Here is a 69,092-nt window from a genome sequence, read left to right on the forward strand (position 1 = left end):
TTCTTACAGAGCTCTCAACTACGTTTCCACAGAGTTCTACTTGGCGATTGACTGCCCTCTCGCTGGGTATCCGCCGAGCGCTCATGACGTGCTAGGAGTTTTTACCGCGCATCCACAACGTGCTCTGCGCGCTGGCTGCGTGCACATGCGCTGTTGGAGACTTTACGGCGCTGTCATGGCGACCTTACTCCACTTCTACGGCGTGTTTATCGGAACGCAGAGCCACGGCGCGTACTTTGTGCATGTTCAAAGTGCGCGCCGTCGCATGGCGTTCTTTTTAAAATGTTCTAGTCTAGGATATCCCACCGCGGCGAACGGAGATGCCGTTGAGTTGTTACGGCGCTGTAGAAGACTCTAGTTCGTTTTTTTTTAATCCATTAAATTAAGCCGAATAGCCCTGCATCATCTGAAGGCTCATCCATTTTGAATATCGCTGCTGTTATTGTTTTGTATATTCACACACGCCACTTAATTTACATTATTCACATTTTTTATCAATAACACTTCACATTTTATGATTTGAAAATGTTCTGTTAAATGATAAGAAAAATGATGTTTTTTTATTGATAGACGTATCAAAGTAAAACAGAATGACCGGAAGACTTTTTCATCTAATATAAAAGGTTTAAAATTTCAATAACTTCTGATCAGAATAAATGTTACAGATAATGTTACTATTAATCAATAATATACCTCTCTTCAGGATATACAATCTTTTTTGCCATATTGCCTGCGCAGATACATGTTTATGGCAAATAAGAAATGTTATTAAAAAACATCGCTCCAAGCTTAGTCCGTTTTCTTTTATACAATTGTTATATACACTTGGAAAAGGGGTAATATTTTTTATAACATTAAAATAAATAGATATATTAGACAAGAACATCACTCGTGATAATTGAACCGGTTTCCAAATAACGGCTATACTTATCACCGCATCATTGATTCATCTATATTTAATGTACGTATTTAATGCATCATGATTTTATCGAATGACTGATTTATAAAAGGATGGTAAATTTGTATCATACTCAAGAAGACATGTCTGTAGCACATGGGCTGAATTTTTATATATATAATGTAAAAGCTTTATATATCAAAGTGTTATAATTTTAATGCATGTTTGATTTTTAAACTGTCGAAAAGTTATATTGCTTTCAAGAAGACATGTTCGTAACGATTAACTGGGTTTTATGATGATGGGGTGCGGATGAAAACCGTATATAAAGAATAAGGTAGCAGTCCTGCCGTACATACCGGTAAGATGGCGCTCGTGCTCAAACTGTCTGTTGTCTATGGCGCTGTGTTGGTGAACTTGATTCCTGTTCAGGGTAAGATATGTGTTGTAGAATATAAACGTTTAATCATGTATGGCGTAGTAACATTTTAACAAAAACATATTGCAGTTCCCATATTTTCCATTAACTTTGTAAACCCAAAGCCAAAAAAGGAACTGCAGTTGAACAAAAAATGATTTCATTTTACTCCAAAATGACAGCATATTAATGATATTTAAGGGGAAATGCCGTTAAACGTTTAAAAGCATGACACGTGTATATTGTTTGTAAGTATTGATAATAGTTGAATCGGCTCTTACTTTGATAAAGATAAGCTAATTTCAGTTATTTGTTGTTGCAGAAGCAAATCCAGTAGCAATCATTTTTAAAATTGGTGTGATCAATTGGTCATTTCGCAGAAGTATACTAATAAAGCAATACATTGTTCTAAATGTAAACATGGCGCCTGACGACATTTAAAGACAATTTTGCCTTAATTAGATGCATGTTTGAAGTAATCCTTCTGTATATAACTACTTATCTAACTAACATTCCAGGAAGAATAAGTCCAGACCTAGCGGAGAGAAACTTAAACGGACTTCAAAAGGTAAAAAGACACAACAGCAATGTGTTTTATAACACGAAGATAATTTGTATCAAAATCTACTAAAAAAATAAGCATTCTTAGATTATTGCATAAGCAATATACAACCCCTACCGGTTTGTACTATTCTATGAAACCTTCGAAGCATTAATCTATTTCAAAACTATTATAAACGAGATGGTATGCTTTATTTAAACAATGAAATGCTTTCTTTGGTGATTCATGAATCATCAAAGAAAGAATTTTATTGTTTATATTAACATCTTTCTTTTAACTTATTAATAAATTGATTATGAAAAGTAAGTAAAAATCACGAAATTACTATTAATGTACGTAAGTACATTAGCTAAATGAAACAGTCCAATCGTCTCCTCTGAGACTTTCAGTCTGACATCGTCATGATTGTTTCGTGCAGTCAATGATTTTTCTTAGGTCGCTGTAAGTTTAGCTAAATTGATAAGAAGGGCGTGTCAATTTCAGTCCTGTCATTTTCTTGTCAGTTTCAGCCGCTGTAGATTTTGAGCAATCGATCAACGGGGCGTGTAGATTTCAGTCTGGCTGTTTCTAGAGAGTTATGAATTAACTATAAGTTATCGTAAGAAATACAGAGAATAATACTTCGTAGATGTAAATATTCAGAGATGAAAAAAACAGAGGAAATTAAAAGTATTTAGTTGACATAGAAATCAAAAACAAAATTGGTAAAAAAAAAAAAAAAATCTTAATTTTATCACTTGTAATTTCGATTTAAGTCCATTAAGTATTCGCAGGTAGATTTTTGTTATTTTTTTCTATTGTTTTTTTTTTTTTGTTTTATCAAAATTTCAAATGATTAATATAATATTTTGGCTTTTTTTTCATGTTTGTACTGTTTGATTTTCCCTCTTTTTTTCATATTTGTACTAAACAAATACAATCATTTTGTGAAACAGGGGAAACGATCATTTGCTGGAAATCCACCTTTTACTGGTAGAACCTTGGATAAATTAGACGAGGTAGAAACTATCACTTTTTTTATTATATTATATATATTTACGTTAAACATTTGGTTTAGTTTAAGAAATATGATGTGAATTGTCAGTGATCTATATAATCATTTGGCTTTATTTTCTTAATTGTTCGTTGTGTTAGTGTCCCTCTGAAATTCAAATTGGACTTAAATATGTATAAAAATATTGAAACAGGAAAAACGAGGAGTAATTGGAAACCCACCACTTCTGTCTGAAAGAAACTTGAATGGATTAGACGAGGTATCAACTATCACTTATGGGTTATGTTGCTTTTAATGAATTTATTGACATTGATACGATAGTGTGGTATATTATTCCTACTTGATATGTACTGATTTGACCAAATCTGAAATATATTGTAAGGAGCGTAATATCTTCAAAAAGTTATTGTGTTCAAAGAGACCATGTGTGATCATCTATATTGTAACAAAAATATAAATAGATAAGATACAACAATGAAAAAAATATAATAAGAAAACATAAATGGACTTTAATCGTATGGACTGATGCGATTAAAAATGTCTTATTTGAGTCTTTGAGTGGATACTGAAATATAAATGTTTATCTTTATGTGAAACAGATAAAAAGAGGAGTTGCTGGACCGTCACCCCAGAATACAAATTATCTAAATGAACTCAATGAGGTAAATATATCACAGTTTTTCCTTATTAGTTTACCTTTTATCTGGATTTATTCTTATTGTTGCTTTTCAATCAATTATTATTTAGCAAAAATATAAAAAGATAAGATCAAAAAAAAAATATAAGAAAACATAGATACGAAAAAAAAATACTGAAAACACAAATATATATTAAAAATAAAAAAAATAAATACAAATGTAGTAGACATGCTAAAAGAATCACGTTTAAGAGTTAAAGAGGATGTTTTACGTTTAACAAATTAAAGAAATATATAACAAAATTTCAAATATTCCTTTGACTTTTGTTGTTGTTGATTTTTCCTTTGTTTTTAATATCCCTCTTTTTTCACATTTGTACTCAAAAATACAAACATTTTGTAAAACAGGGAAAACGAAGTTTTTTTGGAAATGCACCTCTTGCTGAAAGAAACTTGTATGGATTAGACGAGGTACAAATTTTGCTAATTCTTTATTTCATGTGGTAGTGGTGTAGATGTTTTGGTTGCATTTAAATGGCATTGATACAATGCCTTTGCTATTATTTTTATACATGACCGATGTTGATAATGCGTATTATAAAAAAAATTCTATGGAACGTAACATTTTTAAAAGTTATCGTATCAATATAAATAAGATGGCGCTTGATCTTCTCTACTAAAATAATGCAGATAAAAGTTGATTAGAATAAAAAAAGATAGATAATTTTTAAAATCCATAAAAATACTGTAAAGATAAATTAATTTAAAAAAGAAAGACATACCAAAAACATAAACATATTATATAACAAAATAAACATAACCATTATTGAACGGAATAATAATATTATGAGTGTCATATCATCGTTCTGCTTTCTAACTCGTTTCTAACAACTTGAATTGAAATGAAATTGTAGGTATCAATTTGAGAATTGTTATATTCAATTTAATTATTAAAACTAATCATTGGATACACTGCAGGTTCATATAAAAGGGTATAACAAAAGGGAAAATTACATCCATTTTACATTTTAACACATATATGCTGTGTCACTATATGATATCATAGTGACGTGAGTTATTTTGTTTTACTCTATTCAAAGATGATTCACATACATGATATTTACAAATGTACGTTTTAAATGATTATAGTTGTTGATTTGATGTTGATATATTTTCCTCCTGAACTAAATATTTTCCATGGAATTGACATCTTAACAAAACAAATGTATAACAGATGAAAAGAAGTGTTATTGGAAACCCGTCCCTTCCATTCAGGAGAAACTTGGATGGACCAAACGAGGTAAAATCTTCATTTGTTGCAAATGTTAGTGTTACGATTTATTACAGTTTTGTTAAATTCAAAAAAATTACAGTATAACCATCAAGAAGTTCCCAATTGTAACATAAAATAACTACAAATTGTTGTTGACAGGGTAAAACCGGAGAGTTACCCGTTGTTGAAAAGGCAGATAACTATTGACGGTTTTAGTTGGCCATGGGGAAGATGAATTCATCCACTGACAGAGATATTACTGTACAACAAATTAACAATAAAGTTGAAATTGAAATATTTACATTTGCTAATATGTTTTCTTATATTAACATAGGGAATAGCAAAAACGTTGAATTCTGTATGAACTTTTTCGCGACGTCACAATGATCATAGCCAGCGCTTATCGCTTGGATTATTATAAACATAACATTTCGGTCATTTTAACAGTTCTGATCGATTTGTCTGTTTAACAAGGTTTTTCAAGGAAAAATTATTAAAATGGTAAAAATAACGGGCGGGCGAATGGCTGCTGGAAGGGTACCCTTATTGTACTTATAACTCCTCCTACAGTTTTTAATATATGAAATTGTTCTTTTACAGATCAATTGGGCATATATTAGAGGTGTTCTTAAATCAAGGTCGTTTTTTCTTCCATCCACAGTACCGATCAGACCTAACTTAAAAGCAGAGTTGATCCCAATAAACCCCTTCTTTTGTCTTCTTTTGGGGTTTACTTGGACTCTATTTTAGTTATTATGTACATATTCAAATATAAAAGCAACAAACTTTAGACCAAAATAAAAATGACGTAATGACTAAAAGTTGAATATCGTGTATATTTGATCGGAAAGCAGTGTGATCAGTGCTTAACTTGAAAAGTGCTAATAAGATATCGTGCTTTGTGTTAATTTGATGCAACACACAATTTTACGTGCAAACTGTATAAAGGTTGGAGAGGTATTTTGATAACTTTTTAATCAAAGAGAACATAGGACTCTAGCTGCGATTTTGATAAAATTGAGATATTTTGCCTTCACTTGATATCATTATCATTTATCATTTTGTGGAAAAAAACAGGGTAAAGTTTAACTTTATATTATGGGTATTGAATATTTGGAAGTTACTCTACAGCTGTTTAAATGAATATATTATCAATTACGAAATATGCTTTTATTGTTGTTTTTGTTATAAACACATTTAATAACAATCTCACAATCAGATTGTTGGTATTAAATGAATTTGAGGTACCTTACTACATTAACATGTATACTTTTCAGACATTACGTCACAAGATGGATATCGATTCTTCTGTTAAATTGTTCGTAGCAATCGATTGGTTTGTATATCACCAAAGGTCAGAGTTAGATTATCCGACCGACGATAATGCTGTATACTTGGGATTATATTCATATTTACTAAATTGTTACTGTTAAAAAAAATATCCTAAATTGCTAGCGTTTATATTTTACTGGAAATGAACATTGATGGTAACCTAACAACAAAATGTTATGATAAACGTGATGACCTAAATTTTTATAGTTAACTTTCCTTACTTACGTAGCAATATGCTTTCATCACCTGCATATTGTGTTTCTGTTTCTCAGTTAATTCGATACACAGAGACTTGTTCTTCGTATGAACAGTTTGTTAGGGAAGGCAAGCTACTGACAAACAAGTCGATAAAACTGAAATATCAACAGTGTCGTTTGAAGTAATCTTTTCATAAGTTCTAGGGTCGATAAAACGACCTTGTTAACAAATACAATCCTTTACATAACTAATCACCTAATTGTCAACGGACGTGTCCGTTTTTTTCCCGATTGCGGTGTGGACACACGGCGGGTGTGACCGGTAAGCAGAGGATGCTCACTCCTCCTCGGCACCTGATCCTACCTCTATCTTTTTGGAGGTCCGTGTTGCTCTGCTTTGAATTCGTATTTCGTTTTATGGATTTTTTTAGATGGTTGACGATTTGTTATTGTCATTTTTTTCATACATCTTATACATCCTGCTATCGAACACAATCAAGTAGTTTTCTGCTAGTTTGAAAAACTAGTTCCAGGACTAGTTTGCCACCTTAAATTAAAGCTTTACAATTCGCAGTCCATAAAATCAACTCTGACCTTATTCTGGAATTGCACTATCAACTTATAAATACCCTACTTCTAATATATAAATTATTGTAATAAGAAAATCACCAAAAATAAAGTTAATGGCTTTATAAATTGTATTAGCTAATGAAAGAGAGGCATGACTACATATTTGTTTTTCGTATTCCTGGACTGTATTGTGTTTATAATGGCTGCAAATAAAATGCAGATGATGAATGAAACATCATAACTGTAGACAATTCTAAACGGTGATCCTTTTTTACACGCTCGTAACACGTTTGGTGGTTTGTGTGTTTTTATGCTAAATCGATTTATTTTACATTAACAATTCAAATCGTTGAAAGGTGATCAGTTATGATAGTGTAAATAGCTGAACGTGCAATACTTTTTAAGATACGTAGTCTTTTTTATGGAAAGTATTTTATATTGACGGTTGTATGGGATAACTGTCGGTATAAATGTGTATTAAAGGACATAATAATTAAAAGATTTTCATTTTTTTAGATTTTACAATTTTTAATTAAATAATTGACAATATTTTGAAAGGTATTTTTATTTTTGATTCCCAACGAGATTTGAACAAATGACGTACAGATTAGTAGTGAAACCTCTACACCACTTCGCTACGCTGTTAAGTGACAGTTTTTGGAAAGAAGCATTATATAAATTTACACTTGATTTTACTGTTTATTTCGAAAAATAAAACGTTACAATATGGAGTTGTCCCATATAACTTAAAAATATTTTCCAATTAGGATAATGCAGCTTCAATGCGTCGCCATTAAAAAATTCAAACTAATCGAATGATTAGTGTCGTAAATAGCACGAATCACTGACGAATTGTTTTGCTATTCTTTGAATGGTCTAAAGGTTGATGTTTGTTCGATATACCTTTGATATTGATAATAATTTGATTTATTAAGAGTGTTATTGAAAACTATCATTTTCATAAGGATTTCTTCTTAAGGTCAAGATCTAGTAATTGTAAGGTGCCTACAGGTTTATGAAAATCACGATATAAATTCCTTTTTTGATGCTTCAAAACAATATCTTTGTTTTATATGGTGTATCGGGGCTCATTGTTTTTAAAACGATGTCAAATTGAACATAGATACCGGGATTACTTTTCCCTTGATTAAGTTCAGAATGTCAAAATATTGTTTTATTTTCTGCATAATTCCTTTAAAGCCGTAAAATTCGGGAAAAGATTCATCAAATCAATTATGACGTCAAAATGGATTACGCACCAAAAAGACACTCTGGAATCATTTACTATATCTTGACCTTAACAGATGACAGATTTTCAGCGATTACATTCTTGTCATTGCAAATATTGTCAAACTTTATTTACGACAATATAAAAAAGTTAACAGAGATATGAAGTTGGTTGGTTACATGATCAAACTCTTTAAAACCCAAAGGGCTTATCAGTAGATTTGATCACGCACCAACCAACTTCATATCCCCGTAAACTGTTTTACATTGCTGTTTATTGCTATATTTACGTTTGAACAAGAGAAAAGTTGTCAATGTGACAGCAAACCGGGCTTTCTCTTGTGTTTACAGTATCTTTAATCCATTTGTCAACTCTGAATTGATGACCACTACCTGTCACGAGAAATGGGCTACTCTATATGCAATACTTCAACAGCTGGGTTTTTTTAAAATAAATCATCAGAAATCGAAATCTTAGCAATATGCACACCTCTGATAAACGTTCAAAGAGCGAAGAACAATTTTCTATCTTAAAAACAAACTGTAGGAGGAGTTATCTGTACAATAGTGGTACCCTAAATACAATAGTTTGCCAAAAATGACTAAGTTCAACGGATGTTCAACTTTCCAACGAACGTATTTAAATTGTAATGCACTTTAATCAACATACATTAATGTTGCCAGATGTATCAAACCACCTTAAATAAAAATAATATCCCTTAAAAAAACTACGTATCTTAAAAAACGGAACTATTTACACTATCATAATCAATCAGCTTTTCAATGCAAAGGGCCATTGTAAATTAATATCAGTTTGGTGTGAAAGCACAAAAACCAAGAAAAACGATGCGGTACGAACGTGTGAAAATGGGACAATTGATTGAATTAATTTGATGAGGTGTTTGTTAATTATCAAAATATTACATATCATGAAAACTTCAAGTATAAACGGGACAAGTGCAGAACTCACTAAAATCTGTTTGTATTTTTTTCCCTTTTGTTTTTTCTTATCCCGTACGTGCTTCATCCTTATTGACATTTAAAATATGCCCCAAAAAATCCAATACTTGTTGATGAATTTTAGCTACAATACACATACATGTACCTGTCAACAAATACAGTCAAGTCGATCTCATACTGAATGACGTTTGTCATAATAATTGTTACTAATGACCTGGATGAGTGTTCTGTTTTTCCAGATAAGACAAAATGAACACGGCAGGTGTGACCGGTTGGCGTAGGGTGCTCTCTCTTTTATGGCACCTGATCCTGCCTCTGTTTTTCTTTTCTTTTGGAAAAGGTTCGTGTTCGCTTTGCTTTTGTTTGCCGTTTTTCTTGGTTCGAACAATGTTTGTTATACCATATGTAATATAAGAGGGAAGGGGGTGATTTATATATTAATACTTCATCTATTTTTACCCGCAACAATTAACATGAACAGTAAATTCTTACGAAGATTTATAATGGGAATTATTATTACATCTTATCTCTACTCGGGATTACCTAACAAAAATTAGCACACGTGTTCAACGTCATCATCTTGTTCTCATGTCAGCTGCAATGCGAAACCCCCGTAGACTTTTCGTCTTTGGCTGTGTATCGAAGCATGAAGCGGTAGGAGTGGATGGGGGTGGTTCAAAACGAATTGTTTGGACTTTTTCAGTCTGGTAGATAAACGAAGTCTTTGGCACTAAGGTATATATGGTTGTCAAAATCTTAAACAACAAGTGGGGACAGCAGAAACTTAAGACAGGGTTTAGTTTATTCAAATATGTTGAGTTCAAATTTTACATTTAACCAAAAGTCAAGCGTTTGAAAACTATTGTAGCCAAACTGATTTAAGGTCAAAATAGTTATTTGGTACTACTTCATTTGAATTGCTTTATCTATCATTTCACGATATTTTATACATGAAATTTAATAACCTAAAATGCAATGCCATTGTTGTTGAAAATATGATGAAAAATCGAGACGGATGACGGATTATGTGCTATTTATTTTGGATCTAAATATCACCTAAACATATAAAAACATGTATTTTTATATTCCTTTTGTCAGTTATGTTGTTATATCTGCTTACATAAATATAACATTTGCTAATAAAACGAAATACGCATGCCTGATTAACCCTGATAAAATACTAGCTGATATTTATTTAAATCTGGGATATCTGTATAAATAAGTCTTATTTCGGCATTGTTTACACTGCATTTAAAATACGTTTACCCTTGTATTGATTTCATCTATTAAAGTTACTTGTGACGTCATCAATAAATATAGAAAAATTTTATATACATGCATTTAGAAGAGCTTTTATTTGACATAATAGGCCAGCGGTTTTTATAATTTGGACAAGAGCAATGACAAATTTCTTCAGTAAAATACGACGTCATGCTGCTTGTTGTGACGTAAAATTGCTCAAAGAAATTTTTACTTAATTGATCGCCGAGAGTTGCCGTATCTTACTCGCTTTGGACATTTTACTGAATTTCACTCCTTTTGAACATACGTCTTAATTATACATTTGTACAACAGTTCACCTCACACGATATTGATTAACTGCAGCTTCAGCTTTTCGTAAATAGGCCATGTTTCTCTTTAATCGCCGCTTTCCTTACAAATTCTATCCTATACTCCGTCGACCTATTAACAGTTCAAAGTTATCGCTGTAGAGATTTCACATGTACCTACATCTACATCGACATGTTACTCGGTGGCGATAAAATGTCTAAGCATTACGCACAATTTTACAAGGCAGAAACATACTACATTTTGTAACATAAAATAAACATGTTAACACATTATTTACAAACAAAAAACGTACACAAAACAAAATGTAAGAATACGAAAACAAAATAGTCGTCCTCAAAGAGTTGCAAATGTGCAAAAGTTTGTAACAAAATTAAATAGTTTACATTTAGAATGGTATTTTCTCAAAGTTTCAATTCATATCATAGGGAAAAAAACTGCAAACGCAGAATTTACTTCACAGGATTTTAAAATCTATGAGATGTGTATGAACCTACAACACACCAAAGTTTTAAGAGATGCGAATCGTATCAAATGGTAAACAATCTATTTTTATTCTTCGTGACAGAAAATGAAATTTACAATTTCACTTGAAATATATCTTCTCAAATTAAAAGATCCCCAATGCATATGCTTTGTTGATGTATTGATACAACGTGTATCCATATGAAATGATGCAATTAATAGGGCCTCCTTTGAGTGGATACGTAAATGTAAATTTTAATGAGAAACAGGTTAAGAGAAGAGCTCCTGGACCTTCACCACAGAACACCATCTATCTTGATAAATTAAATGAGGTTAATATATCACCTTTTCTCCTAATTGATATCCTTTTTATGTCAGGTTCTTAATGTTGTTTTTCATTCAATTATTATTCAGCCAAAATAGTACTTTGTCTAAGATTGAATATGAGATGTTGAGGTATAATTAATGTATAATTGTACATTTGGTTCTTTGACAGATAAAGATATGATTCATCAGACGTTTTAAAAACGGAAGCGATATACTGTGGATTCATCAATATTCGTTGAATACCAATTTTTGTTGATTTTGTTTTTAAGTTTTGATCCACGAAATTAAATGCTCATTGAAGTGCAAATTCTTTTAACATTTTGAATTGATAGGATCATTGGCCACGTATTTACGTATCCTTGAAACTGTGATGTTCACTTTATCCTTGAAAACTGATGCCCTTTAATATTAATCAAACCACAGTATATGAAATGTCTACAAACATGAGAGTTATAAAGTGTAGTTGAAGTATGAAGCATATCGGTTTTATAACACAGGTAGAGAGGGGCCAGGCGGGGGAATCACCATTGGGAACTAGAAGCCTGAATAATGTCCTCTTCAAATTCGCAGTCGACATTGTCAATTATAGTTCCCTTTCATCACCGCTATCATTACAATCAAAATATCAGCTACATACCTATCGCTTTAGTTTCTACTACATTTTATTTAAACTTTTATTGAAATGTAAATATAAGTGTATCCAAAATTATATTATTATATTATGTATTATTCAACAGGTAGAGAGAGGATACGCCGGAGAATCATCCTTACTAGGAAACTGAATAAATTTGACGAGGTTCATGTATTATCTTGGTTAATGTTTTCGATTGGCCAGTCGGTAATTAATCTAATCAATGACAAAAATAAATGTTCACCAAATGTACAATAAAGTTAGAAAGTGAAATAAATTTTAACTTATTGTTTGATAGGAATAGCAGGTACATGTAATAACATATGTTTGGGAGAGAAACCTTACGGTAAATGGGCATCTTGCATTGTAAATTATACTTAATCAAACATATATCTTAAAAAAGTCAAGATTTCAAGTATCAAAATTATTTTAACACATATGGTCCTTCAAATATTTTTGAGACGTTTTAATTTTTTGTTTTTATTTACTTGATTACAATTGCATATTGTGCAATGATAATTAGTACAGCTTTATTCTTGTTCATTAAATCATCTTATTTGATATTCAAAAACGTTGTCTTTTTATGTATTCAATTAACACAATTTCAGTTAAAATGCTACAAATTTTGAAAATTATAAAAGTGTTTGTAGTTTTCCACTACGGGAATGCATTTTAATAAATTCTCTTAGGGCTACTTAAAAAAATGTCTTTGTTTGCTTAGTAAACCCATTGCCATCGACCAAGTAGTGTTTGTCGTCCTGTTTGGTCCACATATTATGTTGTATTATGTTGTGATAGTCCGTCTGTTGTATTTGATGTATACTATTTAACGGGAAATAACGCCCCGCTTTGTTTTTCCTCTATTCGCCCTAGTTGTCAGCGGGCGAACTAAAGACTGGGCAAATTTGAATGTCGCAAATTTTATCTATTTAAAAATAACTTGTCTGAGCGAATTAAAGACCGGGCGAAAAATTTTGCAAGTGTAGACGTGCGAAAATTTGACAGAGTGAAAATAACCCGGTAAACAGTATTTCTCCGATGCTGAGATAAATACACAGAAATGAACTGTCTACATTCAATGATACATTGTCAAAACCACAATATTGTTGTTATCCAATCTGAGTTTTCCTATGAATAAAGTGATTCCTGCAAATAGCAGAATATTTCTGTTGCTTGGTGAACTGACATTTGGCAAGACCTTCCATCAAAACATGATCTTTTTTTCTGAGCTACCTGTATGTGTTTTACAAACTATGGGCCAGTCCAAAAATTTTAGTAAGTGCTGACAGCGAGGAAGATATATATATATATATATATATATATATATATATATATATATATATATATATATATATATATATATATATATATATATATATATATATATATATATCACCCCTGCTTTCAGCTCATGTGAGCTAAACATTTAAAGGACCCGATTAAGCGAAAATAGATTAAGTTAAAATTGTGTTTAAATTATGTGAAAAGCGGGCTGATTGTTTCGTTCGAGAATCGTTTCTTGTACACCATTCAGTTTTTCGTGCAAACCATTTAGAATTCGTATGAACCGTTTAACGTTTCGTGTGAACCGTTAAGCAAGCTAGTGTGTTGTGTACTAGTACGTTTCAGGGTCTGTATTTACAAACATGATTGATTTTGAAAGAAATCATGGGGAATAAAACTAATTTATTTGGTGTGTTTTGTCCTTACAAAGCATTTTGAATCTTATTTTTTTTGTATTGTGTTGTTGCATTTTATACATATCCGTTTCACATTTTGAAAAAAATAGCAGTTCTTTTAAGAATTGATAAGATTTTGATTTAATTACTTGGAGGTTAACATTAACACCTACCTCGAATACGAAAGATAACGGAATTTTGGGCGTAAAGAATAATAAAACTGATATGTGTTGAATTCCATGCAGATTGAACTTACGAACCTGATAAATATTCTATATTCTTCGTATCTTTCATTAACATTCCACCGGTGTATATTGTTTGACAAATCTTAAAATCAATTGATGTTGCTTTTTATGTCTTGTCTGAGTTTAAAACGGTTGTAAAACAAAAGAACATTCACGTCTCGGCATATCACTGTAACTTAATCAAAGTGCATTATTTTGTAAGCGGAAAATGTAGGGCGTACGTTAATTAAGAAATAAGGTATCATTTTTGGATGTTTATCGGGATATAGATACGGGTTGGTCACGTGATCAAATCCCATAAAGGCCGAAGGGCTTTATGGAAGATTTGATCACGTACCAACCCGTATCTATATCCCGATAAACATCCAAAAATGATACCTTATTTCTTATATTTACATTTGTTGCAAATTATGACACTAACAATGCTCCATACGTTCTCTTTTGAGATGACCTAGAAAGCCGCTTCGATTAAAATGACGTAACAAAAAATAGTGCAACAATGTTGCAAGCATTTGATTATTGGGATAAATGAATATGACACTACTTTTGAGGAGACAACACTTTTTTATCATTTAAAAGGGAAACAGAAAAGAAAATTCACTTGTACAATTGAAAAAACTGATTGAAGCTTGGCGGAATAGTACCACCTGTGTTGAAGTCGCAGAGCGGTTAGAAATTTAAAAACAAGCGATTGAAACACACCTCACAGCCTTATTAGCATAATCGGAACCTTTCTGGTTTTTATATTCACGAAAGAATGAAAAAACCCGAGAAAGTCAAAACTTCGTATATCTCGGGATTTTAACGTGACCAGTCTCATACTCGTGAAAATCGAGAGAGGAGTTTAAATGGAAAAAGTAAGTAAAAGTTTTTGTTTCTTATATTGGCAAGCTTTTAAATTATTTAAAGTTGCAGAACAATTGTTTATTAATGTGAAGTCGAAGTTTGGGGTGATTAGCCTTATCTCGTTAAATTTTGTTCAGCATGAAACAGTCTGAACAGCAATCCTCGATTTTGTCAACAATCTAAAATGTGCTAAGGAGTAGTCATTCGTCGGTAAGAACTTACTTACTTACATTGTTAAACTACTCAAAAACTCTTTTAAAAGCCTACAATGCATTAAGTATAGTACACATGTTACAAAAATGTCGATAATTAATGGTCGTTGTGAAATGTGACTTGAAAGACATGTTTTAGTATGAAATGTGTATGCAGGTGTATTATAGTCAGTTTTTACACATATTGTTACGTAGCATACGTTAAAAAAATATTTTATGTTTTTTTTTTACAATATTGAGTTTGTGTCAATCATGCTTTCAGTCATTTTCATACAGAATTTCATCGACAGGTACAATGTACACTGTACATGAGGTTTTGATATCTGTATCTCATTCAAACTGTTTACTTTATGTCTTATTTATCTATTAACGATGAGAGTGTTTATGAATCAAGGGTCTGAATTTGGTATGTAATTGAGAGTATGAGAGAGAGATAGACTCAGAGAGAGAGAGAGAGAGAGAGAGAGAGGAGAGCGAGTAATTACAGTGTACATGTAATTGTTATTGATTGCCTTGCTTCCATGAACCATATATATATATATATATTTCAGTAATGCCACTTTGCACTAGAAATATTGCTGACAAAGATGGAGAGAGAGAGAGAGAGAGAGAGAGAGAGAGAGAGAGAGAGAGAGAGAGAGAGAGAGAAAGTATGAAAACCATAACAAATTTTATAGTTATATGTCATTTCCCACTTAATGAGTTGTTATAGCTGTTATCATGGTAATGTTTTGACCATGTCTCAGATACTGCATGTGCCCATAAAAAAGTGTAATCTAGGACACACCCTTTTGTTTTGATAATGACAGCATTTAGCTTTGTAATGATAGCTAGTGTATCCTTTTTCTTCTAATCTACAGATTTACCTGCGGCTTCCAGATGATCTGAAGATCAGGAATATAGAAAATATTGTCAATTTGATATTGCTAATGACCCAGTCTAGTCTGCTGAAGCCCAGAAGGTACTTCTTTGTCATGTAATAAACTTACAGCTTGTTTTCCATATGTAGATATATTTGGTTTAAGCTGATTGAAAGCCAAGCAAGGTCATCTAAATAGCTACAATGTCTTGTGTAAAAGGGAAAGGTTTATATGGGCATCTTGTTGCAAATCTGCTTGATTATCTGTATTTTAAGGGGTGGGAACCTCTGAAAGGAATACCAGGAGTTTGAAAATATTATAAACTTTAAGAGATGTGTTTTACACTCTCTGAGAAAATGGGATTTGCAGAAATCCCATGAATTTCTTATGCTGGAAATATGTTTTTCAGATTAGTTTTTGTTATTGATGCAATCATATTTTGGTGTACATAGAATGTTGATAGTTAAAACTCATACAGACAATCATATGTTACATGCGTGTTACATTATATAAATAGTGCCTGTTTGGGAGGGTAACAGTTGAAATTGACACCCCGAGTAAACCATTGTCAGCCGACGCGAAGCGGAGGTTGACAATGGTTTTCGGGGGTGTCAATTTCAACTGTTATCCTCCCAAACAGGCACTATTTATTTTGTTATACTGAATGTCTTAATTTTTAAGAAAATTTTACTGCGCTTTTATATAGGAATAACGTTAATTCTACAGCAAACCGTACGCGCACAATTTTCGCGCATGTAACAATTTGTAATGTTACCCGTTGCTAAGTGCGTTGCTAACGCTGAGGGTAATAGAACTAATTATGAACTGCGTCTTAACAAATCAGATTTCAGTATTTAACATGAAAGTATAACAATAGAAAAGATTACATTGTTAGTAATTGCACATTCCATAAATAACGTCATTGAATATATGCATGTAAGTATATGATGAGTGCACAATGTTTGCAAAAATTACATGTAATTCTCTGAACACTTTATGTTTATTCTATTTTAGTTTCCAGACCATGACATTAATGAATATTTCTTGAATGGAATGCATGAGGATTAGAATGGAACCTTATTCTGCCTTTTTATGGAGCCAACCACAGAAGAATTTGTTCTATACACATCATTCATAACATTCTAATTTATGTTGCATAACTTTAAATGTTACTGGATGAATTGTGTTCACATGATGAATATACCAGCAAACTTTTTATCGATTGTACTTAATTTATATTTTTCCTACCCATCCATCTAACATATGTTTTTACATAACATATTCATATACATGTAACATTTTTGGAAACAGCTATTTTTTTTAAATTGGAATTTAGCCTTACTATTTTATACAAGTTTTTTTTTAAAGGGACTTGGACACGATTTTAGATCAAAATTTTGTTTTCAGTTTCTTTATGCATAAAATGATTTACTTGCACATTTTGAATAATTGACCATAATTTGAATGTTAGAAGTCAAGTTATAAGAGAGATACAGGGGTAAGAATTTATTGTTATGTAAACAAAGCTCATGTCTTATGTTTGTTTACAAATAATATAAAATATGAAATTACCATACTGATTCGATGTGATCATAAATGATATTTAATGATATTATTAATAGAAAAATGCAACATTTGAATGAAACTTACACCAATAAAACACATATGTAAATAATAACAAGACTCGCGCTTTGTTTTTAAAACAAAGAATATTTAATTCTTTATCTTTCCTTTAACTCAGTATTTGACTTTCAAAATTAGTATTATGATTTTTTTTAGAATGATATATGCAATTTCATTAATTTATTTTTCATTTTAAGAAAATTCATTTTAAAAAAGATCTCTTACAACCTGTGTATTTTTTTTTTCAGTTTACATAACACAGTGTATTAATTGAATGTAGTTGTGTAGATTTACATTTATATAGTTGTGTCGAACCATAAACATTCTGTTTACATGCCTAACGTGTTATCTAACATGAATCATTTATCCCCACAATTAATGTTATATTTTTTATGAGAATTAATGAATAAAACTTCGTATAACAAAATACAAATACGTTTATTTTTTATGCCTAAATTATGTTTTCATTACGATATCTTGTACTGTAGGTGTGTTTCAGCACAAGTCGATTAGTTTGTGTACATAGAAAAAGTAGTGACCTATATTATTCATGCGCTACTTTGACCTCTTGACCCATAATGATGTTATGCAGAAATAACAGCGGATTGCTCGAACAGTGTTATATAAGGGAAAACATTTGCAAGTGTAAATATCAAAATATAACGTTAAATCGCGTTCTCTTTTTATTTAATTATTGTTAAGGCTAATGCAATATTTATCTACGCTTATTTAAAGAATTTAATATTTTTTTTTATTTCTTTAATTTCAAAGGTAACAAAACAGTTCTTAAATCCAATACTGTTTTTGTTAAGCTGAAAGGAAAATCAAAGTTATAGTTTTAGATATAATAAAACAAAACCAATGATAAACAATCGCTCAATCATTTAAATATTTTATTTAATTTTAAAGTCATATCGATATTAAAAAGAACAAACCGAAATTAGAACCAATATTTATTTTGTTGATGCTGAAGAATACATCCTACATTAAATTTCAAATATCCAATTTCAGAAATAAGCAACGTAGTTAAAGAATGCTAAAAAGTACATCCAACTTGTTCTGCTTAATGATCTCTCACGATTAAGTGAATCCACGTAACCAAACATGTTTAAGTATATTTACCAAAACGAGTTTTAAACGATTGACGACAAGAGACATTAAGTCAATAAGTATTGTTTATATATATTAAAAAACAAATCAATGCACTCAAGACAAATCATTCTAATTATAAAATGCAAATTTAAATCAAATACCAAAGAACAAAATGAACTAAAAATAAAAAAAACAATAAAACAGAAATGAATACTACCATACAAATAAAATTATAACCATAGGTATATTAATGCTGTAAACAGGGAAATGTTTGCTCCATTGCTATTGTGACCCCCTTTCGTCTTGTTGACAAATTTCAGACTGAGTGAATTCAAAACAATTAACAGTCCACTGTCCATATGGCAAAGCCGGATGCAGATAAAGTTGTAACAAAAAAAAAAAATGGGCTAACCCGTTGTACAGTTTACAACCTTAAATTTAAAAACAAGTTTAGCTATTTAAAAAAAGCTTACCGTCGTTAGAGCAAACCTCAAACAGCAATTAGTTATCAAAGACAGTTTAATTGTTGTATATAAATGCCACCTTCCTCTACATATCTTGGCTAGTGAAACATTTTATGTCAATATGTATCTTTTAGGCCTACGTGTCTAAAACTGAGAAATGCGTACCCGAGCTTGTAAGCTTAGATAGACTCTAGTAGGGTAAAAGATATTTTAGGAATAGTCGTAGAGTCGTATTATTATGATAAAATCAAAGTTATGCCACTGCATTTAGCATCTTTTTTAACTTATATTAGTTTTTACCTATCCAAGGTGCAAATAACTTATATATAACAGATATAAGCCGCACCGCATCATTTTGTTTTTTACATTTTTGTATCAATATGTAAATAAACAATACCATAAGAAAAACAAAAGATGTCAATACATATTATAGAATATCATTTTTAACTAGTTTGACCTGAAAACCAAAGGCTGAATTTCGTTCATAGCAATTTGTACTGTTTTTCTGTTTACTCACTTTTTAAGATTTGAAATCTAAGAAACATGTTAAGTCGTGAGTGAAACAATCATCAGAAAATTATCTCCTTTGCGCCGAACAGTATTTCAACGAATGAAATAAATGTAAATGTTCACCTCATGCATTGTCTACCAATTACAAAGGAGAGGAAGTGCACAAACCGGAGACTGTAAATTTTGTTAACTCTTTATATCGTCATCTTCATCCCGTTTTGCTTCAATTAATTTTTAAACTTTATCCAAATGTCCATATCGGCATGATCCTATTTTTGGTATACGATTCTTGTCATTTACGTAAATATATGCCCCTGCTTCAATTAGTTTTAACTTTATCTAAATACCCTTTATTACATGCTGCAGGTAATAGTTTAAATTCATATTTAACAAGGTTGACATATCCTTCTGCTTAAAAACATTTTTAAACACAATCAAAATATTTACAAATGCATGCCGCTGTAAACGGCGAATGTTTTTTTTCACACAGATTAACATCAGCACCTGCTAACATCAATTTCTGAACAATATCTTTATGTCCATTTTGACATGCTATTGTCAGTGGTGTGAAAACCACATCTTTAAGATTCACATCAGCACCTTCATCGATCAATTTTTGAACTACATCTATATGTCCATTATGACATGCAAATGTTAGTGGTGTACCCTTCCCGTAATTGAGATTTACACCAGCACCTGATTCAATTAATTGTTGAACTACATCTAAATGTCCATTACAACATGCAACTGTAAGTGGTGTACCCTTCCCGTTATTTAGATTTACATCAGCACCTGCTTTAATCAATTGTTGAACTACATCTAAATGTCCATTTTAACATGCACATGTTAGTGGTGTACCCTTCCCGTAATTGAGATTCACATCAGCACCTGATTCATTTAATTGTTGAACTACATCTAAATGTCCATTTTGACATGCTATTGTAAGTGGTGTATACTCCCCGTCATTGAGATTTACATCAGCACCTGCTTTAATCAATTGTTGAACTACATCTAAATGTCCATTATAACATGCTATTGTAAGTGGTGTCCAATCCCCGCCATTAAGGTTAACATCAGCACCTGCTTCAATTAAATGCTGAACTACATCTAAATGGCCATTATTACATGCAAGTATTAGTTGTGTACTCTTCCCGTCATAGAGATTCACATCAACACCTGCTTTCATTAATTTTTGAACTACATCTAAATGTCCTTTATGACATGCAAATGTTAGTGGTGTACCCTTCCCGTAATTGATATTCACATCAGCACCTGTTTCAATTAAATGCTGAACTACATCTGAATGGCCATTATCACATGCAAACATTAGTGGTGTACTCTTCCCGTCATTTAGATTTACATCAGCACCTGATTCAATTAATTGTTGAACTACATCTAAATGTCCTTTATGACATGCAAATGTTAGTGGTGTACCCTTCCCGTAATTGAGATTCACATCAGCACCTGTTTCAATTAAATGCTGAACTACATCTGAATGGCCATTATCACATGCAAACATTAGTGGTGTACTCTTCCCGTCATTTAGATTTACATCAGCACCTGATTCAATTAATTGTTGAACTACATCTAAATGTCCTTTATGACATGCAAATGTTAGTGGTGTACCCTTCCCGTAATTGAGATTCACATCAGCACCTGTTTCAATTAAATGCTGAACTACATCTAAATGGCCATTTTGACATGCTATTGTAAGTGGTGTATACTCCCCGTCATTGAGATTTACATCAGCACCAGCCATAATCAATATTTGAACTACATCTAAATGTCCATTATAACATGCTATTGTAAGTGGTGTCCAATCCCCGCCATAAAAGTTAACATCAGCACCTGCTTCAATTAAATGCTGAACTACATCTAAATGGCCATTATCACATGCAAATATTAGTGGTGTACTCTTCCCGTCATAGAGATTCACATCAACACCTGCTTTCATTAATTTTTGAACTACATCATAATGTCCTTTATGACATGCACATATTAGTGGTGTGCTCTTCCCGTCATAGAGATTTACATCAGCACCTGCTTTGATTAATTGTTGAACTACATCTAAATGTCCATTATCACATGCTATTGTGAGTGGTATATTCTCCCCGTCATAGAGATTAACATCAGCACCAGCCATAATCAATATTTGAACTACATCTACATGTCCATTATAACATGCAACTGATAGTGGTGTACGCTTCCCATCTTTGAAGTTAATATCAGCACCTTCCTCGATCAATTTCTTAACTACATCAAAATGTCCATTATAACATGAGCATATAAGTGGTGTACGCTTCCCGCCAATAAGGTTAACATCAACACCTGCTTCAATTAATTGTTGAACTACATCTAAATGTCCTTTATGGCATGCTCTCGTAAGTGGTGTCCACTCCCCGTCATTAAGGTTAACATCAGCACCTACTTTAATTAATTGTTGAACTACATCTAAATGTCCGTTATAACATGCACTTGTTAGCGGTGTCCACTCACTTGCATTGAAATTCACATCAGCACCTGCCTCAATCAATTTCTGAACTACATCTAAATGTCCATTACAATATGCAACTGTATGTGGTGTATCCTTACTCTCATTGAGATTCACATCAGCACCTGCCTCAGTTAATTTCTGAACTACATCTAAATGTCCATTATAACATGCTCTTGTAAGTTGTGTAGGCTCACTCTCATTGAGATTCATATCAGCACCTGCCTCAATCAATTTCTGAACTACATCTAAATGTCCATTATTACATGCAATTGTAAGTGGTGTCCAATCCCCTCCATTAAGGTTAACATCAGCACCTGCTTCAATTAAATGTTGAACTACATCTAAAAGTCCGTTATTACATGCACTTGTAAGCGGTGTCCACTCCCCGTCATTGAGATTTACATCAGCACCTGCTTCAATTAATAACTGAACTACATCAAGATGTCTATAAAGACATGCTTTTGTTAATGGTGTACAGTTACCGGTATTAAGATTTAATGCAGCACCGGAATCAATCAGTGTTTTAACAATATGCAAATGCCTATAAGAACAAGCTGCGGTAAGTGGTGTATCCATACCGTCAGGAAGGTTTACACTAGCATTTCCTTTAATCAGTGTTGAAACTATATCTGAATATCCTTGTCGACATGCGACTGTCAGTGGTGTTTTATTTGTACACATAGCATTGACATCAGCTCCTGTATCTATCAACACTTCAACTACACTAATGTGCCCATTTTCACAAGCACCAATGAGTGGTGTGAAAATATCAGTTTTATGATTGATATTAGCCTCAATATTTATCAATGTTTTTGTGATTTCTAAATATCCCAGAGAACATGCAATAGATAGTGGATTCATTACCCAATAAGATCGTCTGTGACAGCTTTCTGTTATGTCAATTGCATGTTTATCAACGTGTTTTAGTAGTGTTGTTACGGTGGTGATATCACCACTATAACAACCAAGGCAGAGCAGCCGATTTTGTTCTACAATGACAGGTTCAATGTATGAGTCAATTTCCGATTCCATGTTTGTGTCAACAACTCCCATGTCATCATCAATACTGTTTGGGTGTTTTTCTGATTCGTCTGTTTTTCTATAATCTTCATCGTTCTCCATTGCACATGGTGTGAAAGGGTTCTTACTGGTGTTGTTAAAATGTGAATCCGATGTTACACAATAGCCAAAGCAGAGCAAACAACAATTTAACATACCCAAAGTATCATTATCTTGTTTGCCTGACATGCAATCGTCTCCAGAACCTTTTGACACATTGGCAGTGTCATTTTCTTGTTCGTCTGACAGGGCATTATCTGGAATAAATTCTGACTCGTAGTTGGTACCACGTTTGATAACGTCTGAATAATTTTCTTTGCATTCATTGTATGAATTTCGAAAAAGATCATAGCTGTTGCTGTGCTCGCTTATAGTTCTAGCTATTATATACTGTAAAAGTTGATTATGTCCCTGATAAATGACCCAGCTAATGGCCCTTATACTGGTCTCATAATATCTGCTAAATCTCTCGTTGATCAACATTCCATTGATCATCCTTTCAGTGCCACCACTTACATGAAAGCAATCTACTTGGTTTACATAGTGACGTAAGTTTGTTGTGTGTTTCAGCGCCGAAAAAAATAAGGATTTGAGTTTTGGATAAGGTTTTTCCGCCATCACTTCAATAAAAGCTTGAACCACTGACGAGAGTTTCAGAGCTTTATTACCAAAAACGTTATACCACTCCCCATTCTCTATGTCTATATACAAACGTTCAGCAAGGGCTTTATGATGTGATCCTTGTAACTTTATACACAGATCAATTACACTATTTTCTACAGTATTTTTTTTAATCTGCTTATTGTCTTTACATGTCTTTTCTTCACTTTCTATGTTCTCACTATCAAATGTCTCCAATTTGATGTAATGGGCAATATAATCACTGCTCATGTATTGTAGTATTAACCTTTGAAACCGACGACCAAAATGAAACGCAACAATTTCAAACATCGAGTCGTGAACAAAGGTAAACTCACTACCGAACCTCCTTGTGTACGTTTTTTCCATTTCTGACAAAGCATCGATAATCTTGAAGCTTTCCATATCTTTTCTCACTTTACAGGCTTTTAAAATGTTATTTTTCTTCTCATTAACGTTGTTTTCACCATTGGCATTTGTAATGTTGTCTAAAATATCTTTAGATAACTTGTTTTGATTGACCACTAATAAAACTAAGGAAGCATAAAACTTTTTGGACTCTGTACTCATGTAGTCTAATTCGTCCAAAATGCATGGAACTGGTAATATGAAAAATGTTGAACCATATTCTTTAAAGTTTGGTTTTGATGAAAACAACTTGCATAAAAGTGGAAACATATTTGATGATGATTTGATTTCAGCTGAGGACAACACATCTGATCCTAATTGATATCGTGCTAATATTTTAAGTTTGTCATTATCATTAAGCACATTATCCTTACCATTCAACATTACTACATTCCGTTCTTGACTCAAAAAATGTGTTGATAATTTTTCATTTCTATACACAAGCTCGCGACATGTCATAAGAACCTTGGTTTGTGACATTTTTGGTGTTGTCAAAATATCTTCATACTTTTTTAATATATTATACATAGTCACGTCTAAGCCAAACTTTCCCAATACATCATCAATAACAAACACTTGCGGATTCTGTGGATCACAGTACGTTTCAATGTCATTTATATTTTTAATTGACAATATCTCGTACCCTTCTCCCTGCAATACGAGGGCGATGTGACGTGCTGTTGCCGTTTTCCCTGAACCTGGAACACCAACAAAAATCACGTATGGTTGGCTTCTTACTTTTTCAAGCATCGATGAAAAGCTGTGAGTTTCAAAAAACACTTTGTCGTCTTCTTTCCATTTCGAAATATCTGAAAACGTTTCATAGAATTTTTTTTATCACGAAGACAATGTTGATGCTTTTAATTGAATACGATTAATACCTTATGTATATAACGTTAACAAGTCTAGTAAAAATCAACCTATATATCAAGCTCTGGACAATATGTTGAAATAACGTTTTACTGTGTATATGGCGTTAAAAGCTTCAACTTAATTCAGAATATCATTGCAATGAGCTTGCCTCGCCTTAGAAACTGTTTCTACGAAAAGCATGTCATTGCGTATCGAATTAACTGAGAGACAAAAAAAAAAACATCTACAAGTGACGAAGGTATATTGCTACATAAGTAAGGAAAGTCTACTACAGAAAAAATGACGTCATCAAGTGTATCATAAAGTTTTGTTCTTAGGTTACCATCAATGTCCATATATCGAGTCGACGTAAGTATGGAAATAACAATTCTTGTGAAACATTTCTATGGTAAGAGGAATCTACATTGTTAAAATCATGGCTCTACCACTCCCAGGGAGTCATAGGCATGGCCAAATATGTTTTTTACAAGCCAGATTGTCAAAAATTGTCTTCTTTAATCTCACACATGTAAGGGAAAAAACCGAATACATGGTTATGATGTCCATAAAGCTCTCTACCATAATTGTGAAATTCATGCTGCCTAGGTCGGTAATTCAGGCTCTATGGTTTGGGCATAATGGCAATATAGAATCAAGGTACTGAAACTCTGACGGGAGTTGATTTTTTTGATTATCATTTATTTTAAAATCAGTTTATCTTGCATAGCAATTAGTTTCCAATTTGTATTTGAGTTACGCATTTTTTTATAATATGAATTTTTAGACTTTTGCGACAAGAATTTCAGGAAAACCCTACATAAATCATGTTGTGTAATATTTAAAGAGGAATTTAAAACTATATATTAGTAATCAAGACAATTTTAAACATTGTATGGATCCAAGCACTATTGATATCGAGCTCTAGTCTTGTTCAACCAGACGCTCGGCTGTCTCCGTTAATCTCCGACAAGCAAGAGAGCCTCTCTGCTTGTCGGAGATTTACGGAGACAGCAAAGTGTCTGGTTGAAAGAGACTATATTACACTCTGGCGTAGGAATACATGAGACTACAGGAATATCTTAATTGTTCGTATTATATAAAATCTGATTATTTTCAAACTGTTCATAGATAAGTTTTCCTCATAAACAATGCTCCAGCCTACATTACATCGAATTTCTCTATTACTTTCAAGAACTAAGTCTTATCAGCGGTGATTATTCGTGCTTAGGTCTAAACACTGTCTCACTTTCGGTTTGCCAGATTTACTGCATAGGAGAGTTGATTGAATTAACTCTCAAAAATGTGTGAAATCTTTCAAAATTATCTTCTCTAATCCATTATATATAAATTTAAATCAACATGCATGAATATAATATCAATGAAGTCTTTAACCTCAACTTTCAAAATACAAAACCCCTACTGATGAATACATTGTTAAAAAGTCTTCTTCTCTACTTTCATACATTTCGAATCTAGGGCAGGACCAGAACATTCATATAGTGTATTGGGTATGGTGCAGGGTGTGGCCTAATTGATCATATAGTGTTAATGTATATAATATTTATAAAATGTTGACATAAAATACAAACTTACTGCATAAGTAAAAAAATTAATGAATATGCTGTCATCATTAATTATATTTGTCTTACTATTTTATTCTGCTCTGAAATTTCAATAAGCGGAACAAGTTAATCCATATATTTAGAAAAGAATAAGGATGTAAATGAAAGTTAAGATATTGTGAAAGCGTAGAAATGAAAGGGAGAGGTTGTAATAGTTAATGGAGTTATCTTCCGTTGCTTGTTCATAATGGAGTAATCTACCTATACTTGTCAATGTGTAGTAATCAATCATTAAAAATATTGTAATTCAGAAATTATTTGATTTAAAAAGTCATACAAGTGTGTAAATTATTCAAAACAAAACATTTTTTGAACTTAAAGAAATGGACTTGTTAAAAGCATAGTAATAATTGTCAGCCAAATGACTGATACGCAGCACATGTAAACTGATTATGGTAAAAAAGTCGGATGGTGATGTATTAACGGTGATTGAATATTAAAAACTGGAATATGTGAATGGATATGAATTACCTTTATTATGTCGTTTAATTTTCGTATTCAAAAGTGCGTAATTCAATCTTTTCCGTTTTGTTTTATCAACATAGCATTAGTTTATTAGAAAATTTTGATATTCGGTTTAAATGACAAATTTTGGAAAACTTAAAACAATATCGATTTGAAATCGTTCTTTTACCTGAAACGCTCCACTCAATTACAAACAAACCTCAAAAAGAGCATATTCGTTGAAATCTAAACATGCTTAAAGCGGAAGTTAGTTCGGAGACGGAGGAATCTCTGCGTAGATCCCTAGATCGTAGAAAATGTCTGCTGTCGTTATTTCAACATGTTAACACCGACTTTAGAGAAAGTATTTAAACATTCTGATTACAATTATATCATACTTATTTTGTTTGCGAAGAATTTGATTTGGAATAAAAATTAACTCAAGGTTATTTCCTACTTGGATGATAGTTATTTATCTAATAAAAATGCTTATATTAATGCATACATGTATTTATTCTTAAGATTGACGTGTTCACCTTAACATTATCAATTTTGTCCAGTCGATTACTTGAGTGACAGAAAGGCATACGTTAGCGTTTTACTCAGAGCACTGTGTACATTGTTTATGTAAACCAAACCGGAATAGATGTTGTGACGTCAATATATATATATATATATATATATATATATATATATATATATATATATATATATATATATATATATATATATATATAAATATATATATATATATATATATATATATATATATATATTGGTTTTTAATACAAAAGAGTTCCACATCATGTCATCCTTCGGTAAATACTATTTCTCTAACTTTAAATGTGTATTAACGCTTAACTATGGAGTTTAATTTCAAAACATCATGATTACATGTGCTAATTTAAACTACTTTATTAATTTAATTAAATATGTGTTTGACTTTCTTTCCTATTTAAATCCTACCCAGAGTAAAGTATCACAATTGTTGCGTGGATCCTGAGGTCCACGCAGAAAATATATAAGCGAGGTTAAACCGGATGTTATGGGGAAAATCCAGCCTGTGCATGAGCTAGCCTGGTTCCTGTGCGTAATGGGTAGCACAGGAAACCAGGCTAGCACACGTTTATCTGAATCAGGATCGGGTTCAAAGGCGCTGTAATTGTAAAGTTGTCGGTAAACAGCACAGACACAAAGTATTCCTTTTAAAAAATGATTGGCATGTGATATGAACTATCAGTATTATGAAATAGGTTAATGTTATTCCGAAACTAGAAAACTGACCAGTCAGGAAGGGCCCCGCTATGACAATTAATATAGAGAAGTGAAAAAAACTTTGAATTCCATCCTCTTTATATTAACAATGATGAAAAATAAATGCCCGGCAGAAGATGTAAAGAACTGGAATATATAGGATCTCGTGGTTTGTAGTTGGATATGATTTTCATCCAACAATTAAAGTGTTTTTTTTCTTGAGCCTTAGTGAGGGGATAAAACACACAAGTTGGATAAAAATCATATTATACTACAAATCATGAGATTCTATTTATCCCATATTTTATACACCGCAATCAATGTTTACACTGTTTATAAAACTCTACATTATTTTTACTTCATTATGCCTAGGCAAATCCCATTGTAAAGTCACAACTGTGGAATATCAAAAAAATATCCAATGAGTCATATCCACGGGATAAAGTGGGTTAACATGGGATGAAATAAAATTTGTTAAAAAAACAAAGAATTGATACCAATGCAATGATACCTAGGCTTTGCCTCTATTCAATAAAACTATCATAAATCATTGTGTACGGTATTTTAACCAAAAAAAATATGAATATTATATTTCAAATCCATATTTCAAAGAATGTACACAATACTACACATCATTCAAAATTGACCTTAACTTCAAAACAAAGTTCATTTGCAGACACAGGCAGTGCAGTAATTAATCTCAATGTGACAGATAAAGATAAAGCTTAGGATTTTCTTCCTGTGGAAGGTTAATTAATCCCAAAGGACAAATATTGCACAGCCTTCCATGTATACAATGGTAACATTCTCAGCAGTTATCTCTCTTTGCCCATTCATTCTCAGCAGTTATCTCTCTTTGCCCATTCTTCTTATGCATAGTTAGGAATCTACCCCACCACCCCAGCTCCAAACCAGAAGACATAGAGAACCAAACTTAGCATCAAAATATGTATTTCTGCCTACTGAACTACCATACCAAATTTGAACTTGATTGGGCAACCATAAAAAAAGTTATTAGAAAAAAAACAGGAAATTTGTGGACGGAAGAGTGACAGACGGACGGACGGACAGAAGGACGGACGGACAGAGTGATTACTATAGGGCACCCGCAAATCCTTGCGGGGCCCTAACAACAATTTGCAATGTTTTATTGTTTTCCGAATGCACAAGTAACTAAACTTTACTTTTTTAGTAGGCAAGGCTAGAGTACTTCCCGATTATTATTTTTTAAAAGAAGTGCGAATCATAATGTGTGCCAAAATATAAGAATTTACCGAATGCCTGATACTATACATCCAAACTTCATTCATAAATATATCATATTTATTCTAAAAGTATGAATCCTTTAAATTCTGAGATAAAAGTTCCGGGCTATAAGTAGTATAGAGAGATCCAATATAGACACCATCAAGGGAGGAGGGAGGAATCGATAAAGGGAGGGGGGGGGGGTCCAGCTGGTATATGAACAATAAATGAGTTATTGATGTAATGTACTGCATGCAATACTCAAATTAACTTATATGACCGAGCTGGTATATGAATAATAAATGAGTTATTGATGTATGAATAATAAATGAGTTATTGATTTTTGCATAATAAATGAGTTATATAAATGTATTGTACATGCAATACTCAAATTAACTTTCATTACCTAAGATCTATATCGATGTTCATAAAATTTTATAAAATATTACACCATCTGAGTCATTGATGTAGTTTACTATAGAACCTGACACGGTTGATATATGAATGATAAATGAGTTATTGGTGTATTATAGAGAACAAGGTTCATTAAGAAATCTCTTCTGGATAAAGGTGTGAATGTTAATTACTACCTCATCAAGGTATCATAAACACGTCAAAGTAATTGTTTATGACCACAGAAAGTTATTGACCGGTACAAACAAAACTATCACCCATTCAGAGAAGACCTAACCACACCCTCTGACGTCATTTGTGATAGGGTATACTTAAGGTCAACTTTAACACTGCCGAGTTATTCTGAACAGAATATCTTCTTCAACATGAATCGCTGTAAATTGGCACTGGGAAATAACCGTTTCGTCCAAGTTGTGGAGTGGAAGGGGGGAACTAAGAGTCGATCTTCGACAATGGGAAAACAACTATCCTAGCAAGAAAGGAGTAAGTTTGAATTTAATGCAATACAAGAATCTCCTAGCTGCACTGGACTTAACGATTACTCCTGCCTTCACCAATGACCAGAAGGAGTTACAATTCAAAGCTGCCAAGAATGGCTCGCATCACTTGGGCGCCAACGTATTCGTAAGCGCACGTCAAGACAATCCTTGTGTAGACATCAGACAATATTGGAAACCTTCAAACTACACAACCATCGTACCAACCAAGAGAGGACTCTGCTTACGACCCACGGAATTCAAGGCGCTTCAGAGTTACATCTCGGACATTGAGAAGCTCCTACCAGAACTGAAAGACGTGATTCCCTGCTACATGCGCGACGACCACTTCAATCAGCTTGGAATGATGAGCTGTAAAAACTGTAACCCGAACGAATTTTACAAGTGGTGAATTACATTTACATTTTTTTTTTCATCTGTTGAGATGTAAAAACTGTATCACGGATGTATTTATTCTTATTTTGGCAACGTGTTACAAATGAACTGGATAATGTTCACAACGTCGTCAGTTTTTTTTTGTTTTAAAAATGTTGTAATCGTGTAATATATATACATAATTTTGTGGTGTAAATTAAACATGAATGAAACCAAAACCTGTCTTTTTTTCTCTCTCTTTTATTTTTTTTATTTCATCAAGTACAGACAATGATTTACAAAGTAGAAAAAAAAAATATTCCTAGTATCACTGTGCTATTAAAGTTCAGTCTGTCTAGCATATTTACTGTATCTACATGTGCAAAACAACATCATTTAGAGGTGTGCTACATAGTGAGAGACAAAAGTATCATTTACATTGTATTCGTGTTTCACAAAATCTCTGCATATGTCCGTCATTGTTCTGTTTAGATGGCGCTGCATGATAAAATATATACAATACTGTCCGCATACATCAGAGTCCAGAGCGTAGCGCCCTTTATGGTCGGGTCTCACTCTCCCTTCCGAAATGTCTTTAAAATGTTGAATCCATTTCTCGTAGTCTGGAACGTAAGGTACCCATTTAGCCTGTTTAGCATCATACACTTCTATGGAACCCATTTTCGTTTCTTGAGCAATAATACGCAATGCAGAGGTTTATCCAACGCCAGGGACTGCATGTCACTTCCTCTTATAAACAAACGTAGCCTATCGAGTTCTTTTTTTCGCAATGATATGAAATAAGGGTGTTCAAATGTCAAATGGGCGTATACCGTGTCACTGCCTAAACGGGTTCCATCGGCTTGAATAGCGGGTACAGTTCTTAGTAATGGAAACAGGGATCCCTTAAGATATGAGTCTTCAATGACGTCACAGCAGACGTGTAGACGTTGATGATAAGGTAAGTAAAGAGAAATTTCCAATAAGGCGCATTCCCAGTGACCTTCTAATCGATACCTTTTTGGAAGTGTTACAATAAAATCTCCAGGCGTGTTTCCAGGGTGAACCGAATCATCACTACTCAGAAACAAGTAATGCTCCATCTCTAAAGTTTGGTTGCATCTTTTTAAAGTTTGGTTGATTTTTTCTCTTCTTATGCTTTTATTCCATAAAATTGAGGGAGGGGGGGGATCCAGCTGGTATATGAATAATAAATGAGTTATTGATGTAATGTACTGCATGCAATACTCAAATTAACTTATATGACCGAAAATCTCTATCAATGTTCATAGAAATTATGTATAAACTATATATGTGTGTGTGGAAAAGGGTCAGTACGAAAGAAACGCACCAAAAAAAATCTTTATTTGTTCAATTATCTCCCAAAACACAGCATAGGTTTTCAGTATTTTTTCATTCTTAACACAAATAGATATATGCATACATCCTTTTCCCTCTTCTTTAAAATATCTGATCACAATAAACATATTAGATACTGATGGTCAGTGAGAACACCCGAACTATCCCTTTCCCACACTTTGTTACGTAATGGTCAGCCTAAAAACAAAACCCGTGGACACCTGCGCTGCGCTTCGCGATGGCCGTTACGTAACAGTGGTCAGTGAAACAGTAGGTCAGAGATCTCGAGGGTCACTTCTCAAACTACAGTTAAAGTGACAAGATGTTAAGAATTATAATGATGATGATGATGTTGATTGTGGGGGTAATGTGTGATATCCTTCATGGATGCACCTCTACCTCATCGACTTTGAGCTGTAGACGGATAGGTATGCAAGAGGAAAGTGTTGGCTGACGGTCGGATAACGGTACCATTGGATATGGAACTTTGTCCCAGCAGCAAAGAAGAGGACGAGTCAGTCGGGGAAGCAGATGAATGGGTCAGCATCGATAGAGAAAATGTCGATATATTGAACGATTTGTTAATGGAAAACCAATGACAGGTTATAAGAGGGGATACGTGCAGCACCTATAAGAGGGTACTTGAACCGCATAGAAAAACAAACATGCAGCAGCAGAGACAAGATTCCAATACTCGCTGGACCTTCCTGGGGACTGCAATACCGAAATCGGAAATTGTATATTTCTGTCAAATGTTTTTGGTTTACCTCATCGTCGTCACATCGATTGTCAACTTGTCAATGAACAGCGGAAAAACCGAACTGTGGGTCAGCTTGCTTAGTAGTGCAATCGGCTACGCTTTGCCCTCGCCGTCTTTGAACAAACAATAACATGAGTGACGTCATACTTCCTCTATTACCTTGCTCGAGCATGTGCATAAGTGGTCAAACCGGAAGCGGCAAAACGAGATTTGTCTATAGACTGTTAAGTGACGTAACCAAGATGCATCGAGAAGACCCCCCCCTGATCGCATCATGTATTGCTATGGAATACATCAGCCCTTGTTTGACGATATGGAAGTGGAGATTCCAAACTTAGAAATGAAACATGGACTACCAACACCCGAAGAAATTGAAGAGTTTACCAAAGATCGGAAACATCGCTTGATCATCATAGACGATTTGTCTCATCAACTTTTGAACAACCAGGAAATGGAATTGCTTTTTACTCAAGGCTGTCACCACCGTCGACTAAGCGTTGTGTTTATGACGCAGAATTTGTTCCAAAGAGGCTCCAGATCACGTACCATTGCTCTTAATACTTACTACTTAGTTCTAATGAAAAATGTACGAGACGCATCTCAGATCGCCTTTCTTGGCCGTCAGCTGTTTCCCGGCCACTCAAACTTCTTAACAGAAGCGTATGCATATGCTACCAAGTCACCTTATGGCTACCTCTTGGTGGATACCTCTCCGCATTCTGAGGATAAGTACAGACTGCGCACGCACATCTTTCCGGGTGAAGATCCCATCATCTACCAAAGTTTATAAGAGGAAAAAAAAGGGGGTAGCGTAGGATACAGTCATGAGTCACTTGCTTACGAGTCAGCGCCCCTTTCTGGAACATTTTGTTCGAGTGGGATTAAAACAGAGAAAAGCCATTTTACAGACTATATCGGGCGTGCAACTGAAAGCTATAGGGGAAATCATACACAACGTATTGAAGGGCAATGTACCTCTTTCCTCTGAACAAGAAGATCATTTGAAAAAACATCGATCTGTTTTGTACGTGATAGCAGACAGGAAGTTGAGACCTAATCTAAAACGACAAGTTTTAGAAAAAGCTGCCAACACCATTAAATATGTGTTGTGTGTAGCACTGGAACATTTACCATGGCTTCAAGATCCGTCTTGATACCATACGATAAGTACCAGCGTCTCTTGAACCAGTCTTCAGCGTCGTCGTCACAACCTACAATACCGACGTTGAAGTCTGTACTTTGTCCATTTTGTAAACTAAGTTTACCGAGAAAGGATGTCATGTTGCGACACGTCAGGAACAAACACCGCCGTGATCTATTGTGGGAGACTCGACAAAAATCACCAACGTTGGATCTACCGCCGCCACCACCACCGGCAGCCCATCGATCTCCGCCGCCGCTGCAATCACTCATAATAAACAAAGGATCGTCTCCGCCGCCGCCGCCGCAAGGAAGGCGATCGATTTCACCTGTGACGCAGCGGGAAATGCCACCGCCTTCGCTTTCACCCATGCAAAATCAACAGGAAATTCCACCGCCGCCGCTGCCAAAACAGAAGAAACAGACCGACCGTACGACCACTCCGCAAAAACGATCATGGATTTTCTTTTTAGTGATTGCCCGTCATTATTTTTTCCAAAAAAAAACAACTTATATTAATATAATATCATACCAAACATAAATATGAATGAAGTGTGGATTACTGCGCCTCCTTATACAGACGTGCATAGTATCTATCATTATGTTTGTGTGATTCATTCGCCAACATGCGGTTAACCAATGTAGTGGTCCAAGGGAAGTTAGATCATACTGTTGATCTTCAAACTTTAGCGAATGCTCTGACTAATGTAAGATACGACCCCCTGCGTTTTAGTGGACTCTTGTGGCATCATAGAAAAATTGGTGGACATTGCAAAGTGTTTGCAAGTGGAGCAATACAGTGTAACGGTAAATGCACTTCTTTCCAAGAGGGAATCAAGAGATTAAGATGCTATGCTCGACTTCTTCAACGAAAAGGCTTTTGTTATTGCTTGGAGGACGTAAATATCATAACAGCATCGACCTGTCATCGATTTGATGAAATTGTAAGACTACAAAATATTCCATTTGACTATACCTACAATCCAGAAGTGTTTCCAGCAATAATGTTTAAAAGTGGAGGAATACATTTTACACTTCATTTCTCCGGCGCCTTACTCATCACTGGGATCAAATGTTCAAAATATACTAATGAAGTCATATACCCAGTCATTTTAGAATTGGCTATAAGTTTATAAGAATGCACTAGGATTTGGACACATCAATCATGACTTACGAAGATTACCTCAAATCCATTTATTATGACCCAAACCATGCCGGTTCCTATGGAGGATTAGAAAAGTTATATAGAACCGTTCGAAAGGAAGGAAAATACGACATAGGGAAAGCTAAAATTAGAAAATGGCTCCAGAAGCAGGAAACCTATACCTTACATCAACAAGTACGTCGGCGATTCAGAAGACAACGAGTTATTGTTCCGTACATGGATTACCAGTGGGATGCAGACACGGCGTCCATGACGACTTACACTAAGGAGAACGATGGTTATGGGTTCTTTGTGCTAGTGATTGACATCTTTTCTCGGTTTCTGTGGACGGTTTCCTTGCGCACAACAAAAGGTTCGGAGATGTCGAATGCCTTAAAGTCGGTGTTTGATCAGGGAAGAATTCCAGATCATCTGAGAACGGACAAAGGCGTAGAATTCAAGAACAGAACTGTGCAGAAATTAACAAAAGACTTGGAAATTAAACAGTTTTATACACAAAATGAAAGCAAAGCTAATTTCGCTGAGAGAGCCATTAAGAACATGAAATCTCGCATCAGTCGCTATCGCAGTCATCATCAAACCAACCGATGGATCGATGTTCTGTCCGAAATAACGGAAAGTTACAATCGTACTTATCATGGCAGTATAAAGCGAGCCCCTATCGACGTAAAGAAGAAGGATCAAGTCGAATTATGGAAGATACAACACGATATCAAGACAACACAAACGAAAACAAAACGTTCCAAAGGAGGACCGACTACTCGTTATAAATTCGGTGGGGGGATACGGTGCGTATTTCTCATTTACAAAGACCTTTCCAGCGCGAGTATGATGGGCGATGGACTTATGAGTATTTCGTGATAGCATCACGTGGGATGAAACAGGGTATTCCCTTCTACACTTTGAAAGATGTGGAAGGTGATGTCATAAACGGCACGTTTTACGAGTCGGAACTTTCTAGAGTAATTGTGACAGATGACACGACTTATCGCATCGAAAAAGTATTTAAACGTAGAAAGAATGACGCATTGGTGAAATGGTGGGGGTGGCCCAACAAGTTCAACAGTTGGATTCCCAAAAGTGACTTACAATTTTATGGAATAAAAGCATAAGAAGAGAAAACAATCAACCAAACTTTAAAAAGATGCGACCAAACTTTAGAGATGGAGCATTACTTGTTTCTGAGTAGTGATGATTCGGTTCACCCTGGAAACACGCCTGGAGATTTTATTGTAACACTTCCAAAAAGGTATCGATTAGAAGGTCACTGGGAATGCGCCTTATTGGAAATTTCTCTTTACTTACCTTATCATCAACGTCTACACGTCTGCTGTGACGTCATTGAAGACTCATATCTTAAGGGATCCCTGTTTCCATTACTAAGAACTGTACCCGCTATTCAAGCCGATGGAACCCGTTTAGGCAGTGACACGGTATACGCCCATTTGACATTAGAACACCCTTATTTCATATCATTGCGAAAAAAAGAACTCGATAGGCTACGTTTGTTTATAAGAGGAAGTGACATGCAGTCCCTGGCGTTGGATAAACCTCTGCATTGCGTATTATTGCTCAAGAGACGAAAATGGGTTCCATAGAAGTGTAAGATGCTAAACAGGCTAAATGGGTACCTTACGTTCCAGACTACAAGAAATGGATTCAACATTTTAAAGACATTTCGGAAGGGAGAGTGAGACCCGACCATAAAGGGCGCTACATCGTAGGAAGTGGATCTATCAACAAAGTAGCACCAAAACAGGTGGAACAGCCAAAGGTAACTCTGGTGACCCCCGTTGCACAAGCAGTAGAGATGGCAAAATCGGAACTGAAGCGTGAGGAGAAAATCATAAGAGGGAGAAAGCGCAAAGGCCTTCATTCGCAGGGACCACCAGGCAAGCAGTTGAAAACTCTTCGACGAGAAAACGGATACAGATATTAAATCATGGAAGAAAATCACGTGCACAAGATGTCTATTTTTGAACCTCCGCCCACAGATACAGCCATACAGGTCAGAGAGTGGATCGAATTTCGACCCGTTAACCAACTGGGAGAGTACGCTGCCATTGAATTCCACGTCCCCCCGCAGTCTACGGGATACATGGATTTAAAACTTTGTCGACTGAACGTTAAAATCAAAATAACAAAAGCAGATGAAACATCGGTCACCCGAGATGACGTTGTATCATTGATCAACTTACCTTTGCACGGTATGTTTTCGCAGATTGAATGTCAGTTGCAACAAAAATCTGTTTCCAATGTGGGAACTAATTACCCATACAAAGCATACATCGATACATTGATGACGACCGATGAGTCTAAACATGTGTTCAACTCCAGCCAATTATTCATCAAAGACACGAGTGGACAATTCGACTCTCCCGATGCCAAGACGGGACCTAACCTGGGCTTGTTCGAAAGATTGACTTACACGAGAGATGGGGGATTATTGGACTTGGAGGGAGCACTCATCTTGGATGTTTTTCAACAGGATCGATTGATCTTAAACGGAGTATCTTTAGATCTTAAACTTTGGCCCAGTAGAAACTCTTTCCGATTGATGTCGGATAGCCTGGAACCTAACGAGAAACTTAAAATCGTGGATGCTACTCTCAAGATGTGTATACAGAGACCCAATCCCGCATTAACCATGGCGCATACCAGAGAACTGGAGGATGCTACAGCTATATACCCTTACATGACCTCGACAATTAAGATTGCCTCCATTGCCGAAGGAGAATTCAGTTTTAGCGCTGACAACATGTTTCAAGGGGAGGTACCTTCGCAATTGATATTAGGATTAGTGTCCAGCAGCGCATACAGCGGAAATTATAAGAGGTCTCCTTTCAATTTTCAACACTATGACTGCAATTTTGTGGCCATGTACGTAGATGGTCAATCCCTCCCTGCTAAACCCTTGCAGCCACAATTCAGCGAAGGAAACTACTTAAACGCTTTTCAAACCCTTCAAAGTGTGGGGAGCAATATATGGATTAACAGAAACGAATACGCCGCAGGATACACTTTATATGTCTTGGATATCAACCCCTGCGTGGATTTTAACGTGAAAAGAAGGGCTCACTGTCGATTAGAATTGCGTTTTGCCAAAGCTCTTCCGGAAAGCGTGACCTTGATCATGTATGGAAAATTCCCTGAAATTCTACGCATAGATCAATCACGGAGTGTATTCAAACAATGAACAATCACGAACTGGAGTATTTTCTGTCCTCGTATGGAGTAGAGGTCGTTTGTGCTGAAGAGTTGCCAGCCTTTGTGAAAAAGAGGCCACTATTCTACGTCGTAAACACAGACTCTTGTGGGAAACCAGGAAAACACTGGGTTGTTTTCTATTTCTCTAAAACCATTTGCGAGTTCTACGATTCTCTGGGATGCACACCTCAATACTATCATACTCGTTTTAAAAATATTTTGCTAGCTAACGGATCGCAGTTCCGTTACATGACAGATAGAATACAAGCTCTGGACTCTGATGTATGTGGACAGTATTGTATATATTTTATCATGCAGCGTCATCTAAACAGAACAATGACGGACATATGCGGAGATTTTGTGAAACACGAATACAATGTAAATGATACTTTTGTCTCTCACTATGTAGCACAACTCTAAATGATGTTGTTTTACACATGTCGATACAGCAAATATGCTAGACAGACTGAACTTTAATAGCACAGTGATACCAGGAATATTTTTTTTTCTACTTTGTAAATCATTGTCTGTACTTGATGAAATAAAAAAAATAAAAGAGAGAGAAAAAAAGACAGGTTTTGGTTTTATTCATGTTTAATTTACACCACAAAATTATGTATATATATTACACGATTACAACATTTTTAAAACAAAAAAAAACTGACGACGTTGTGAACATTATCCAGTTCATTTGTAACACGTTGCCAAAATAAGAATAAATACATCCGTGATACAGTTTTTACATCTCAACAGATGAAAAAAAAAATGTAAATGTAATTCACCACTTGTAAAATTCGTTCGGGTTAAAGTTTTTACAGCTCATCATTCCAAGCTGATTGAAGTGGTCGTCGCGCATGTAGCAGGGAATCACGTCTATCAGTTCTGGTAGGAGCTTCTCAATGTCCGAGATGTAACTCTGAAGCGCCTTGAATTCCGTGGGTCGTTAGCAGAGTCCTCTCTTGGTTGGTACGATGCTTGTGTAGTTTGAAGGTTTCCAATATTGTCTGATGTCTACACAAGGATTGTCTTGACGTGCGCTTACGAATACGTTGGCGCCCAAGTGATGCGAGTCATTCTTGGCAGCTTTGAATTGTAACTCCTTCTGGTCATTGGTGAAGGCAGGAGTAATCGTTAAGTCCAGTGCAGCTAGGAGATTCTTGTATTGCATTAAATTCAAACTTACTCCTTTCTTGCTAGGATAGTTGTTTTCCCATTGTCGAAGATCGACTCTTAGTTCCCCCCTTCCACTCCATAACTTGGACGAAACGGTTATTTCCCAGTGCCAATTTACAGCGATTCATGTTGAAGAAGATATTCTGTTCAGAATAACTCGGCAGTGTTAAAGTTGACCTTAAGTATACCCTATCACAAATGACGTCAGAGGGTGTGGTTAGGTCTTCTCTGAATGGGTGATAGTTTTGTTTGTACCGGTCAATAACTTTCTGTGGTCAGAAACAATTACTTTGACGTGTTTATGATACCTTGATGAGGTAGTAATTAACATTCAAACCTTTATCCAGAAGAGATTTCTTAATGAACCTTGTTCTCTATAATACACCAATAACTCATTTATCATTCATATATCAACCGTGTCAGGTTCTATAGTAAACTACATCAATGACTCAGATGGTGTAATATTTTATAAAATTTTATGAACATCGATATAGATCTTAGGTAATGAAAGTTAATTTGAGTATTGCATGTACAATACATTTATATAACTCATTTATTATGCAAAAATCAATAACTCATTTATTATTCATACATCAATAACTCATTTATTATTCATATACCAGCTCGGTCATATAAGTTAATTTGAGTATTGCATGCAGTACATTACATCAATAACTCATTTATTATTCATATACCAGCTGGATCCCCCTCCCTCCCTTTATCGATTCCTCCCTCCTCCCTTTATGGTGTCTATATTGGATCTCACTATACTACTGCTATATATACATGTATATGTAATACAACGTACACATGTAATGGTTAAAAGCAGAAGGCTTGAGTCGGTGGAATCTCTGATAATCTTAAGGCTTTCACGTTTTCGTTGGAAACACATACAAATGGTCCACGTATTGTCCTCCTTTTTTAAAGGACAGCAACTTGTTATTATGATGTTTTGTTTTTCCGTGAGACGCTTTATTTATACAATGAATTATTCAGCTGATGGTTGTATTTCTTAGATGCTTGATTTGTGATAATTATCATATTTGTCACATTACAACAACTATGTTCTTACCAATGTTTATAACCTAGGGTATTGTAACAAGTTGATGCATACTAAATGCTAGAATTGCTGTACACTAAATACTAGAATATATAGTCAAAGAATTATATATGCTTACATAATCAAAGTACTGAAGTATTGAAAACCGGGCTCTTTTGGTGTGTCTTTATGCATATTGTGTAATAAAAAATGAAATGAATCTCTCTCTCTCTCTCTCTCTCTCCTCTCTCTCTCTCTCATGCTTTTAATGTCAGCAAAGCGTCAAAGAGCGACCAAATTCTATCAGCGGCTATAAACAAAAATATGTCTGTCTAGTAGAAAAAAGATCAACAGTTGCTGCCTTAAATTTTGCAACAAGCGTTATATATTCAATCCCCGTTTCTTCGACGCGCAGCAAAATAGTTCACGTAAATCCATGCGCATTGTATGTGTCCAAAATGCATAGTCTTGTTTTTAAAACAGGTTATTAATCAGAAAACACAATTTTCTCGAAATTAAAAAACAAAAACTTAATGCCAGCAATTTTGACAAAACGAGGCTTTTTGTGTATCTATTTGGTAAAGCGGAAGCTTTTACTGTGACACTGTTTGGGTTTTTGTTTACTTTTAAAGTTGTGCTATTTATAGTAACATTGGCGATTTGCCTGCCTACAGCCTGGACTCTGCTTTCAACAGAGCCCGGCTAAAAATGAGAGAGAGAGAGAGAGAGAGAGCATATCCTAGAAGCATGATTATATATGCCAATGTCATTGACATGAGGTTGTGCAATTCCCACAACATCACGTTAAGGTATTTGCCGGAATAATATATCTCATATATTTTGAGTGTGTCTAGTGTATCTGTTATTTTCTAAAACACAAGAACATATACAGATAAAAGGAGCACGTAAGGAGTATTTACTTTTTCTTTCTTCTAATTTTCTGCTTTCAGTAAGTTGTTATAATGAATTATTTAAACCGGACTATGAAAATGGAAAGCTCTCAAACTTTACATCTATTCAGATGTATGACGTTATGACATTTTTGTACATTTCATTGTTTAAATAGCCATACCTTTCAGAAGAAAAGGAACCTTTGTATTTTCTAGACTTGCTATTCTGTCTGAAAATAAAAATTATAAATAAAAACAAAACTTATTATTTTCTCATACCTAAAAAGGATTAAAACTAAGATGTACCTTAAAAATGTTTATATTGAAAATTAAACATAAGAAGTACAAGTTATAGGAAATGAAATTCAGTAAACAAAAAATGATTAGTCTTTTTTTTCTTTTTTTTAGTATGTAGTGCGTTTCTTTTATAAATACACTATAGTAATAGTGTGTATGAAACATTTAAGAACAACAATTAAGAACTAGTAATCACGTCCGTGACATTTAACCATTTAACTGACCTTGCAGTTCTTCAATAAGGAGCAATTTGTCTATGAATTTCTGTTCTACTTCTCTGTCCATGGGACACGACTTGATCTCTGTCACAGCGTCTTGGAGATCAGTAGAGCTTCCAATGTACGCCTCCAACTCAATAACAATTAAAAAGAGCTCCTTCCATTGGTTTATAAACTCCGTATCCTGGATAGCAAAGTGGGTCGCGTGTCCGTAATACTCGTTTCTAACCAAACGAATTCTCTCAATATTTGCTGACACACTCCTATCTGTTCGGCTAGGTTTATTTCCCCATTTTAGCCTATGTTCAGGGATTGAACAAATGTTGCGCAATATGACGTAGAGCAGCGGGATGTCAAAATTTGAGTAGTCTCTGCCATTAATTTGTTGTAATTGAGTTTTACTGATTGGAGGCTTCGTGTATTTTGGAAGATTGGCCATAAAGACTTGAACATTGTGTGACAATGCGGCTGGAAGCATCTCTTTTTTCAGAACAGCGCGTAGTGCGTCAGTGCAAGGGCCAAGGATTATCCGGGCTACACGAGCTAGGTTGGTAGTCTCCCGGGTTGAGTCGTATTTTGATAGAGCCATATTAACTGCTGTCAGTAAATAACCTTTTTCTGCAAGAAGATAATAAAACTTGAAAGCTTGTTCAAAGATTTTTAACATGTTTCCTAAATATTTAATTATTTTTAAAGCGTATGTGTTTACATTTGATATCATAGACAACGCGTCTAATACTCATTCGTCTCTAAAACTTGCATTATATCAAAAGATGCGGTTAATATAAGTTGTTTTTATTGTGTTTTATTTGGGTATAAGGTAAACAGATGACAATGATCTTTAAAAAAAAAACAAAAAACAATAAACATCCTAGGATGCTGACTATATAAATGCTGATATACATTACACAACTTTAAGACACATTATAGCTGGTGTTGGTTTATTATAATATTTCAAAAAAATCATCACATGTATCATCATCACATATACTGATATAATATAAAGATGTCATCTACGTAAAAATAATATTATTGATAATTATGTATTTTTCTTGTAGTAATAACATGATCTATAGTCACTGACATTATGTCGGTATACCGCTGGACTCGCTGGTTGCCTTGTCACACGCAAGTCATATGTCTTGACTCGCTAGCTTATAATAAGTAATTATATGAAACAAATTTTAGCTAGATTTCGTGCTTCAAACCATAAATTACCAATTGAAACTGGTAGATGGAATGATAAAGAATGATGTAACAGGTAATGTTATTTATGTTAAAGAGACATTGAAGATGAATTTCACTATATTTTGTGTTGCACCGTGTTGAAAAACGAAAGAGAAAAGTGTATACCAAAATTTTATCTTTTTCAACCAAATATTACTAAATTTAACACTCATTTTCCCTCAAGCTATGTGAGCTTATTAAGCAAGTTATGTAACTTTATTAGTATTGTTAACGAGAAGTCTAAACCTCCTGGTTATTAACTCCAATATATGTATCTACATTAAAAAAATGTACATTTATACTTGATATATCTTATGTACAGAACCATTTTATTGTTTATTTTTTCCATTATACTCGCGCATAAAATTTAAATGGTGCATATGTTTGTAATATTATCTATGTTGTAAACCACAACCAAAGAGAAAAAAATAAACTGTTCAGCTGTTCAACAGAGCGTTGGCTATAGAGATGACTCAGCAGATAATAGTCACGGAGCTAATATCCCTATAGGTTAAATACATACAATTCATGTTCCGTGTGTAGTGTTGATTGTTTATAATAATAATGTAATCACTTATGATTACAGCAGTTTGAAAGAACTAATCTGAATTATTTTTCTTTTTGTGTACATAAACATATACATGTATAAGCCCCTGTCAATAGATGCTGTTCAGAGATTGAGAACGGTCGGGCAGTCGGATGTTGAGAGCGGCCAGTCAGTCAGAGAGATTGAGATTTGACTTTGTAGACTCTGAAAGTTGCTTTGTAAAATGTATAAGCATAGGCATCAGAACGGGGGGGGGGGGGGGGGAGGGGGTAGTAAGACACCCCCCCCCCCCTCCCCTGGATTAGGATTTTCATTATTTTGGGAATAATGTTTCTTTTTTGTTCTGTTTTTTTTTGGATTTTTTTTTGGATTTCTGATTTCTGAGGATTATTCTACCCCCCCCCCCTCCTTTCAATTTGCTTCCGACGCTACTGATACGATCACGCTTTAATAAATCATTGAGTAACTCTTAACCGGACTTATCATTTCTAAACAGGACAAACCAGCTCATATGCTTACAAGACGCTGCGGGTATCGGCACGTATTCTGATGGATAGTGAGACGTTGCAGGAATCCGAGCGCGTGATTTACATGGTGTTTCTCTAGTAAGGGGCTCGTGTAAATGGGGAACTGGAACGCAAACGATCGGCTGGAGGATGGAATTCCCCGGACAAGGGCTCATGATATTACAGCAAACGTGTGCTTTTTTCTCCCCTTCCCCCACAAGTGTTGGAGAGAACCTAAGGTACTGGTGTAGGGGACTGGTGAATGTCAATTATAACGGTGGTTATTACCATATTAGCTGAGACTGTAGATAAGCAAATACGACATGGGAACCTGAGTGAGTAAAACTTGGGATTGCAAATCATCTGCATTCACTGGTCTAGCATTATGCTCTCCCTGACCCACATGCATAGACTAAATATACTTTTTAAATATACCGGTTGACTATCTGATGACTTGCATCCGTGTAGGTCCGGCGGGCATGGGATTACCGGGGGTGAATCCTGGGTAATAAGGGGGTCAAAGTCCTTCAAATTTGACCTGCCTCTTAAATTCCGGTGGGCACATGTATCATCGGTACACCCTATGGTCTCTTTAGCAAACGGGGTATTCTTGACAGTCAGTTTTTGAGACCCGGTGGAATGATTTAGGAGTTTATTGTGCACACTTAGAAGTATTTTTGATAAAATAAAATCCATTAATTTTAAAGTTAACAAGTTATTTTTATTTAATGCTTTGATAGAGCTCATAAACTAGGAGCATGCTGTAATAAAACAAGGAGGAAAATGAAAAAAGAAAATAAGCTACCAAAGATTTCGATTGTATTAGAAAGAAGTTGCGTTTGTTATGTGTCAACATTTTTTTCGTTTACTTAACTTTAAAGAGAGAATAGTTTTGTTTTTGTTTGTTTATTGTTTTTGGTTTTTGTGGGTTTTTTTCCTATGGATAAAATATTCTTTGAAAAAATAATTTGACTATTAATAACATTTTTAATAACTGAAAAAATAACTAAAATTGTAATTGATGTGTTGGTATACAGCTGGACACTATAGGAATGAATATGTTAATGCATTCACATACGCCTTCCTTGTCTTAGAACTGTTCCCCAAGTAGCTTTTATACGTATCATGCAATAAATGTTACATATGGCTGGATAATTTTTTAATGCAAAATACCTCTTTCTTTGCCAAGGCATTCGGTACAATTATCATGGTGTCATTTTGACCCTCAAATATATTTTTCTATTTTTGACCATTTCCTTATAATTTATTATAAGTTCCACATAATTTATTATATTTTTAATTTTGAAAACTTATATTTTATATTTATTGACTTTAATCAATTTTACATAAGATTTACTTAGATAAATAACTTGAGGCCATCTGTAGATAATTCACACGCACAGTTGTTAAATCAATTAGTGCCATCCGAGCTAATTAAATATATGCTTTTAGATTTATCCTTCGAAGACATCCGCTGTTTTTATAATTACATAATACGCATTGTATCGCAAAACCATCGTGTCAATCCGCCTCTTTGATGTAAGCAATGCGTGAATTTTTCTTTACAATTCTTTGTATCAATTAATGGCAAGAACAACTCAATGCCAGGACAGGGGACGCTACAGGGTTTGTCCGATCACTTTTGCGACGGACTCCAAATAATAAAGAAGTGAATTTTATATTGTCTCCTGTCCTGTATTTCAGGTAATGTAGAATATTTGTATTTGAATTATTTTTACTTTGTACTTTAACATGTTTAACTTTGCACTTTAGAAAAAATGTTGATCACTTCATGATGAAAAGCTTTTAAACAATTATCTGTTTTGACAAATAATTTTAAGAATGTTATCTTTTGATTTTCACAATTTCATTCAGAAAGACAAATTAAGTTCTAATTTTTGTAACAACTCACATAATGGTATTTCCTATTTTTAAATCAATTTTACAAACCACAAGTTGTAACTTAATTTTTAAAGTTAAAACTTTTTCGGATATTGCATATCTGTCTTTTACGGGTTTCTAATTTTAGTTTCTAAAGCGTGTTGTGTAAACGCGCAGTACATTGTGCTGCTTTTCATATTTAATACTTAACGAAAACAAATATGCAGAAAGTAATAATGTAAGTAAAGTTATTTTTGTGATATGTGGTTATGCTTTTTATGATATATGTTGATAACTTGTAAATCAAGAAATAACTTCAAAGACTGTCAGGTTAAGTCGAGCATTTTGTACTTTGTTTGATGTGCAAAAGAAATACTGATTAGGGTTTAGATTTTGAGTTGTAGTATGTTTGTATATAGTATATTAGATTTTAAGTAAAGCTGGACTAGGTGTGAAAGCTTTGATAGGCACCCCCCCCCCCTGTAACCGGAAGTCATGATCTTGTCTGGTGTTGACTGGAAATTGTTGATGTAAACAATAACATGTGATTTTCTATTTTTGGTCTGTTGCTTTCAATCCCCTCTCATAGCCAAGCATAACTATTGTAAGCTAATTCTCCCCTTTAAAGATTAATATGTCATTTTGATTTTATTCATTTATTTTCATGATAAAGATATATAGTAGACATGTTATTGTACCTGATATGAATTGTGTGATTATATAATGGTGTTTTAATTAACACATGAACTTTTCTGTGACATCATTATGCACATTCATTTTAAATATGCAGTGTACCATTGTTTTATATCTTTTATTGTGTTTATAATTGATTACACACTGAAGTGAATTTTATATTGTCTCCTGTCCTGTATTTCAGGTTGAATATTATTAGTTATCACCAGAGCCCCAATCACACGGTGATAAGTTGGTGGAGAATCCGGGTAATCCCGGATGAAAGCAAACAGACCACTGAACTACAACCTGAGGAATAGGACTCCCAGCTTCCTAACCTCACCAGAGGATACAGAGACAGGACAACACTCCCAGTCCAGTACCGCTGAGTCCCAGCAGCAACCAACGTTAGACAACGCTGCTGGCCACCAAGAAACTGGGGCAGACCATCCTCTTGTGGAAACAGAGGAACAGATTCACTTGAGTGAAACCAACCTACCAGCTGAGGACGTGCAGGTTCATTTTAACGAGCCTGCAATCACCGAAGAAGCAGACCCACAAACAGAAAACAGTGAAAACATCCCAGCTGAGGATACAGAGCATCAACACATTGATTCTCGAGACGCAGAGAGAACCGAAGATCAGCAGTTTTCTGAACAACTTTATATCAGTGATAGCATTCCATTAGACTCAATTAACCTAACAAACATGGCTACTATTGCCCAATTATCAAAATTTAATGGCACTGAATCACCATGTATTTGGTTATCCAAGCTCAGTGCGTGGCAGAAGTTCCATAGGATCACTGACAATGCTGTTCTTGACTATATTCCTTGTCTTCTAGAAGGCAGCGCTGGAACCTGGTTTCAGACCATCAACCCAGGACAGTTTCAAAACTTACAAGGGTTCAAGGATCTTTTAAGTGAAAGATTTAAACCATCTGCGCACAAGACTGCCATGCTTAGTATAAAGCAAGAACCCAATGAAACATGTGAACAATATCTTGAGAGGGCAGAACGACTGGCCTTGGCTCATCATGATCTCGACGAAGCCTACAAGGTCCAGTTTATTGCAAATGGACTTAACACAAACCTAAGAGGGCGTGTTCTGGCCAGGGAATCTCAGACTTTTCAAGCGCTGCGTAAAGACATTTCCCTGGTCCAACTTGAACTAGGATGTGACCAGCATGTGTCCTTCATGACTCCCAACACCTCGTTTGACATGACTGAACTAAGTAGGTCGATAAATAGCCACATAGATCAAACAGTCTCCACTCAGATCAACGCCTTAGCAGACCGTCTTCAAGAGGCTCAACACTTTGATCGACGCAGAGAGGAAGAAAGACGAGATCAATACCGCGACAATTCCAGAGGTCAACATGAACGGTACCGATACACTTACAGAGGTCAACACGAACGGTACCGAGATGATTCCAGAGGTCGACATGAACAGTACCGAGATGATTCCAGAGATCGACACAATCAGTACAGTGACACTTCCAGAGGTCGTTACAAATCCCCTTACCGTGACCACTCCAGAGGACGTGATAGCTCCCGACGCAGAAGTTTTGAACCCAGGGAAGATTTCAGGGACTTCAGCAGTGATCGGTCTAGAAACTCAAACTTTCGCCACAACAATTCACCAGGAAACCGGAATCGACGAGACTCGACTCCAGGCCGACACCCAGAAAGGAGACGCATGAATGAGGGAGAGAGCTCCATGTGCGCTGGTTGTGGTAAGTCATGCCAAATTAGAAGTTCATGCCCTGCATTTAACACTAGATGTTACAACTGTAAAAACTTTCACCACTTTAGCCGCATGTGCACTAAACCTTTCACAAACACCAAACCTCACAACAAAAATTCCTTCAAACAACAACATAACCACTCTTTACGAAGATAGGGATTCGCGCCTATCCTCAAAAAGGATAGGCAGCATCACTCTGACCATCACACTAACCACAACCCTAACCACCATTCCACTACTAATGCTTCCTCTTCCCAGTCCAAACCCTCAACTAACAAACGGTTACCAACTAGTGCTAACAAAACTCAAAACCCTCCATCAAAACGACATTCAACATCTCCATCGTCAAGAAATGTCAACCTCATCATCCCAGTCGAAAAGAATACAGTCAATGTGACTATTTACAGAAGACATTTCAGAGCTTTGGTTGACACCGGTGCAAGTATTTCCTGTATTAGTGCTCAACTCCTAACAAAACTTGGTATTACCCGAGGCCAACTAAATACTTCCAACATTAAAGATGCAGTCGCTGTTGGAGGTGAACGACATGCAAGCCTTGGTGCTATAACTCTTCCTGTGTCATTCAATAGACCCATCATTAACCATAAATTCCATGTGTTTCAATCCTTTCACCAACCTCTAATTCTTGGATTGGACTTTCTTCAAGCAAATGATGGAATTTTCAATGCAGAAAACAACACTCTTTATGTGCGTGACTCAGAAGATACAGCATTTGCCATCGACACCAACACTGGACTTGCACGAGTTTCAAAATTTACCATAATTCCAAAACAGTCTGTAACTTTACTTCCAGTGTTCCTATCAAATGTGCCCAAAGATTCATGTGTACTTCTCGAACCAAACCCAAAATTACCATCACTGCGACTTGCAGGTGCTAAATGTATAGTTGACACTAAAGACAACAAAGCCTTTATTCAAGTCATCATCCCAACAACAAAACGAGTCAGAATCAATGCAACTACAGTGATCGCATCAGCAACAATCGTCGATCCAGCCACTGTGTTCACCATGGAGACTTCTGAAGATAACCAGACCATCTCTCCTAATACAAGTAATGAACCACTGAACTTTGACCTCAACAATGCTGACCTATCAGATGAACAAAAACAGTTACTTCTGACATTTCTAAATAATCACCGTTCTGTGTTTGCAACTGATTTAAAAGAACTTGGCCAAGCCAATACACAACCACACAGGATAGAAACCGGTGATGCGTTACCAATTCGGCAAAGGTTCTATAGACAGTCACCTCAAACAAATGCCGAAATGAATCGCCAACTCCAAGAAATGCTAAACACTGACATAATTGAGGAATCCGACTCCATGTGGCAAAGCCCTATTGTCATGGTGAAGAAAAAGAACGGCCAACGTATCGCTGTGGACTACCGAAAACTCAATGCAGTCACCAAGCAATTTACTTTCCCTCTGCCTCGTCTAGAGGATGTGTTTGACACTATCGGTACCACACAGGCTAAATTTTTCTCCACCTTGGATCTTGCTTCAGGATTCTGGCAAATACCAATGGATGAAGAAACCAAACACAAATCTGCCTTTGTAACCCCCACTGGTGTGTACCAATGGAAGAGGATGCCCTTTGGTCTCGTAAACGCACCTGCCAGCTTCCAAGCGCTGATGACTCACGTTCTAAGAGGACTCAATTGGAAGACATGCCTGGTGTATGTAGATGACATCCTTGTCTTCTCCAACTCCTTTAAGGACCATCTTAAACACCTAGATGAAATCTTCAGACGACTCCAATCAGCTGGCCTTACACTGAAACCAAGTAAATGTTACTTCGCTCTTCCAGAGGTGAAATACCTTGGACATGTTTTGACAAAAGATGGTATTAAAGCAGATGTGTCAAAAACTGATGCTGTCCAATCATTTCCCACTCCAAAGAACCAAAAAGAGCTAAGATCATTTCTGGGACTTTGTAATTATTACAGAAGATTTGTGAAAGGTTACAGTAAAATTACAAGCCCACTCACAGTATTGCTCTCCAAAGACGAGGAATTCTTATGGACAGACAAATGCCAGACTGCCTTTGACCGACTAAAAACTGCCTTAACCACACCACCTGTATTGGCCTACCCAGACCACACACGGCAGTTTACCCTGACTACAGATGCATCTGGAACAGCCATAGGATACATTCTTGGGCAAAAAGACATAAATGGACGAGAAAGAGTCATCGCGTATGGTGGACGTTCTCTAAACAGACATGAGAGAAAATATCCAATCTCAGAACGTGAAGGACTAGCCATTATCGAAGGGATAAAAACCTACCATGTTTACTTAGCTGGACGCCCATTCAAAATTTATACAGACCATGCTGCTCTAAAATGGCTCCATAATGTTAAACAGTCAACAGGACGTCTTGCAAGATGGGCAGTACTACTCCAAGGATATTCATACGAAATATTATTCAAAGCAGGAAAGAAAAATGAAATTGCAGATGCTTTGTCCAGACGTACATATCCTGAAACAAGCAGTCAAGCCCTAGAACCAGAAGACATTATTCCATCACCCGATGTCCAATGTTTTGCTCCTGTAACTGAAGGAAAATCTACTCAAGCAACCTTCTTTTACACCGACTATCAACGACCATTTCCAACAACCATAGATGTAGATACAGTTCACCAAGTAGATACAACTTCCATTGATGAACTTCAAAGCAGTTGTCCAGATTTCGAAGCTTTGTACAACTACTTTAAAAACAAAGAGCTTCCAGAGGACAAGAAAAACCGAGATCGACTTCTTAGCGAGTCGAACTTCTATGTGTTTCATGATGATGTCTTATATCATTACTATCAGCCAAGATCTAAAAGGGCACGCCATCCAAACAACCATCTGAAACAACTAGCAGTTCCTCGATGCCTCAGAGAGGACGTCATACGCTCCTATCATGACAGTCTTGCTGGAGGAGCCCACTTCGGATTTGAACGAACATACCGTGCTATTCAACTCAAGTATTATTGGCCAGGCATGTACCAAAACATAGCAGACTACGTCAGATCCTGCAGAGAATGCCAGCTCGCAAAGAAACCAACACATCATGCACCAGCACCTCTCACCCCTATGCCAATTGAGGACCGATTCTCAAGAATTCATATGGACATTCTTGGACCACTGACCAAAACAACAGAAGGTCACAAATACATTCTTTTGGTTGTGGACTCATTTAGCAAGTGGCCAGAAGCTTTCCCATTCAGGACGCAGGAATCTACAGAAATTGCTAAAGTGCTCTTTAAAGAAATATTTTGTCGGTATGGTGCACCATATACAATTGTCACGGATCGTGGACAGAACTTTATGAGCAAATTGATAACAGCTGTGTGCCAAATATTCCAAGTCACCAGACATTTTACCAGCTCTTATCATCCGCAAACAAATGCCACGTGTGAGAGGATGAACAGTACCATTGCACAGTGTTTGCGTACATACGTTAACAAAGACCAAACAAATTGGCATGACATTTTACCTGGAATTCTTATGGCAATCCGAATGAGTCCATCCACACAATCATCAGACCTAGCGCCCTACCACATTTTATTTGGCAAAGAGATGTACTTACCATTTGACACTTCTCTGATACCTAAGGATGGTATGAATCAAGATGCTAAGGCTCACGTCACAAACCTAATGAATTATCTCAAGGTAGTGCAGGAGATAGCTGAACAAAACATCCAACATGCTCGTCAAAAGCAAAAAGAGCAATACGACAAGAATACCAGAGAACCAGACTTCGATGTTGGCCAGAGTGTACTGCTACACCAAACGTATGTGCCCAAGGGACTCTCACCAAAGCTGCGTAACCCATGGGAGGGCCCCTATTACATCACTGCAAAGGGACCAAACAACACATACCAATTACGTAGATGGTCTGATAACAAAGTTGTAAGGTCTCGGATCCATGCAAATCGACTCAAACATTATGAGAAGCCAGAGCATCGTAAGGTTTTAAATCCACCACCACCAGAGATACCCATTGATGATTCACACTTGCCTCCACAACATCGCAACCCTCAAGGTGCTGAAAATGATGCTCAAGAAGATGAGTTGCAGCCAACAGGTGAAACCAATACGGAAGCACACACAACTCCTGATATGGAGGAACTTCATAATAATGATCAGCCTTCTGCAGCACCTGAACCTCAACATCTAAGGAGAGACCAAAACAAAACAGAGAAACAAGGAGATGATCAATCAGAAGATGAAAATCAAGAAGAGGATAACCATACAAATGAAGATGAAAGTCAAGGATATGTTGAGAAACTGATGCAATACAAACTTGTCGATGGAAAGAAATTCTTCCTCGGTAAATGGCAAGGGAGCAGCGTTAAAACCTGGGAGCCGGAAGAGCATATCAATGCAGATCTTATCCGCCAATATCATATTACCAGGACACAGACCGGTCGGGCACGCAGACGCAGAACAAAATCCTGCTTTTACTAGATCCAGTCTTTTTAATCCATTCCACCTCTAACCCACTCTTTTTCCTTAAACCTTCTCACTGTGTACATTGTACCAAATTCTGTTAAAATTTTAATGATTTGCAAAAATTATTAATTTAGTGCTTCTCAGTAAAGACGTCTACTGATACTGACATAATTGTTACACTGTACACAATCTTTACCTTTCCTTATTCCTACTTTATACTACTAGGTGGATCTGGACAAAAGAAGAACCTCGGATCATCACCATATATGTATGTGTACATAATCAGCTGCCTCTGCCTCACATCTGTCTGTGCAACTGCGCCATTACCATCAGATCAACATATTCAAAGAATAAACTACGGCATAATATTCGAGAAAACTAGCGACATCTACCTTGGACAAGAGTACTGGCTGCATACATTTCGAATTCCTCTTCCGACGAAATTGCACCTACAGCCTCTATACTGCAACATGCCACAATGTCAAACTGCAGGACACATCATAAAATCACTGAATCTCCTAAGAATGCAGTGTATGGCCAGTGTTAATTCAACAGTCCATCACATTCACCAACTGGTACCAACCTCTGAACTTCCTCCTTCACGAAAATACATAGGTTCATCAAGATCAAAGCGAGGACTGTTTGACTTTGTTGGTAAAATTTCGAAGTCACTATTTGGAACAGCCACTTCAGGTGATATTGCTACTCTACAACGCCACATGCAAACACTGAACAACAACAACGTCAAGTTTGCCAAAGCCATGGCCCAACAAGACCACCACCTCTCGTCATTCATCGAAGCCGTGGACAAAAGATTCAACAATGTTGTTGCTGCTGTTAGACAAAATCACCAAGATGCTGTGTCACTTTCAGTGTTAGCACACAACTCAATGGATGCTTTAGATCATGAATTTCTCATCCTAAGTGAACTCATCATTAAGCAGACCAACGTTTCGGCTCAATTAGAAAAAGAGTTAGAACATATTAAACTAGGACTTCACGATTTGGTGAAAGGCAAGCTATCCCCATTCCTCCTGACACCACATATTCTGAAATCATCCATCGATCAAGTCCAAAGCATCATTTCGGCCAAATTCCCAAAATTCCATATTTCCAATAAGGATCCTCTCTTTTATTATTCCATGGGAGAATTTTTGTTCACTAGATTACACACAGAACTATACTTGACCTTAAAAATACCAATCTCCCCATTTCAACAGCCAATGTCAATGTATAAAGTCTACACATTTCCAGTTCCTGTTAACTCTAGCTCCAACCATGCCACTCAGCTCATCGATCTGCCACCATACTTTCTACACACAGCTGACAACCAACACCATGCCACAATCACCTCTCAGCAGTTAACACTGTGTGAAGGAACCTCAACCCGTTACTGCAACTTCAATATTGCAATGAAAGCAACAGCCTCTCCAAGTTGCTTATCAGGAGTCTTCTTTAATCAAAAGAAAACCGTGAATGATCTATGCGATTTTCGGTTCCTAACAAGCATGCTACCCCCAGCTATGTACGAGCTTTCACCATCCAACCTGCTGTTATACAGAACGCCAATGCTAGCCCTGGATTGCGTAAATGGACAACACATCTTGAAAGGATGTTCCTTCTGTGTCATCAAAATACCATGTCAATGTTCCATAACAGCTGACGACCTCTATCTACCTCCCCGATTAGGAAAATGCAACAATCAAACTGACAAAGTTACAATTCTCCACCCAGTCAACTTAGCCCTACTCCAACAATTTTTCCATGCAGACTCCCATTCAACCATATTCGGCGACACCATCTTCGAAGAATTCATTCACATAAAGTTACCAAATTTCCACATCTTTAATCATTCATTCTCCAAATTTTTGGCTAATGATCAAAAACAGCACCTAAGCTTGAAGCGCATCGCCAAGGCCGTTCGACACGATGGACAAGTGTTTACAAATTTAGCAGAATCCATGATCGCGGGACAAGTCAATTTTGCAGTGGACAATTGGCCAGACACAAGTGGTATCCTGGCCATCGTTTCCACATCTGTTGGATTCTTTGGACTCATCTTTAGCATCTGGTCATGCTACAAAATCCGAACCGTCCTGCTTCCTGTGTTGTTGCTCCATCAAGTGAAACCATCAGCTGCCGCAACCATTAAACAAACTTTATCCTCCATCTATAATCAGGCTGAAGATGACACACCAGCGACCAGTGTTAATGAACACTTTTTCCACTCCTTGGCCTTATGTTTCCCTTTCTGTGCTAACAACAATCCTTGTTATTGCATGCATTACTCACCTATGGCAAAAATTTCAACGTTCACACAAAACTTCACTTCATTTAGAACTAACAACTGGACCTACTTGTGAACTTCTCACTCTACTAACCCTTCCACTTTGCCCTCACAATTAGAACATTCAGACTCCTGAAGACATTTCATCAGTTCATGTTACCACCTCATATTACATTCTACATTACCTGCACATTCAATGCACTGATTTTACCATCACTAACAAGCACACCAACCGCTCCATTGATGTTCCAACTACCATCTTGATCTCACCATTCACTGCTAGAAAAATTCATAACATCCTTCAGCATCCATATACAGCATATTTCCTGTTGTCGCACCACCAATATTTCCAAATTTTGTAACAGCCATCTAATCTTCCTTGCAACATCTTGGCATGACTTACTTGTGTAGATAAGTGTGTGAGTAATAGCGAAATTTTTTTTCAGTGTTTGAATTTTAGTTTTCATTGTACCTATGTTTTGGGTATGTGCATTCTTATTTTTGTTGCACTATTGTATTAACTTCTGTTGTACATATTACTTCATTTTTTTTCCAAAATGTTTTTTTTTCTCATTACCTGAACATTGTATGTTTCATTTTTATCTTTGAGGACAAAGATTTTTCTGACCAAGAGGGAATTATCATGGTGTCATTTTGACCCTCAAATATATTTTTATATTTTTGACCATTTCCTTATAATTTATTATAAGTTCCACATAATTTATTATATTTTTAATTTTGAAAACTTATATTTTATATTTATTGACTTTAATCAATTTTACATAAGATTTACTTAGATAAATAACTTGAGGCCATCTGTAGATAATTCACACGCACAGTTGTTAAATCAATTAGTGCCATCCGAGCTAATTAAATATATGCTTTTAGATTTATCCTTCGAAGACATCCGCTGTTTTTATAATTACATAATACGCATTGTATCGCAAAACCACCGTGTCAATCCGCCTCTTTGATGTAAGCAATGAGTGAATTTTTCTTTACAATTCTTTGTATCAATTAATGGCAAGAACAACTCAATGCCAGGACAGGGGACGCTACAGGGTTTTGTCCGATCACTTTTGCGACGGACTCCAAATAATAAAGAAGTGAATTATATATTGTCTCCTGTCCTGTATTTCAGGTAATGTAGAATATTTGTATTTGAATTATTTTTACTTTGTACTTTAACATGTTTAACTTTGCACTTTAGAAAAAGTGTTGATCACTTCATGATGAAAAGCTTTTAAACAATTATCTGTTTTGACAAATAATTTTAAGAATGTTATCTTTTGATTTTCACAATTTCATTCAGAAAGACAAATTAAGTTCTAATTTTTGTAACAACTCACATAATGGTATTTCCTATTTTTAAATCAATTTTACAAACCACAAGTTGTAACTTAATTTTTAAAGTTTTAAAGACTTTTTCGGATATTGCATATCTGTCTTTTACGGGTTTCTAATTTAGCCTTGTAAACAAAGCGTGTTGTGTAAACGCGCAGTACATTGTGCTGCTTTTCATATTTAATACTTAACGAAAACAAATATGCAGAAAGTAATCATGTAAGTAAAGTTATTTTTGTGATATGTGGTTATGCTTTTAATGATATATGTTGATAACTTGTAAATCAAGAAAAAACTTCAAAGACTGTCAGGTTAAGTCGAGCATTTTGTACTTTTGTTTGATGTGCAAAAGAAATACTGATTAGGGTTTAGATTTTGAGTTGTAGTATGTTTGTATATAGTATATTAGATTTTAAGTAAAGCTGGACTAGGTGTGAAAGCTTTGATAGGCACCCCCCCCCCCCCCTGTAACCGGAAGTCATGATCTTGTCTCGTGTTGACTGGAAATTGTTGATGTAAACAATAACATGTGATTTTCTATTTTTGGTCTGTTGCTTTCAATCCCCTCTCATAGCTAAGCATAACTATTGTAAGCTAATTCTCCCCTTTTAAGATTAATATGTCATTTTGATTTTATTCATTTATTTTCATGATAAAGATATATAGTAGACATGTTATTGTACCTGATATGAATTGTGTGATTATATAATGGTGTTTTAATTAACACATGAACTTTTCTGTGACATCATTATGCACATTCATTTTAAATATGCAGTGTACCATTGTTTTATATCTTTTATTGTGTTTATAATTGATTACACACTTTTGCGACGGACTCCAAATAATAAAGAAGTGAATTTTATATTGTCTCCTGTCCTGTATTTCAGGTTGAATATTATTAGTTATCACCAGAGCCCCAATCACACGGTGATACAACAATGCTGTTGTTTTAATTTGTATGTTAAACCACGAACCACGCGAGGAAAACAAAAAATAAAATGACTAAATTCACTGTTTAGAACGTACAATTTATTTGTACTTATCCCTTCTATATCCCCTTTTAAAAAGTAGACAAAATCATTAACCGTGAAAGGTTGTGTAAAATATCGGGACACAGAAACTCCTTCAGTCATAGAAAAGTTGATAACGTGATAATTTATCCTAAACAAGACCGGTATTTGAATGCGCGCATCTTTTTCAATAGCTATTGATACTTGAGGCGTGTTCAGCAGAGCGAGTGCTCGCGAACGCTTGCCAATCTTTGTTACAGGTATATGGAATTTTGGCGAGCGTTCGCGCGTTTTATTGTGTGTTAAACATCTTGATTGAGTAGAAGGGATTTATTTTACAATGTCAAATCTATATACAGCATTCATAAACTTAAAAAAAATAATCCTTCTTAAAACGCCTAAAAAAACTTAGAATTAAAGAGAATAGGTTATTTTTTTTCCATTGATACTAAAATCGTATTAGTTGTTCAATTTTTTTTATTAACTTTTTGTATTAATAGAAATCTGATCCAAGGTATCTGCCCGCAAAGTATGACGAACTCGTCCTACACCTTTCGTTAATTAGTCAGTCCGCGTTCTTGGTTACTCCATTCTGGAAAGTTCTATCCCATTCTCTCACCAGAGGTCGTGCTTCGCAAGCGAATGAGTATCAAAAATATATCGCCAAACAAAGAAACAAATGACATATTTTATTTATTCAACATTTGTCAAATCTTTACTTTTATATATTCTTTATATAGACTCACAGTAAATATATTCACTTTATACGTAATAATTCAATATTATTTCATTGTAAGTAGATATTTTGATCGAGACTATCCGAGACTTGGATCCGCCAAAGCGTGACAAACACCTTACTCTCATTTTTGCTATTTCGGGCTTGTATATCGAAAATGAAAGTATTTTTTAAAATTAATTTCACAATAATAACTTGTCAGTGAAAATTCAATTATACCTTACATATTATCTCACGTGTGTTGAAATGCAAAAGGTGTAAGCGAGTACTCTGGTGCAAGCATTGTGTAGTTTATTTGCCAAATGCCTTAATTTATAAGTATAGATAAGAAAGAAACTTACATTAATTATTGGTGTCACTCCTGCTTAACAAAGTATGTATCCTTTAAGAAGATATCTGGTATTATAATTGTCCCTAAGAGCCGCTGTGACTCCACGTAGAAAACACAATGATCACGTGATCACTTCAAGTCGGTAAAACCGTGTTTATAAATATCTGTAATAAATAGACTGCTTTCGGTTTGTTGATTTGATTTACATTAAAAGTTTGAGAAAAACATTAAAGCCAATAAACTTGTTGACAATAGTTGAAGTACATCATTACTTCAAAGTCACTTCAAGTCAAATGAATTCAGGATACTTAGTAATTGTTGCATCGATTTCGCCGCCACATAAACTCGCCTCTATTCATTTTCGCTTTAAACAAACTAGATTTTGACCCGTGCTTGCACGGGATGACATTGCAAATGATATCAGACATATACGAAAGTATGGTGGCATATTTCTGCCATCCACATACTTTTGGGTCAACATAGCATATCACGTAAAGTCAAGATAACTATATCGTCAAGTTCAGACAACTTTTTGGTTTCTCGATCAAGACCGACACTTTTTGTTGGGATAGCTATCTCGGTAATTTATCTTGCGTCTTGACTAAAATTCATGTCATTTGCAAAGACTGTCGTTCACAAAACAAAATAAGTTATAAACATATATTTGATAATAGAAGTTTGGAACTCATTATCCAGAATTCCTTTGATCTGCATAGAAGTTAATTACTGAAAATTATAAAGCCGTCCTCAAAAAAATATGAATATGTTGATTCTTATTTTGCTTTTTAAAACACAATATGTTTAGCGTCATTATATCATATTTATAAAGTTGTACTGTTTTAAATACATTAAACTATATGCGATTGAAAGAGTTATGCTAAGGATTAAAATAATTCCTCTTATAACTTTGGCCCTATTCTGGAGAATTCTATTTGATTTTAATAACTTTGTTTGTTTTCGTTCCTAATTAAAACATAATAAATCCTGGTTTTTTATATTGCTTATAATTTTAATCTTTAATCATATCATTTAATTTAATTTACATGTAGTTCAATATTAACCTTGCGTCATCCGTTTTTTTATCCATGGTGTCTAAAGATTTATAAGTAAGCATACAATGTATTTATATATTCATGTTAAACACAGCTTAAGATATGAATTTGCACCTGAGGATTAAATATCAAATGGTAATTAATAAGTCACTAATTGAAGGGCCACTAGGTATATTTCATATTGATTACGTACCTTTCTATAAACGTAAGGGGATCGAATAATGGGTTTCAAAATACGACAATACAACTATTATACATGTACATGTATTTTATTGTTTTGTGGATGGCAGCATTTGCAAATGCAACACATTTTAGTCAAGATACAAGATATATTATCTCATCTTGTCGAGATAGTTTTCGCAACAAAATGGAATAGCTTATGTTGACTAGACAAAATAGAAGTCGGACTTTTTTGAGAAACAAGAAATTTATCTTGACTCGACGAGATAGTTATCTCGACTTGACCTGATATGCTATGCTAATTAAAAATAAGTGGATGGCATAAATATGCCACCATACGAATGAGATACATCGACACACTGTATTGTTGACATTTACATAACCAAGTTTTAAGGCTAAACTAATGATATTTATTTCACTACACTCTGCTTAATTTGAATATTCTAACTGTGTTTCGAGACAGGCCTTCACCACAGTTAAAGGGTGCCCATAATATTATACCCACAATGTAGCAAAAAATTGCAGAATCGCTCCGAAACGATTTTGGAGAAAATTAATGAAGCTTTATTTACAATACGAGTCGAAATATTCATAACAAACCATTTTGAGGCTGTAAATACCTTTCATCTAAAAAAATTATTATTTTTTAAGAAGAATTCAACACTTTTTCACCAACGTTTTTTTCTCGCTTCAATATTTACACACCATGTTGACATTCGGAACTATCGGAATTTTTTTTTAATAATAATAGTTGTGACGTTGCATGCATTATGATTACCCATATATAACCCCCTCCCTCGCCAATGCGGTCATTCTGTTTTGCACAAAACCTGATGATACGACTCATTTGGTTTAGTGTTTAGGTCTTCTTAAGAGTGTATTACCACATACTCTATAGACCATTGCTACCAATCCCCACTTTACAAAAGTTATGTCCCTTGACCGCCATGTTTGGGGAATATTATACGTTAGATTTTTCATAGTATCGGAATATTACATAGGAATATATTGTGTGGACCCTGAGGTCCACGCAGAAAATATATAAGCGAGGTTAAACCGGATGCTATGGGGAAAATTCAGTCTGCGCATGAGCGAGTCTGGTTCCTGTGCGTAATGGGTAGCTCAGGGAACCAGGCTAGCACACGTTTATCTGAATCGGGATCGGGATTCCATGCCCTATGCACACATAAGTTCGAAGGCGCTGCTGTAAAGTCGGTAAACAGTACAGAAACAAAGTATTCCTTTTAAAGAAATGATCGTCATGTGATATGGATTGTCAGTATTATGAAATAAGTTAATGTTATGCCGAAACAACAACAGGCATCAAATAGCATAATTTGCATTGTTTTGTTGTTTTCCGAATACACACGTAGCTTAACATTACTTTTATTGTAGGCGAAGCTAGAGTACTTCCGATTAAAAATTTTTAAGCATAAAGTATGATTGAATAATTTTGTGACTGTATATAATGGATGATATAATTCTGTCACTGTATAAAAGTTGAAATCTCAAGAAAAATGCATCAAAATATGAAATTACTTTACACAAAGCTGTCGCTGTATAGTTAACATAGTAGTGCGAAGCGTAATGTGTGCGAAAATAGTAGAATTCGCCGAATGCCTGATACTATACATGCAATCTTCATTAATATAGATCATAATTATTATATAAAGTATGAACCCTTTAAACTCTGAGATAAAAAGTCAGGGCTATATATATACGTAATACAACGTACGAATTTAGTGGTTAAAAACGGGGGGTTAGAGTCGGTGGAATCTTTAATACTCTTAAGGCTTTCACGTGTTCGTTGTAAACTCATGCACATGGTCCACGTATTGCAGTCCTTTTTTTAAAGGACAGCAACTTGTTAGCATTTATTTTCTTCCATGGAAAATAGGTGCCTTTATTTCACGAGAAAATATTTGAATTACTGTATATTGTATGCAAAACAAAAATTAAGTCGGGATCGGTTTGGGGTCCCCCCCCCCCTTTTCAACTTATTGGAATCGGGATCGTCCTTTCAAATAATCACTCCGGGCTGAAAACATCCAAAAAAGGTGGGCAAGGCATTTTCCAAAAAATATAGCTCATTTTATGCATCTGTCAAAATCCCACCCTCCCTTCCCGGACAGTCTTATTCTCCCTTTTTCTGCTGTTGTGTTCTTTATGTATTTCAGGACATTGATGAGGACGAAGATGTTCAATTTGAAGAATTTAAAAAAAGACAGTTCAATTAATCGTCGTGGCATATACCAGTGTATCGTTTGCGCGCACCAAATCAACTGATGCCTATGTATTGTTGTGCTGACTTATTGAAAAACATTGTGACAATTGATTTGTGCATGTGAAGTTGCTGAACTGTTGAACCAGTGAATTGTGTAAAGTTGTACTTGTCTTATTATATAATTTTCATTTAACAATAATTCAACATATTATTAAATAAGTTTAAAGTACTTAGATATATGACCATCCGCGGTAAACCCGGGATGGTCAATTTCAAACTATAATATTGATGATGTGTTGATGAATATTTGTTGTGACTTTTGTTTGAGTGGGTTTGCCCAGATGTTGTCAATGGCATTTCACATTTCATTTATGCCATAGCCAATACTCGCCAAATAAATCTTTAAACATAATATTTTTGGGATAATTTTTCTCTGTGTAAGTAAAGAGAATTTTTTTTTCAAAATCTTCTTCTCAAAAACCAATTGGCAGAAAACCTGTAACTTGCTATATTCTGGAAGGAAGCTAGTGACTAAGTTCAAAAGCTGGTATTTTTTACATCAAACTTTCAAACTTTGAACCCTTGTTTGGCTCAAGAATAATCCAGGCAATGCCAATTGAAATTACCAAATGTAAATATGCTTACATATTAGAATACTATATGTTTCTGAGAGTGATAAATTCAATTCCTGTGTACAAAAAAAAAAAAAAAGAATATTGCATATACAACATTTCTCTGGATAGGTATTGTTTATCAATTTAGGGTTGACAAACAGATTATGGATATGGATATGGATACGCATCAAAGAAAACCCGGTTGGCTGTCACATTGATATCTTTTCACATGTTATGGCTATTGTTGCTCAGGTGCAGAGAGAGACCTCTTGTTTTAACTTTCAACTGGTACAAAGATAACAAAATTATTGATTGTTCAGTACATGATTGATAAGAAAATTGGGTGTTTTTGGTCAAGCATGCATGGTCAAATTCATTCATTTTTTGGTTTTGATTTCGACTTTAAAGCAGCCTTTGCCTTTCATGTATACAAAAATGTTGATTTTAATCTCTTTGCCCAGACTGTGCTTTCCACCATCAAGCGCTGCGCTTGCTAAAAACAACCTTATCCATATGATTTTAATCTGCAAGAAATGTTGCAAAATCAAGTTTGTCCATGTCATTATCCCTGCATAGTGATATTGAAGGGGGTGTCATGTAAATCGAAAGCAAATTCTGCAAGGCCATATTTGTTTTTATAAAAATGGGATTTTGTAACACTCAAAATTGTGTTCAGAATCTTTTGCCATTTATCAGCATATTAAATATTACAAAGTTGACAGTAAATAAAAATAAATTGTGAGTAAAATAACTTAGCCTTGTTTTACACACCAATGACACCCAGTTTAATACCCCAAAACTACAGACATAGTTTTCTTTTTATGTAAACATTCAATAAACAGTAAAATGAACATATTTCACTATTTTCATACAGGAATATGTGTAATATTTATTCAAATATTTCAAAAGGGATGTCATCTATAGGAAGGATTGAGAAATTTTCTTGCAGCCTTGGAAGTTTCACCCCAAAAAAAATGATAAAGGAAGATGGATTCATTTTGCAACAATATACAACAAACCAATGATATATCGTGTGACAAAGGAAAGAAATGAACAAGAGGTACGTTATTTTAAGTCCTATTTATAGATGATTATTAAAGGACTAAATCCATGTTTAGCCAAAATCGGCCTAACGTCAAAAGCAATTAATATTGTATTAAAAATATTCTAAAACATTTTTTCATTCGTTATGTAACTTTTTTTTGTGTTTAAGGATTCAGAAATTATATTTCTGATGTTTATTTTAAGACACTATAATAGCGAAAAACGTGTGCTTTTTATAGCGTCAAGCATGACGTTACGTCTTTAAAAGAGCCTTCAAATAAATTACATATTAACTACATTGTTATCTATGAAATTGAATGTTTTTGTCATTAAATTGAAGTTAAAGATAAGTTCATTATCAGAATCTAATCGAGAAAGAAACGGACTTGAACTTTTTTTTACCCGAATGACACACCTTAGTTTCCGTAAAGTCGGCCATTGTGACACGATTTCGCACGGTGAGAAACAGGATTGTACAGCGACAAATGCAAAGGATTTCATCGACGCATTTGTAAAGTAAGTGTTATAAAACATCTCGATATTCTCTCGGTAACGTAAGGAAATATAAAATAAGAAATATTTGAATTGTTTTATATAAAAAGAGTTAGATCAACGATCGAGTCACATGTACTGTACAACACGCTGCATAGCCGCATGGTATGGTGTGTTGGCAGCGTTTCCATTTCATTGCGGGGAAAAGTTCACTTCACTATAGATTGGTTTATTGTCCCCCGCCGCAACGCGGAGCGGGGACATAGAAATGCCGGGCGTCCGTCCGTCCGTGTGTCCGTGGGTCCGTGCGTCACACTTTTTTTGTAAGCGCTCTCATGCCTACAAATTTTGACGGATTTTCATTAAATTTATACCAAATGTTTATACCACTATTACCTTGGTCAAGTTCGTAAATCAGCTTTAGTCAATACTTTTTGTTGGAGTTATGGGACTTTGACCACAATCATGACTCCGTTTTATCCAAAAATTGACCTTGTAAGCGCTCTCATGCCTACAAATTTTGACAGAGTTTCATTAAATTTATACCTAATGTTTATACCACTATTACCTTGGTCAAGTTCGAAAATCAGCGTTAGTCGATACTTTTTGTTGGTGTTATGGGACTTTGACCACAATCATGACTCCGTTTTATCCAAAAATTGACCTTCTAAGCGCTCTCATGCCTAAAATTTTGACGGATTTCCATTAAATTTATACCAAATGTTTATACCACTATTACCTTGGTCAAGTTCGAAAATCAGCGTTAGTCGATACTTTTTGTTGGCGTTATGGGATTTTGACCACAATCATGACTCCGTTTTATCCAAAAATTGACCTTGTAAGCGCTCTCATGCCTACAAATTTTGACGGATTTTCATTAAATTTATACCTAATGTTTATACCACTATTACCTTGGTCAAATTCGAAAATCAGCGTTAGTCGATACTTTTTGTTGGCGTTATGGGACTTTGACCACAATAATGATTCCGTTTTATCCAAAAATTGACCTTGTAAGCGCTCTCATGCCTACAAATTTTGACGGATTTTCATTAAATTTATACCTAATGTTTATACCACTATTACCTTGGTCAAATTCGAAAATCAGCGTTAGTCGATACTTTTTGTTGGCGTTATGGGACTTTGACCACAATAATGACTCCGTTTTATCCAAAAATTGACCTTGTAAGCGCTCTCATGCCTACAAATTTTGACGGATTTTCTTTAATTTTATACCAAATGTTTTTCCACTAATACCTTGGTCAAGTTCCTAAATCAGCCTTGGTCGATAGACTCGATACTAGTATACTGCTTGACCGGCGGGGGACCCTGGAATTATATTCTTGTTATTGTTTAATTGCTATTTAAAGTATTATTTATTAACACATATCATGCATTTTTTCATCAGCTGATCTGCGACACTCACACATTTACCCAATTCCAAGAATGTACAAGGATATACATTAAATCCAACTTGAATGCAAAACAAAAAGAGCTACATGTATTAAAAAAAAACAACGACAGCAATAACTATACTCTATTTGTAACATATTTTAAGCTCTAGTGACTACATAGCATATATGTAACTACCATTTTCAACCCAAATAATGACTCGTATATTTCAAAAATATATAAAAGAATAATTACATGTAACATGTTTAACACAGAAATTAAAATAGCAAATAATGGGTAACAAATATGGTAATCATAAAGTAAAAGATTCTTTGTTATGGCACATTGTCAATTAGTTTAAAAATGAGATGACAAAATGATTCAATATTAAACGAACATGATAACAGAACACATCATGCAAAATGCACTGACATTAGTCTATACAGAGGAGATACCCCTATCTAGTGCAAACAATGTTTTCAAGTTATACAAACATATATATACCAGTAATCAGGGTACAATTTATCTGCAGTGAAGATTTTGTAATTGACAAGAAATTTGCATAATAAAAACTAGGTTGTGTGCTTCCATCATGATTTAGATAGATTGTATATACTTATCGACAACAATAAATATCTTATTTAAATTAATACACAAAAATATCTTTTGACATTGTATTAGAATTTTCTACTAGTATATATGTAAAAAAATTATGATATAATTCTCGCTTAAGTCATAATATGTTACAATTGACAAATTGTTGATTACAAAACATTTGTGTGATAATAATGCAACCAGATCTGTATTGTGTTTAAATGAATCAGATAAATGAATATTTCATATTATAAATCAAAACTGTTCATATTTTCAGGATACCAACAGAGTCTGATTGATCACTAGAAGAAGAAAAATGAACTCAGTTAGTCCTCTACCTCACTCTCATTACTGTCCTCAGATTCGTCAATGACAGCTGCATCAGTGACAAACTCGGACCAGTCTTGAATAGACGAAATAGCCTCCCTGTTGTGTCTCCCAACAGCGAGAAACCAGATAACGGCGGCGACATGGGAACATACTCCCACAACACGGGCACCCGCTCGACATCTGCAATACCATGCAGTGATCACAGACTCGGAAAACTGGATCCAGAGCAGATACTGTCGGGAAGAAACATGACGACTCTGTAGCTTGACCCTGATAAGCCCATGGAACTCACTGTGAACCAAGATATCCACACCCCCCTCCAAATACTCCTGAATATAACTTGGACACAACTTCAGTTGATAAACTCCACAGGTCAGATTTCGAATGTCATCTTCGCTGATGTTGGGGAATTCCAAAGAATCAGTAGCCACTTCCCACTCTACAGACTTCTTATCCAGACAGTTTTCTTCAACAAATGTCTTTAAAGAGTTAACTTTTGTTGACAAATACCTCATTTTGCATGCAAGGGCCATGTCTTCATCTTCACTTCCTGTCAACAGAGGCTTGCAGTAACGGTTGGAGAGGGCACACACGATGCGCACATAGTCACCGATAAATGGCACTTGATTGGTCGAAAGAACATGAGCAAGGTACTTCCATCGCTTTATCCTTGCATTGGCTGCCTCAACGACCCAACGAATCTGAAAAGTTAAGAACAAGTACCACTCATAAAAAAGGTAAAAGTGCCTGATTTAAAATTAACAGTGGGTATATTTCTTTACTAAAAGAAAACAAATTAAAATGATGAAAATCATAAAATCAATGATTTGGAACAGCATTTGTTTATATTTCAGATGAAGACAGATGTAGAATTATTGTATAATGTAATTGTATTGAAGTTTTTATGGCTTACGGCCATCTAGTTGCCGGATAATCTTTACGGCAAAGAGTTCAGTTATCAGAACATGCGCGACAAAAAATAGTTCTATTCGAATGTTGCAACGTTAACTGTTTGTTGTTCATGATAAATATCTTTAAGCAAGATTATATTTTCTATATGTTATTATCACTTATGTCATTGTAACCAATATGAATTGACTGTATTTAAATAAACTCGAAATCTAACGCGAATGAATATTAAATGCAGTGTTTTTCCCTAGGCCGTTTTTGCATAGAGGTATAGGCCCCCGCCATGCATCACACAGTGTCGCCATGCTTTCCGCTATGCATACTTACATGCATTATAAGCAAAAAAATCTTTTCCCAATTATTTCAGATCCTAACAGTGATAAGTAAATGTTAAGTTGTTGTTATTTCGTTCAATCTTCATAAAAACGTTTGCAACCGCAGGGAGCGTCGCTAACTTCGATCGACATCGATCTCAGCAAGGGGGAAAGTGTTTAACGGTTAAAGGACTGAACTTATGATTGAGATATATTGAAACTGGGGTTATAAATCGGTAATAAATGCATAAATAGAGGGACAATTACTACTTGTTTTAATATAATGTGCCTTCTTCGACACCTCCGCCATTATCGGATGTTGGGGATTTTCCAAGATCTAAAAATAGCACAATGTTTCCTCGATGGAGTTACCTGGGTTGTGCTATGATTGAACTGTTTATTTGTCGTAAAAATATTGGAAACTTGAGACCAAATGAACTCAGATAAGAAAACAATATACAGTTAAGCTTGATTGCAAGTCATATACGGAAGCAATGTCACATTACTATAACATAGAGACATCGTATAGTATGCCTCTGTAAATGACTGTGAATACATGTCATGTGAAGAGAGACTAACTGCAAAGTTATAGTGCAGTAATTAATTTTAATTAAATTTGGTGTCAAAACAAGTTTGCTGTTATTGCATAGTTCTGCCTGTTTCTTGCCCCCCCCCCCCCAAAGAGTTTATCTCTGTACAAATGGAAAAAAATAAAACAGAAGGTGTTAGAACTGCCATGTGAATTTATATTTCTTATAAAAGCTTGTGAAGGTCAGCCTCTTAAAAAAGTAGAAAAAAACCCAGAAAAATATGAATAAATATACATTTATGAAATACAAATAAAATGGAATAATACTTGTTGGTGTAGATTTCATGAGAATTCATTAATAATAGTACATACCATGCAGTACATTTCCTCATTTGGTTATATTATTTTTACGCGCAGTGATTTCGGGCTGGCTTTGGCGCTGTTACGTCACATCGTGCACCAACTCTCGCGCAAGTTCATTGTGCTTAGGAATACAAGGTATACTGATAATTGACAGCATTGTTGGTTTTTAGTGCTTTTGTGTCCTATATA

At 35.0% G+C, this 69,092-nt stretch overlaps 3 protein-coding genes and 1 long non-coding RNA gene across 4 annotated transcripts; 3 read left to right on the top strand and 1 right to left on the bottom strand.

Annotated features, from left to right (window-relative positions):
• Window positions 1-1,264: 1,264 nt before the first annotated feature.
• LOC136275508 (uncharacterized) lies at window positions 1,265-5,047 on the top strand. The gene is made up of 8 exons (XM_066084920.1): window positions 1,265-1,331; window positions 1,835-1,884; window positions 2,814-2,876; window positions 3,066-3,131; window positions 3,472-3,534; window positions 3,918-3,980; window positions 4,744-4,809; window positions 4,942-5,047. Exons 1-8 carry the CDS (start codon window positions 1,265-1,267, stop codon window positions 4,987-4,989), a joined length of 486 nt encoding a protein of 161 aa, XP_065940992.1. The 3' UTR covers window positions 4,990-5,047.
• A 9,632-nt stretch (window positions 5,048-14,679) lies between these two features.
• Window positions 14,680-17,812, top strand: LOC136274669 (uncharacterized). Its single transcript, XR_010713091.1, has 3 exons — window positions 14,680-15,040; window positions 15,903-16,003; window positions 16,917-17,812. It is a non-coding gene; the product is annotated as an uncharacterized lncRNA (long non-coding RNA).
• Window positions 17,813-20,423: 2,611 nt separating this feature from the next.
• LOC117688082 (uncharacterized) lies at window positions 20,424-59,237 on the bottom strand. The gene is made up of 6 exons (XM_066084923.1): window positions 58,880-59,237; window positions 42,128-42,739; window positions 41,789-41,836; window positions 23,303-25,000; window positions 22,088-22,324; window positions 20,424-21,844 (listed from the first exon to the last, which is right to left on the bottom strand). The coding sequence occupies exons 2-6, from the start codon at window positions 42,708-42,710 to the stop codon at window positions 20,424-20,426; spliced, it is 3,987 nt and encodes a 1,328-aa protein (XP_065940995.1). The 5' UTR covers window positions 42,711-42,739; window positions 58,880-59,237.
• LOC136274668 (uncharacterized) lies at window positions 45,909-48,862 on the top strand. The gene is made up of 2 exons (XM_066082064.1): window positions 45,909-46,105; window positions 47,160-48,862. Exon 2 carries the CDS (start codon window positions 47,234-47,236, stop codon window positions 48,854-48,856), a length of 1,623 nt encoding a protein of 540 aa, XP_065938136.1. The 5' UTR covers window positions 45,909-46,105; window positions 47,160-47,233; the 3' UTR covers window positions 48,857-48,862.
• Window positions 59,238-69,092: the final 9,855 nt, after the last annotated feature.

Source organism: Magallana gigas, chromosome 1 (assembly GCF_963853765.1).
Source record: "Magallana gigas chromosome 1, xbMagGiga1.1, whole genome shotgun sequence".
Taxonomy (NCBI): Eukaryota; Metazoa; Mollusca; class Bivalvia; order Ostreida; family Ostreidae; genus Magallana; species Magallana gigas.

What these genes read in the sequence shown, in the direction of transcription:
- LOC117688082 (XM_066084923.1), bottom strand. Translation starts at nt 42,710, where the DNA reads ATGGCTCTATCAAAATACGACTCAACCCGGGAGACTACCAACCTAGCT. An exon ending in GGTTCCTTTTCTTCTGAAAG is followed by an intron (nt 25,001 to 41,788) that starts GTATGGCTATTT and finishes AAACGTTTTCAG; the next exon opens with ATATTTCGAAATGGAAAGAA. An exon ending in TGATGTGAATTTCAATGCAA is followed by an intron (nt 21,845 to 22,087) that starts GTGAGTGGACAC and finishes ATTTTGATGTAG; the next exon opens with TTAAGAAATTGATCGAGGAA.
- LOC136275508 (XM_066084920.1), top strand. Translation starts at nt 1,265, where the DNA reads ATGGCGCTCGTGCTCAAACTGTCTGTTGTCTATGGCGCTGTGTTGGTG. An exon ending in ACTTAAACGGACTTCAAAAG is followed by an intron (nt 1,885 to 2,813) that starts GTAAAAAGACAC and finishes TTTGTGAAACAG; the next exon opens with GGGAAACGATCATTTGCTGG. An exon ending in ACTTGAATGGATTAGACGAG is followed by an intron (nt 3,132 to 3,471) that starts GTATCAACTATC and finishes TATGTGAAACAG; the next exon opens with ATAAAAAGAGGAGTTGCTGG.
- LOC136274668 (XM_066082064.1), top strand. Translation starts at nt 47,234, where the DNA reads ATGAAAGCAAACAGACCACTGAACTACAACCTGAGGAATAGGACTCCC.